Source organism: Meles meles, chromosome 2, assembly GCF_922984935.1.
Source record: "Meles meles chromosome 2, mMelMel3.1 paternal haplotype, whole genome shotgun sequence".
NCBI lineage: Eukaryota > Metazoa > Chordata > Mammalia > Carnivora > Mustelidae > Meles > Meles meles.
The window spans coordinates 74,273,642-74,345,730 of NC_060067.1; positions in this window are offsets into that span (position 1 = coordinate 74,273,642).

Consider the following 72,089-nt stretch of genomic DNA (forward strand, 5'->3'; position numbering starts at 1 on the left):
AAGTACAGAGAGGTTGTCCAAGAAAGTTGAGATGCAGAGAATGAACACGGAGGACAGAACAAAGAATAACAAAGGAGAGTTCATGGAAGGAAAAGAGGGAGGTACAGGAAGGAAAGGAGAAATCGTCTGAGGAGAGAGAAGTTGTTTTCCTGCTTCATGTCAGTAAAGAGACATGGCTGGAAATCAGGTTGTTTGAAGAGGCAGTCAGTAGTGAGTGGGCAAAACCGCTTCCCTACCCAGGTTCCAAGTTCTGAGTTTATGAGGGCAAATAAGCAAGCCATCAAATGATCAAACAAACTCTATCCTTATATTCTGCTCATTCTAGTTTATGGTTGCTTTTAATAGAAAGAATTTTTTTGGGATATTCCAATACAGTTGATTGCAAATCTCTTGAAGAAGAATTTAAACATTGATGAAAATCTGGGTTTCTTGAGAGCCAGCCAATGTCTCATAGCCTCCTGTCCAAAAGCTGTTCCTCCTTATTTTCTCCACCATGAAGACACCATGACTGATTGATATCTAACTGCAAAATGTTAACTTGCTTTATATCTTAGGACTCTCACTTTGGCGGGGTGGGGGTGGGGTGTCTAGGACTTCCTGTGGAGCTTATTAAGAATAGAGATGCCTGGACTCCACTCCTGGAGATCTGGATTCTCAAGGGAAGGGAACATCTCTAAGAGACATGCAAGCTATGGCATGTTGAAAGACAAGATCAAGCTATGAAATGTGAACATTTTAAGACTTAGAGGTTGAAGCCGTCTAATTTGATGCTGGTTAAGTCCCCCCCAAAGACAGTCTCATGGAATGACATCCGTATACTCGGTTAAAAATTAAGGATCTATGGTGAGTGCTGTGAAGTGTGTAAACCTGGCGATTCACAGACCTGTACCCCTGGGGATAAAAATACATTATATGTTTATAAAATAAAATAAAATTTAAAAAAATTAAAAAAATTAAGGATCAAGGAAATGGAAGATGGTTTACTTTTCTCCCACCATAATTCTTGGCCTGCAGAGTTCCTCTATGTCTTTCCACTTAGTTACTGAAGAAAGAGTGAACTCCAAACCATGAACGCATTTTCAGGATGGTCCAGATGGGAGTGTATCTGTGCTCGTAGATCTCTGTGGAATCTGGCTTGTGGTTCCATTGATCCTCTTAGCCAGGACCCTTTCTGAGTCCCTAAAGTCCCCCTTGTCAGCTTCTTTCACATTCCAGGTCTCTGGAGGGACGGCCTCTGCACCAAGCCACTGTAGGAGGGGGAGCTTGATATGAGAGTCAGACAAATGTGGTCTCCCTTCCTCTCGGCTGCTTACTCTAGGACAGTGGGATAATGGCTCTCTGAGTTCCAGGGACCTCTTTGTTAAAACGGGTGTAATCATTTTTCCTCACTGAGTTGGAATTCTTAAAAAAGAATTAAAGTATAAAAAGGACTTGAGAGAATAAATGTTCCATAAACATGGCCACCTTTTGGAGGTCTCTCTCCCCTTATCTAGCGGAGAGAGTCATCTGCTCTCCGCAGCATCCAAGTGTCTCTGTACCTTCTATTGTGTTCTTAGCCAAAAGCCTTTCCCCTCACCCCACCCCAGTGACGTGGCTGTCCATGCCTGTAAGCTTTGCTGGCCTATAGGTCCTCTAGCTTGTTGTTGTGATTGTCATGTTTTCCAACAAGACCCAAGAAGCCACAAGGTGCTTCATCTAGAAGCCGAGGTTGGGAGGTGGTGGGTCAGCCTGGCCGTGTGTGTCAGGACCTGCGGAGCTGCTCATCCCTCCAGACAAAAGAACACCAGGAGTTCGCGCCATTGTTTGTTGCCAAACACAATTCCTTACTTGCGGAACAGTACTTCTACCATCATTTCAAGGATTGACATGTAAAATTCTCAACTGTGCCTTGTCCTTGATCCCTCCTGGGCAATATACAAGATGGAGAGTCTAACATCCTTGTGGGAATTCAAACATGTCATACTCCGTGACAGGCAATCATGATTCTAATGAGGGCAGAAGAATTTAATTCAATAAAAAACCTATTAGAATTGACAGTAGAAATGTAAACAGGTCCCTGGAGAATAATTTTGCTGGGCCTTCTCTGCTGCCGTGTTTGTTGACACAGACCATAACCAAACGTGGAAGGCAGATGCTCAAGCCTGTTCCAACAGGACCAGATGCCTCCACATTAACCAGTGACTTGGGGAACACACCATTTGCGTTGAAACCATGGACCTGTTGCTGGGGATGGTCTCATAAAAATGGCATTGATATGGGAGGACTGGAGGTATTGTTGGGGCTTACCATTAATATGTTTTGTCATTTTTTTAAGATACTCAGACAGGAAAAAGGAATCTTCAGTTAGCTAGCTGCTTTGGTTTTTCCCTGAGACTTTTAGCCTATGCCAAACAACTGTATGAGTGTCTGGAGTTTTTCCCCTCTGTTTCAGTAACCAGATTTTAAAGACGTTAAACCCAGTTAGTTTATTTGTCTGTTATGGCAAATTTAAATTTCATCTAAAAATACACTGCTCCATTTTTAACAGATACAATGAATAAGAATTAATCAGCATTAATTTCTCAAGAGGCTGAGACATAGTTATGTCACAGTACCAATAATTCTTTGTAAAAACTGTTTTTTTTTTTCTTCACTCTTGTTTTCTAGTGCTTCAGAGGAGAGATACTAGGATGTTTGCTCTCTTCCTTAAAAAAGACAGAAAAGAAAAAAACAAAGAGGCTGGTGGGAGAGATTCCTTCCTTTAGCCTAAGTTAGGATACAGTGAAGGCGCCAGCTATAAACTAGGAACAGAGCTTCCCATCAGGCTGTGGCCATGCTGGTGCCTGACTTTAGACTTCCCAGCCTCTAAAATGGGAGAAATACATTTTGTTTGCTTATAAGCAATATACACATTAATTCGTTATAACATTAGGGATCAATTTACTCTCAATATTTGAATATTCTCTCCACCTTTCTTTTTCTAAAAGTTGGTTTCAAAATTGACGAAATCATTATTCATCTTCAGCTTTTTTGATGGAGATTTATTTTATTTTATTTTTAAAGATTTTATTTATTTGAGAGAGAGAACAAGAGTGAGCACACAAGCAGGGCAGAGGGGCAGAGGGAGCGAGAGAAGCTGACTTGCTGCTGAGCTGTGTACAGGGCGATGGAGGCAGGGCTGCATCCCAGGACACCGGGATCATGACCTGAGATGAAGGCAGATGCTTATCCTACTGAACCACCCTCCATCCCCTTGATGGAGATTCACATAAAAGAAGCAAGACGCTCAGTGCTCCAGGCAAGGGGTTCCTCACGTGTGGGCTTTGCCCCTCTAGGAGGGGGGAGGTTACATGTAACTCTGTTGCAGGGTCTCCGGAAAGCTGTATTCTCACTGTGTCCGCAGATGTTGTGGTATCAATAATATTTTACACACAAATGTTGTGACTATATTTCAATATATGTAGATACCATGGGGTGAAAGATAATTCACACTCAGAGTAGGTTTTTGAGATGATAGGTTTTCTTTTTTCTTTTTTTTTAAGATTTTTATTTATTTGACAGACAGAGATCACAAGTAGGCAGAGAGGCAGGCAGAGAGAGAGGGAAGCAGGCTCCCTGCTGAGCAGAGAGCCCGATGCGGGACTCGATCCCAGGACCCTGAGATCATGATCTGAGCCGAAGGCAGAGGCTTTAATCCACTGAGCCACCCAGGTGTCCCGAGATGATAGGTTTTCTTAATTGACAGGTACGAAAAGGGCATCTTGGGTCACGTGGGGAGTCCTGTGACATTCTTGACATGGCAAAAGAGACTGCTCTCATATTTTTAAATATCGGGAACTCCTGCCCTAAGCTAAAGTCAGATGATCTAGTAAGCGTTCTGAGACTAAACCTGGTGTTATACCATGAACGTGTTGGTTAGGATGCTGCTGCTCTTCCTGATTCCGTTTCTACACCGAAAGGAGAGATGACCTGTGGGTCAGTGGCCGCAGAGCCAAGGTGAGGAACGACGGCTTCAGTGGTCAGTGGCCTTGCAAAAGCCCCGTGAGTAAAAGCTCTCAGTGAGTCTGTAGGCATTGCTCTGCTCAGTGTGAGAGGACAGTACTGAATATTTACTACACTTTTGTAGTGACTAAGAACAATTGCCCATTTCTTGGGATTACTTTACTGTTACCTCATTTTTACTCATTAGTTCATTTCTGGTTTTTTGCTCCTGACTGCTCTGCCTCCACAAAATGAAGTTCAAGACCTTCTAAAAAGAATTCAGTGCTGCTGCCCCGAAGCCATTCTGAGGGAAGAAGGGACAAACTCGTATTTCCTGAGTGCGTGCTATATTCTAGGTTCAAACCTTTACCCCTCTTAGGTAAATCACTCTCGGCGGTCACCGAGCGGGATTTGGGGCCTGGAGCGGGGGAACAGCACACTGATGGTTGCTGCAAAGTAGGTGGAGGTCCAGGGATCACTCTTGGGTCTGGAGAGTTTAAAAAAAAAAAATTTTTTTTAAAGATTTTATTTATTCATTTGACAGAGAGATCACAAGTAGGCAGAGAGACAGGCAGAGAGAGAGAGAGGGAGGCAGGCTCCCCGCTGAGCAGAGAGCCCGATGCGGGACTCGATCCCAGGACCCCGAGATCATGGCCTGAGCCAAAGGCAGCAGCTTAACCCACTGAGCCACCCAGGTGCCCAGGTCTGGGGAGTTTTAAAACCCATGCTTTCTTTACTACCCTTCCTCACCTCCTTCCTTCCATCCCCCCTTCATCCATAACACTTCAGTACTTATTAACCACTTTGGATTTTGGGATGGATTTGCATTTGTCATGGAGACATGAGCTTTATTTTCCACTTAAGATTTCACTTACATCCTCAAATAGGTGCCAAGCTCTTGTCTTTGTTTTTTTTTCCCCCATAGCTAGGGAAATCCAAATATAGGATCTGATATTTTCAGGTCTACCTCTTGGAAATGTGCTGATAAACAGTACCCAATATATTAAAAAATAAAGTTCTCTGCTTTGTGTTCCTAGCAAAGAGAGTGCTCCTGTGAACACAAACAACTCCAAAGCAGACTCCTTTAACCAGCAACTAATCCTTTGCCAATAACATTCAGCAGGGTTCTACTATTATTGTCCCAAGGGACTGAAGTGTTTCCATGCATTTACTTGGGCTCTTTTTCCTTGTTCTGATCCTCTCTTAGTCTTGGCACCCCTCCGCATGGATGGCATGGAACAGTGTATCTAAGTACACTGCCAAGACTTGCTTGTCCGTCATTTCCCCTTTGTTCTGTCTCCTGTTCATCATTAATTCCGTCATTTTCCTATTTCTTGTCCTCTTGGAGCTGTGAGCCGTAATGGACAGCTCACAATTCTGACCTTTTCCGCTTCTCACATTCTTTTGCAGAAGCACTTAAAATAGTAAACAGCCTAGTTGTGAATTCCCATTGGCAGGAGAACCCTGCCGCCTTCCTCTCCTGTCTGTCCCGAGGCCTGTTCACCCGCAACGGTGATGCCGGGGGGCAGGCGCCCCTCCCCAGCCCCCCGCTTCCCGAATGCCCCCTCGGCCAGGCCCGGGAGCGCCAGCGCCGCAGCCACGTCGGTGCACCTGCGCTGACTGTGTGTGTGTGTGGGAGGGGGGGGTGTGGGGCTCGGGGGAAGGATTTCCTGCGACCTTGCCCTCTTAGCCACTTTGCGGAGGGCGAAACTTTTGTGCCTCGGTGGACAAAATCCAATGTCTTCCAAAGGAAAGAAGTGCACCTGAGAGGCAGGGAGTGGGGTGAAGGTCAAAGTAGGGGCACACAAATGTGTTTTGAATCTCCTTGTGAGAGTCAGTGGAGCCTCTGAGGGCTTCTCTCTCAACAGACACTCACATTCGCGAGTGTAGAGGTACTGACCGCAGGTTTAAACCTCTGGCCGGGAAGCTCTACGGCCCCGCAGCACTTCCTTCTCTGAGCCTTTCAGAACACACTGTTTTCCTGCCTTGCCAGGGGCCCGTCCACCCTCTCTTCTGTGTGTTTTTCTGTTCCTTTGTCCTGGTGGCTGAAGGAGATGAGACCTTCGTCCACCCAGGATCATTCTAGTGGCTCAGGGAAGTGAGAGCTAGGAGCAATTTGGATGGTGCCTTCATGAAATTGTGACCTATACTGGCTGCTACAGCTGCAGAGGTGAGGCTGGCTTGCGGCAGGGGGCAGGGTGAGGCGGGGAGAGCCGGAGCGCACAGGCACAGGACCCCAGATGAGCTCCTAGATGCCTCGTACTAATTAGCCAGTCACTTCCCTCCTTTCTACCAAGGTTATTACCCTGCCTTCGTTCGTCACTACAAGGTCCTATTCTCTCTGCTTCTGGCCTCTTCTCCAGCTCCTTACTGCATCATAAGAACAAAGTTACAAAAGGCAAGAAAAACACAGTGGAGCTGTCAGGGAGAACACATACTTGAGACTGTATTGAAGCAAAACTTCCATTCCTTTCTTTACCATTCATTTGTTCCCTTATCAGATTTTTTTTTGAGCCCGTTCAGTGTGCCCGGAACCGTGTTGATTGCTCAGACTATAAATGTAACACAATGATATAAAAAGTTTTTAGCCTTCAAGGATAACTCTCTTGTTAGCCAAATAAAGTGACTCCGCCTTTAGTCTTATGAACCACAGGAAGTCCACTCACCCTCTCTGGCGACTACATGAAGATGCGCACACACCTTCCCGTGTTAGCTTTCTCTGGGGGCTGCTCCCCTTCACTGTTTCCCCATTTTTTCCCATTTTCTCCTGCTGCTGTGGCTCTCTGGGCTCTGGTTTGCCCCAAAGCACAGACACATTTTCTTCCTTCATCCCCCAAGACTGGTATTGGGATATAGAGAGGAGGAGATGACAGGGATATCTTAGAAGTCATCGTGACAGAATTACAACATAGCAAAAGAAAGCTGAAGTGAGAGGTTAGCTATCCTGCTCCAGCAGCATCTTCTGCAGCCCTGGCCAGCAGCTGCCTTGATGCTGAGGTCCACTTCCCCCACCCGGCTTTCCCTTTCCCCACCCCCAGGCTCCTCACTGCAGAGGAACAGGGAGACTGTCTTCACAGCTGGGTAATGTCTCCTGGGGGGTGCACCAGACCACGGAAGGACTGGATTTTTAACACTGTTTGGTTTCTTATGACCTTAGTCTCTCTTTTCCTACCAGGCTTTGGGAATTTCCTTTGTAAACGAAAAAGGACACTGCAGTGTTTTCTCCAATTAAAAAAAAAACAAACCTCCAAATCTTCCCCAAAGATCAATCTGTTATACCATCTTCAATGCAGAAATAGCTATCCATAACGTTGAAAGTAGCATTTTCCTCATAATTAAGACAACAGGGCCCCCGCCCACAATCTGAGCATGGTAAGAGAGACAGCAAGAGAACCAACTTTGCAGCAGAGTTTTATGAGTGGTGTGACAGAGGTGTGTGTGGGCTGCTCTAGGACCACACAGAAGGAAGCATTTAATTCCACCCACTGGTCCCTGGAAGGGTTTGCAGCCTCACTTGAGTTAGGAATTTTCCAGGAAGGTAATGGGAAGACAGCATTCCAAGCAGCTAGATGAGAGGATGTGAAAATTGCAGAAGCATTCAAAAGCCTAACAGGTGGGGGTGTCATAGGTGTTGGCAGGACAGGAGCAGGTGATGGAAAGATGGGCAAGGACCATGCTCAGGAGTTGGTAAGGGACCTTGTCTTGGTGGTGCCATGATCAGCATCATGCTGTAAAAACTACGGCGGGGCGGTGCGGAGGATGGACTCGGGAGGAGGGAGACAGGGGCCCAGACGTGGTGCCCACTGCGCATTCAGCTCTGGGGAGGAAGGCCTGATCTCCAGCAGGGCACGGAGATCAGATAAATGGCAAGCCAAGAGACTTCATCTCTAATGTTGGGGGCTGGGGCTGGCTCCCCAGCTAACTCACTGCAGTAGCCAGTTTGCCTAGAACAGTGTCTGTGCTCAGCTGCACAGAAGTCAACCGATAAACATTGGCTGAAAGAATGAATGGTGCAGTTTCGACATCGGTGTCCAAAGGTGTCCACAGTGACTGTTATATCATATAAATGTGGCTGAAGACTCTTCGTTGTACTGACTTGCATAACCTGAGTCTTTGACTAAATGTAACCATTTTCTCCGCCAATTTAAAGGGAGAAGTTGAGGGGGGATTAATGGGCACGTCACAAAGGTGTGGGTGGAGCGTGGGGCAAGTTAAAGTGATAATGGCATGCCGAAAGTAATAAAGACATAGTTGTCATCCCTTTACGCCCGGAGAGATGTGGGGAGGTGGTGTTCCCAGAGTCTGAAAGGAGCAAGTTAGGTATGGTGGGCCGCCTCAACAGGACCTGTAACCTTTGTGGAGGCTTGCAGTCAGCTGGAAGAAACTGAGGAAAAGAATACCTTGCCGTGGCTTTCCTCTTTCCCTCAGTCTGTGAGCCGGCCTTTCCATTGGCTGAATTCTACCAGAAGCAGAAGGTCAAGGGGGCCTGGGGCCCCTCCCAGACAGAGGACAGAGTTTCCTTGCCACTTCTTACAGTTCTGCCTTTTTTATTCAAGGTCAGAATGCATGTGGAGGCAAATAGGTTAGACTCTAGCCTGCCCTCATCTTCTGCTTCAGCTGCTGTTTCAAATCTACCCAGGCTTCAGATAGACTTGAGGCAGTTATGTGTCCCTTCTTCCCATAGCGGCAGCCTGCTTTCTGACCTCTACACAACTGAGCAGTAAAGCACCTGCCCAACAAGCCCGGATCAGTAGCTGAGAGTCCGTTTAGTTGGTTGCTTTATTCATACAGTAGCAAAGGGAGAATACCTCCTTATTTGAAATTTGGTTAGAAAACATAAAATCTCTGACATAATTAAGGGCTTTATATAAAAATCCACGCCATGATGGAATAGAAACCCACAGTGTGGTCAGCTTGAGTGGCAGGGGAAGTGACATTTGTTGGCGGTCTACTATGCTCAGATTCTAGGTCAGGTGCTTTAGGAGACCAAGGCTCTCAGGTAATTAAACTCGGGGAGGTCCGAGTCAGTCATTACCAGTCAGTCGTAGTTCTGTAAAAATGACCTTGATCAAACTTCTCATCTCTGTGTATTACTTCTGTTGAACTAAAACAAAAAATTGTAGAACTTTGAAAAATTAAACTAATGTAAAACCTCTGTGGGGAATGGTTGCCACAGCTGGATGGAATGCGTCAGCTGTTAAATAACAACACTTCACGAGGCAGCCAAGCGTAGAGCATGGCGTCCCACTGAAGCCACAGAGAAGTCTAAACAGAATGCAGAAGCTCAGTAGGAATTTGACTAGGCTAATAATATTGCATGGATATATAAACCTGTAATTTAGCCTCAGGATTTCTGCCCTTTGTTATCCTTCTCTGCTTGGCTTTCTCATGCACTTTCTGACAAGGAAAATAAGGTTGTCATAAACCTTCTACCTTGGTTGGTGGATTCATTGCAAGCTGCACGACTTTCAGCCCAAACCACAATTAGGAGACAATGGGAGTCGGTGTTTCAATAGGATTTTATGCAGTCGAACTTGGCGGCCATTTGATTTGTTGGGAGTCTCTTGATGTTCATGTGTCCCCCTCTTCTGGGAATTTTGTTTTTCCAGGTGAAGCCAACCAAAGAGTCTAGCTTTGATCACTCTTCTTTGATAAAATCACAATAATGGAGGTGAATTAGGTCATGTACCTCTTTGGTAGACTTTCCTAACCTGCAATTCCATTGCCCAAATGAAGACGACAGACTACCAGTGTTTGAAGAGACAGAAGTATGCATCTCTTTAACACGGTGATTAGAAGAAACACACTGACCAGATGCTAATGTTAAATTATAGCCTTTCTGACTTAGATAAAGCAAATTGAAATTGCATTGCAATCAATCAGAAGCTCCCCTTTCAAAAATATTACTCTTCTAGAAAACTTTTCTTTAACTATGACTTTGGAAGCCCTAGTTATTCAATCAAGCACATTCACACACACACTCAATCATTATTTTTGGAGACAATGTGTGTTTGTTAAGTCTTGCTCTCACTTGGTATGATATGGACCCTAGCTCCTTGTGAAACCATGCCCATGTCCCCCAGTAATTTCTGAAAGTTTCTGTGATGTGACTTAAGTGTCACAAACCACAGCAGTCACCCACCTCTTGGTGTCTCCTGGGCACCATACTTCCTGCTCCTGATTTTTCTGGGCATCCTGGTATCCACCAGATGCTGCTACTTATGTCCTATCTAGTTGATGTACTAGAATACTTTGTCATGAAAGCTTTACTGTATTTTCTGAGCCATCGGTGTGCAGGACTATGCTGTTTGAGGCTGGGAAATAAGGATAATGTTATTCCCTATTAGCCAGGTAATAAGGCAGCATTGCTTACGCTACAAAAACTAAAAATATCTAAAAAATAAAAACAGCTCCTTCATTTTTAATTTGAAGTCTATCTTCACCCCCAAGGACTATGAATTTATAGGGACCGGAAGAAATATCCAGGTGACAGTCACCGTGTTCTTTCCTGCCGGCCACTTGTCTTCCTGTCCTATTTGTGTCAGTTCACTCCACGAGGTCTCAGTCTCTCAGGTGAAAATAAGCACTTGGCAGTCCCACCTCACCAGACTTTAAAGACATGCTCGTGTATGAGGCTTAGCTCTGGATACCATTTGGATTTCCTCATTATAGGAGTGAGGTTGAGTTGAAAATGGCGGCCTTTAGACTCTCTCCAGCTCAGACCAAGTAGACAATGAGATGACCTAAACTGGAGGGATGGCATCTGTTACGAGTGTGGTGTGGCCCTCACCTCCACCGCCATTCGTCTGTTGAGAGCCTAACATCTCAGTATCTTAGAATGTGACCATATTTGAGATGGGAGCTTTACAGAAGTAATTCAATTCAAATGTGGTCCTAATGTGGGCCCTAATACAACCTGACTGATACTCTTACTTGAAGAGGAAATGTGGGCACAGAGGAATACAGAGGGGAAGTGCTGTGAATACAGAGAGAAGATGGCCATCTACAAGCCGTGGAGAGAGGCCTGGCAGAGATCCTTTCCTCATGGCCCTTAGAGGGAGCCAATATTGCTGATACTTTGATTTCAGACTTTCAGCTTCCAGAACTCTGAGACAATGCATTTCAGTTGGTTAAGCCACCTGGTCTGTGGTTCTTCGTTATGGCAGCCCCAGCAGGCCCTACAATATCCTAGGAACAGCTTACACCCTTATGGGGGGCGGGCAGGTCCCAAGAGGCCGAGTCTGCCTGCATGGGTAGAAGCAAGCCGCGCTGCTTGCTGTGTGTGGTTTCTGAAGAGTGTGGTGGCAGATTGGAGAAGAGCCAGTGTTGAGGTGGGCCAGCGAGAGGTGTCAGGGGGTCTGATTGCAAGGATGTAGAGCCCAGTGATGAGGAGCCTGGAAAAGGCAAGGTTCTCAGACCCAGGAAGGCATTTATCATATCAGAGATACTGTCAGAGCACAGACTGAATGAAGAAATGATGATAGGGCTCTGGTTTTGAGGAAACGGAAGATGGGGTAGAGAGTAGGCTGGGAGCCCGTGGCTGGAAATGGGAGGAATGTGGGCACCTGGTCATGGGAGAAGCATCATGTTCAGTTACTAGAATCTGATCATGAGGCCAGACTGGACTACCAAGGTCATTTTCCATCCTAAACACATTTCTGAGCTGTATGTCTCTAAGTCCCCCCTGACTAGGAATATATAGGGTTCCTAGAGTCTAAAGCAAGCTTCAACCTATAAAAGATAATGTCAAATGGCTTCAGCAATGAGTGGTAGTGGCCCAGGGAGGCAGGGAGGCCATTATGCTGACAATACAATTCTGCTGAATGAACAAGAGGATACATCTTCCATAGGAGCCATTTGCTTGGTACGCTTATTAATTTCCAGCGTGCCATTCTGGGATCTTTCCCAGAAATGTCATCCATGACTCCTGGGAAGAATTTTTCCAAGCAGGTGTCACTGCTTTGCTGCTTGTAGAGGGAACCTCTGATAGCAACAGGAGTTGCCTTTCATGAATCAGGTATCCCAGGCAGAAGCAAAAATGCCCAACATAGGAGAGATTGTAGGTAATGTAGCGAGGGTTTCAGTTTAGCTTTGCTTGTAAATGCAAAACAATGTAAGCAGTTGCTTCACTGGTTCGTGAAAATAATCAGAGCTATAAGCAGAGAACACAGCCTCCGATTTGCTGGGCTTAATACTCTAGAACAGCACTTTTCAAACATTTTTCAGCTATAGAATCCTTTGTTCAAATAGATTCTTGAGGGGGAACCCATAATACAACAGTGGGAGGAAAAGGTACAGCTTTAGTTGAGGCTGGGGCATGAGGCCCACATCTTCTCCCTCCACCCAGAGAGAGTTTTTGGTGGAGTATAGTTGGAACACCACACAGAACATGTACATCACTCAAAAAGAGAAGCCCGTTCATGAACTGGCTACATTAATATGTTATGGATATTGAAAAATCTAGGAAATATTTAGATTTTTAAATATGACACAATCAATATTAAAAGAAAAAAAAAGTTAGCTAAGTGGTTGTCCCAATTATTTACTGTTCTTTAATAGACCATCGCAATGCTTAATGGCTTGAAATAGCAACACTCATTTAATTTGCTTGCGAATTGCTGCTTGATGGGCTTTGCTGGGGATAGCTCTGTTCCATTGGCCTTGGGCTGGGGTGGCTCAACGGAGGCTGGAGATTTTACTTCTAAGAAGGTTCACTTAGAGGGTGGCAAGTTGGTGCAACTCTCAGCTGAGCACTGTTGGAGACTTGATTCATTTTCTTTTCTTTTTTTTTAAAGATTTTATTTATTTATTTGACAGAGACAGATCACAAGTAGGCAGAGAGGCAGGCAGAGAGAGAGAGGGAAGCAGGCTCCCTGCTGAGCAGAGAGCCCGATGCGGGACTCGATCCCAGGACCCCGAGATCATGACCTGAGCCGAAGGCAGCAGCTTAACCCACTGAGCCACCCAGGCGCCCCTTGATTCATTTTCGTATACACCTCTCTTTGGGCTTCTTGCTCTCCCCCAGCCTGGTAACTGGGTTCCAGGAATTAGTGTTCCAGGGTCAGCTTGGAAACTAGTCTTGTGAGAACTTGGGCTCGGAAACTGGCACAGTGCCATTTTTACTTAATTTAATTGGTCAAAGCAGTTCCAGAACCTACCCACCTTCAAGGGAGGGAGCACAGACCACACCTCTGCATGGGAAGAATGTTAAAAAATTTGTGGCCGTCTTTATGTCACCATAATGGTCCTTTCTCAGTTAGCCCTTTCTCTTTTTAATACCAACATCGTCTTCCTCCTCCATAATGAAAATATGTATGGAATTATTACTATCTACCAGACACTCTGCTCAGTGTCCAGAAACACCTAAGGAAGAAGAGATAATCACAAATTTGCAAGAGAAGCTTTACTTTCTGTATAGTCTGTCATCGAAGAGAAAGTGTAACTGGGATTCCTTACACTTAACGAATATCTCAGTGTTGCCTATTACATGTGCTGCACGCTGGATGGAAGAACAGGATCATTAAGACCCAGGACTTACCTTCAGTGAGCTTATGGTCAATGGCTATTATGCAAGACAGAATTTGGCCAATTTTATCGTAGATCTTTAAGCAGTATGTCAAGGAAGCAGACTGAAGAAGTGATGGTTTGTGGCTGGAGGGGACATGGAGAAGGATTCTTGGGGGAGGCAGCCATTGAAGGAGTCTCAAATGAGGGCTGAGAATGAAGAACATTCCAAGACAGAGGACTCGGATGAGCATGTGCTCAGAGGTTGGAGAATGCTGGGTTTGTTTAGAAAACAATGCTTCAGGTGCTTTGGCAGGAGTTTTTACAAACATGAAGGAGAGTTAGGGATGATAATGTTGGAAAGATGGGTTGGACCTGGTCAGGAAGATCCCAGGACCCTTAAAATTTTTTTATTATTTATATATTTCTAAAGACTTTATTTATTTATTTTACACAGAGAGAGAGAGAGAGAGAGAGAGAGAGAGCATAAGCAGGGGCAGTGGCAGGTAGACGGAGAGGGAGCAGCAGACTCCCCGTGGAGCAGAGAGATCCATGTGCTCTACCCTAGGACCCTGGGATCATGATCTGAGCTGAAGGTAGACACTTCACTGACGGAGCCACCCAGGTGTCCCTGTTTAAACATTTTTTGAAGCTCTGGTTTGGGATACTTAAAATTTCTCATATTTTATTTGAGAATAAAAATTTGTTCTGAGCTCACAGAGCTGCAGAGTTCCGGAATGTTGTCCACAGTTGCCAAGAAAGGAAATGTCAGCTCGCAGAGGAGACTAGCTGGAGATGCGAGGCAGTTCTTCCTGCGTCTTTGTCCGGTGCCGGTGAGGTTGAATGCTCTTGGAGATGTTCCATTTCCTGCTGCAAACTTTGAGTGAGGATTATTGCCTTTTCCTATGCTTTTCTCTTGGACTCTCAAAGGCCTGCCTGCTGGTGTGGAAAAGGTTTCCAGAACAGCTGTTGCTCACTTTGGGTGAGATGCCTGTGGTTGGCCAGAGAACAGTAAGCAGCATATGGACCCGAAGATCTATAGAAGTGACTGCTGTTCCTGGGTCTGCTGCCCGTTGACAGCAGGATCTTGGAGAAGAACAAAGAAGCAGATAGATGTGCTGGGGATGACATAGGAAAGTATTTTTCAAATTCGAGGTCAGGGTCGCTGTGGGTCCTTTGCGGTTTAGGGGCTGAGAGGAGAGGAAGGGTGTCAGTGATTACTTTGAGTTAGAAGACATGGCCATCACCAGAACTGCTTCATGGAGGATATAAGAAATCACTTCAAAGGGAAATCAGAAGGTCAGCATTAGGTGGTTAGTAGATGATAGCAAGGCCTACAAACATTTTGAAGAAAAAGATAAAATGTTTCGAGAGCTATGAAGACATAGGAAATGAAGGAAAAAGGAAACAGTCCTTCAAAACTTTATTTTGATATTCCCGAATTTGGATAGAAAAATTGAGAAGGGTCTTTGGGAATGAAGTAGGACTCATGGGAGTCAGATAAATAATGCATTTTTAAATTTTTATTATTTTCTTGGTCTGTGTGCTTGTGAGGGAACAAAAATACAATTCATATATTAAACTCCCCTTTTTGCATTTTTGTGTGCAAAGGGAGATGTCATTTCATTTGCTGGGAGGGTTTCCCACCCCCTGGATGATATGATCACAAGCAGGACGTCCCTCTGCCCAGGAAGAAGGAACCCACGTAAAGTCACTTTTTGAGAAGTGGAGTCGTCACGGTGGGGTGACGGTGGAATCAGTTGTGTGTGTGTTGCTGTTGTACCCTCCCCAAAGTTGGGACCTGTCGGGGGCTTGTGTCACAAGTGTACATGTAGGGCTCATCACAGTGTGTAGTTATCTGGTTTATTTTCCTTTCCTTTCCTATTCTCTATTTCTCTCCCATCCTCCCCTGAAACGAGGATGTAAGTTGCCTGAGAGCAGGGACTGGCTTGTGTCAGCCGTTGCTGAATCTCGAGTTTGTAGCGCAGTCATGGCACGGGCCCCTGCTCTGCAGAGGGAGGTTAATGACTGCGTGGGAGTTGCCTTCACACGGAGCTACTTTTCCCATAACTTTTGGAGAAAACACTTCCCCCTTGCTAGTCATGTGATGCAGCTTTCTAGAAATTGTGTCTCAGTTTAGAAACACACACACACGTTCTGAGAACGCAGAGGAAGGGGAGTGGACCTGTGGATGGCAATAGAGCCATAAAGGTCCAGGAAGAAATGGTAGTTGAACACCAGGGTGGGTGAGAGGTGTTGTATTTGTCAGAGTGAGAAGTCCGAGGGGACGACAGGATTGGGGACACCCTACTTTTGCATGATGCTGTTCAGAGTCCCCTGAAGGAAAGCAGGACAGGATTGGCATCCATGCCAGTCGGCTCAGAAAAACAGGCTGCCCAGAGTCAGGAGAGGCTGTTGGTGGCTCTTGATTCAGGGTTTCCCGCACCGATTATGATGTATGTGCGGCACTGACATTCTTTCCTAGTCTGTGACGCTTTGCCTCTACAAGACACAAGGCCAGAATTTGAAGGAATTGCTTCGCGGAAGGTGGGAGACTGTTCCTGCTGTCCGTGTGATGGGACAGTTCGCAGTGCCCGAGGCAGAGTGCCAGAGAGGTGAATAACCGAAGGTTTAAAGGAAATTCCTAGCTTTCAGACTGTCTGAGCTCACTTCAGACAGGTGAGTAGTTGCCCTAAAAATATGAACCTTTCTCTTTTTTTCCCTTCTTTTTTAACTTTAAAAAATATGCCACAGAACTGAGTTTCTGGGAGGCACGTGGACACTTGGTTTGTTGTCATTTGAGGCCATTTCCTTTACAAACGGGAAATACCCAGGCGACTTCTATGTCTATCGTATTTCTCTGCTGAAAGCTTCAGTGTCTCTGGGATTAAGAACCCAGTGTTTACTCGGTGTTACTTTCACTTGGTAGAAGAGTCGTCTCTCCAGGCTCTGTGGTGTGACTAGGCCTGGCGTGAGATGCAGAGGGGAGCTCTGTGTCTTCGCTGGTTGTGCAAAGGCCACACGTCTGGCAAGAGCCTACTTCAGAAGCCATGGTTAATTCAAATCCACAGTGATGCCACAGTAATCCCATAAATTCAAGGTCATGGAATTAGGGGAGGTTTCTCTCAGTTCAGCAAAATGCACACCCAGCAAATGTGCCTGCAGAAGGTTTCTCTTCCCTACTACTAATAAGGATGGATCCTTAGCTAGAACATGGGAATAGCTAATTTCTGTGAGGAAATTTAGTACAGTGGTGGCATGCTAGCAAGTTGGACTTTTATTTTTAAAAGTTGTATGGCATTTTAGTTTATTAACAGAACAATTTCAGTCAAGATGAGGTCTTTTGAATTACTGTTGATTTGCATGGTTCCTTTTCGCCATTTCCTCATATGAAATATGGGAGGATATTCTCTGTTCTACATTTTAATTAATCTTTCAACTCTATTTATCTGTGAGAGAGCAAAGATTTTCAATTGCTTTAAATAGAAGATAACATTAAAACCCGGAGCAGGCCAGAAAAGTCCAAGCTAAGTGAGTGTTTCGCTTTGAATGAGGTTGTTTAGGATTTTAAAGTCCTCTAACTTGTGATCTTCAAATGTCTTTTGAAGATGAATTGTGGGCATGCCGTTGTAATAGGGTCAGTCCTCTACTGACTGTGGGTAATTGAAGTGCACAGACAATAATACCATCTCCCCTCCATCCAGTTGCATGTAATCCCTTCACACACCCACCCCTCACCTCCTATTTGTTGGAACTCTTAACAGGAAGCAAAATGACATCCTGCGTTTCCCGATTAGGTTGTCTTTAGTCTGTTGAGGCTGCTACAACAGTACGCCACCCACTGGGCAGCTCGTGAACTACATAAATTTAATCTCACAATTTGAGGCCTGGAAGTTCTAGTTCAAGGTGTCCACGGACTTGCTGCTTGGTGAGGACCTCTTTCTGGTTCGGAGAAGGCAGACTTCTCTCTGTAACTGCACACGGTGGAAGGGGCAAGGGAGTTCCCTGGAGTCTCTCTTAAGGGCACTAATCCCGTTCACAGCCGCTCCACCTTCATGACCTAATCACCTCCCAAGGAACTCGCTTCCAAATTCCCTCACCCTGGGGATCAGGTTTCAATATATGAATTCTAGGGGGACACAGATTCATCCTATAACACGATTTGCTCTCTGGTGTGCAGTGAAGTAGAGGACAGAGTAAATTATAGGAGGGAGGGGAGAAGAGGAGGACAATGAGAGATAGAGTAGGCAGCTGAACTGTCTCCGTTGCCCTGGTCATTAACGTGTTCAGTCTTGGCTGGAGCGACGCATACCCCAGGCTTTTCCCGCCTGGCTCACAGCTCTTGTCAGCTGAGAGGGGCTTTTGCTCATCGTGGCAGGTGTAACCCTTGAACACCCCAGCTGAGCTGCTTGGTTGTCAAATGGACACACACAAATATTGCTTGCTCTTTGGTATTCTGGAGACTCTCGGAGGCCTTTGTTCAGGGTTTGGACCTTTTGTGGAATCTGAGGAATCAATCTACCTTCTCCTTGCTGCCTGCCAAGCCAACCTCTCCATTGCTCCTTTCTCTGGTAGGAAAGATAAACGAAAATCCCATTATTCAGCTCATGGTATTGTGATGGCAGTTTCCTTTGAGCCTCATTGCAAAACCCTGCTTGCTTTAGAACTGTACATCATATTGGATCCATTGAGGGCCATTATTTATCTGACAGGGCATTTATAAAAGCCAGCATTAGCTGCAGCTCCGAGTCAATATGTTTCTCTCTTGCTGACACACATCACACCAACAGGCTTGAAATATTTAAATACAATAGTCCCTTCAAGAAATCATTAATTTTTCTATCACTGCTAGAAGTGATAATTTGATGGAAATGGATTTAGTTGAAATAGTTGAGCTGACTGGAGTGGATACTTTCAAGTGTGTGGACTTCAGAGAAGCCTGCGTGGAACACAGTGAGAGTCCAGTGAGGACCAGAACCCAGAGACTCAGGCTCGCCCCCCAGCGCCATCCCACCCACTTCAGTCAGGAGGACCATGCCCTCCCGAGGAAAACGTTTAAATATCAAGGAGAGGAAATGAAACAGAGGACGAACCACCTCGTTACAGTCCTGTCTGTCTCTTTCTGTCCCAGCCTGTCTCCCTCCAGCTTCTCTTCTCCCTCACTCTCCTTTGCCCTCCTCTCTCTTTTATCCCCCCTCTCTATTTTTGTCTGCCTCTTCCCTTGGCTTTGTCTTTTGCTCTTTGATCTTCCTCCTCCCTTATTCACATTCCCTGCTGTGTGTGGCTGTGCTGAAATTGAGGACAGTCTCAAGTGTGTGTGCCACTGTCAGGGCTCTGGAGAGAGGGGAGGGGTCGGGGAGCAGTGTGTGTGCCTCTGGCCGATGGCTCCATCTTGCCAGGGTTCCTCATACATAATAAATGCAGGAAGTTTCCCTGACCCTTCTTCACGATGTGGGACAGGGAGTCAAACTTTGAAACTTTCTGGACTGATGAAGGACTTGGACCTTGACTAAATGGACAGTATCTGTGTTTCTGGATATGTTTTCTGACCACAGGACAGAGATCTGTGCAATCCCCAAGCTAGCATTTCGTGCTTTACCAAAGCGGTTTCTTACTAGCTTTTTTTAAATTCAGAAATCGCTCATCAATGCCTTGAGGGTGAGGCAAGCAGTAAAACAGGAGACTCGTTTTCCTGTAGTTCTTGATGACAAATCCGCATGGAGCCAGGAAAAAAGGAAAAAAACAAACAATTCACTATAGAGTTAAATTATCGTGTTGGGTCAGCCTTGGCACTTTTCTCTCAGCCAAATTTACAGCGAAGAAGGAAACCGGAAGCTCCCGTAGGAGCTGTCAGCCAGATGGTGGAGAGGAGCCTCCATTGCCTTCTGAAAAGTTGTCCACCCTGGTGGCAGCACTACTGGGACTAACAGCCCCGGTCCTGCCCTCTTGCTCCCTTCTCAAAACAGTCTTCTCTTGTATCCCATTCATTCTGTTCTTTCTTTTGACCTTGTGTCAACAATGATTGTAATTAACTCTTAGCTCCAGGCCATTAAAAAAAAAAAAAAAAAGACAATAACTACCTAAATTCTGAGTTCAAAGACTGTACCACATACTTGGGATTTAGCTGGAGAGAGAGAGAAAGGCTAACAAATACAAGCGATCTATGATGAAAAGTATAAGGAGGAAGCGAAGAGAAACGCTCACTCTATGCTATAGTGGGACAGGGTTTGGATAGGAGGTGGGCATTTGAGTAGAACCTTGGAGAGTAGACTGGATCTAGCAAGTGGAGAGGAGAGAGCAGGGCATCTCAGGGGAGGCATGGGGAGGCAACAGAGCATCATCAAGGGCCTGACTTTAGGATAGAGAGTGTAAACCCCTCCCCAGAGTATTTGCTCACAAGGAAGGACTGGAAATGGAATAATCAAATCATTACTGGTGTGAATTTCAGGCTCCGGGACAGGTGGATGGGAACTACGAACATGGGCAGGTGGTCCTCATTTCAGTGTGTTGACAGTGATTCTCTACCAATGCTTCCAGTGAATTCTGCAGAGTAACCTCTCTGGCTAGCCACCTACCATGGTTTCTTATCAATGAAGTCTTGTAAAGGTAGCGTTTCTGCCTTTTGTTGCCTTGGAAAATGTCATTGTTAAACTCCACACAGCTTACTTAGCATCAGTTGTGAGATGTATCTCCTCTTTTTCTTGCTGAGAAAGCCATTTAATCTTTGGATTCAACCTCAGAGTCCATGAAGAGTCCATGAAGAAAGAGTGATTTAAGGTTTTAGAGTGTCCATGGTAGCACTGAGACATCAAACCATCTTTCTGGGTAGACTTAACCTCAGTTCATACCCAGAGGCATAGAACATCTGAGCTGACAAGGACCTTAGAGACCACTTAATTCAGTTTCTCAGACTAGTCACACAGTCTTTGAGATCTGTGAGTTTTCCACAGAATTCTTGAATTTTGAGTTTTTACTTAGACAATAATCTAAAAAAATCAGGCCATATTCTAAATGACCATCTTATTACCAAGTCCTCTACTTTTCAGGCCTGATGGTATTGATGATCAAATTGGCAGTAAGCATTATGACTTTGATTGCGCCGGTTGGTGTATAAAGAAGAGAGGTAGGCTTCATATGGAAAAAAACATTTGGATCAGTTGAAGGTCAGATGATATTATGAAGTCACACGTGAACAAAGATTTAATGAAATTTCAATATAAATGCCTCTCTCCCCTCCAATATCCTCAGGTAAACTTTGGAGAACACTGATATTACTCACCTGTTGCCTTCTGTTATACAGGTTGGGTTAATTGGCTGGCTGTAGTCAATGATTTCAAAATGGAGAATTTGCATTGGAAAGAGCTCAGATTCATCCAAATGGGAAAGGAGACGTAAGAGGGCTGAAGAAAGAGAGGAGATAAATGAATCTTTGGAGCCTCTGAGAGAGTGTGGGTAGGAAATTGAGGGAGGAAAAAAGGAAATTGAGGAGAAGAAAAGGAAAAGATTTAGGCCAGTGTTGGTATTGAAAAATCTGGAAAATAAAAGGAATAAAGGAAATGGGGTTTTAAAAAGAGTTATTCACAGTTATAAATGGAAACTTCTTATATATTCTGGGACCCCACAAGAATTAAAACTCTCAGCTAGGAGCTCAGCTCCACGAGGAATTAAGTAGTGATTGTGTTAGTTCACATCTTTCACTCATACTATTTGTGTGAAATTTTAATGAAGTCTGAGTTCTTAAAGCTTTTAGGGGGCTTTGGATGGTTTCCTTGCATGGCAGAAGAATGCGGGTGGGGTGAGGAAGAGTGAGGTAGAGGAGCTGGCAAGAAGCAGGCTACACACCCGTGAAGTATATGGCAGGGCACAACTCACGAACATTTATCCAAGGACAAGATTAAGATATAACTCAAATAGAAAGAAAAGTCTGCTTAGCTTGGGGGGATTTTGAACATGGATTGGGGCTCATTAAGTAGATGACCCTTAGATGGAAAAATCTGCCATTTCAAGTTCATTTTGAAGCCCGGTACTTGTCATGTTCCCGCTGCTGGTGGCTAGTTCTTCGTATAATGGCATTTTTCATTTTTAGGGGCTTTAAATAGAAGAGCAGAGTGTTCAAAACCACTGAAACTGCTCCAGGAGGCTGTAGAGCTTTCAAAGAATGGCTTTCTCCAAGGGGAGGGAATAAAAGAAAGCCCTTCTTTTCCTAGATTTTTTAAATTGGAGCCACTATGCTTTGTACTTTTGGGGACTCCGTAACTGTCCATAGTTACATGATTGTTCTGTAATCCAGGCAGGCTGACAGGGCTAGTTTACCCCACAAGTTACCTCAGTCGGAGTGAAAAAATGCTTGTCACTGATGCCTATACCAGTTCTGTTTACTGTGGAATGGAAGGATGCTTTGAAACTGGCCAAGAACTCAGCAACAATATAACGCTATACTTCTTAGGTAGCTACGAGGAAGTTCATCAGATTCCTCAGCAAGTTATGAAGTTACTTCGAAGTTGGTGATTTTTTTTTTTTTTAAACTATGGCTGATAGTTCTGGTGAGCGCTTTTTTCTAAAATGCAATCAGATGACCCTATTAAAAACTACAGAAGAAACTCGTTCTTGCTAAACACAATTATGTGGACATGCCCAGTTTTTCTTTTCTTTTTTAAAGCTTCTGGATTTTTATGTTTTTGGAACAGTAACACATATTTGTTAATGAAATGCCTACAATAAGGGATTGGTATTTCTCCAAATGCATGACTCCTCTGACTACTGAGATTCTAAACGCTGGAAGCAATAAAGAAACTATTTCAAATACTCTTTGTCTTTGCCTGGAAGTGTACATTTTCAAGATATTGGCCAAAGGCAAAACCTTGTCTAAGGATGTTGCAGACTACTTTATCTTCTCTTTCTAACATTACAGCATGCTGTGATGTCATTTGATCTTTACTTTGTCCGAGCATATCATTTGTGTCTCCATCCACTTCCTGTTTTTTTTTTTTTCTCTTCACTCTTCTCATTAGCCCATGACAAAAAGTAAGAGCATTTGGCATCATTTTCATCATAAATGTATATTTAAACATAGTCAATAAAATTACAAAGCATTTCTTGCTCAAATAACTATAAGATGGCCATCTAGTTTGATACTTAATTTCTATCAATAGGTTATAACCAATATGAAACCCCCAAATTTTTAATTTATAAGTTTTTACAGAGAACTTGCAAGCCACTGAGAATATATCTGTAAAATCCAATGTTCGTTGCTAACCCCATATCCATTTTACCTTTTTTCCTTGGAGATTCTGATACTTTAAAATTCACCTACCCAGATTACTTTATGTCAAGGGGTACCTCTTGGCATGGTTCTGACTAATGAGATAGAAGCAGAAAATTGTTAGAGATTTCAGGGAAAGTTCTGCATTTCTTTTCTCCTTTACTCCCTCTTTTCTTCTTCTTGTCTGGAATTTGGTTGTGATGACTAGAGGTACAGTAATCATCTTGCAGCCATAAGGTAACAAGCATGAGAACAAAACCCCATATGCTGGGATGGTAGAGTGGAAGGATGGATAAGCTTGGTCCCTGAAGACGTCATTGAGCCACTTTATCAGCCCTGAATTGTCTACTCCTAGATTCTAGTTGTCAAGACATCTATTTGTTTCAGTTACTGTAGAAAGGTTTTCTGTTATTTGTGGCAGAGTACAATCCTAAGTGATATTCCTAGGTTGTTTGAATTTGTTTGCAGTTGTTCTTTCTTCAACGAAAGGAAGGAAACAAGGAAATGATTGATAGGCAGCTTCTGTATTTGACCTTTCCATTGAGTTATATATCATTAATAGCTACCCTCCGCACCATTTCTCTGAGTCAACTGACTCCAGTAATCTTCTGATTTCCTGCTCTTCTGCACAGCACCATCTAATGACTTCAAACTCTGTGTAATGAGAGTCAGGGTTCAGGGTAGGAGCGAAGCATAGTGGATGGTTGTAGTTTCCACATGCTATCTAATTGGACACCTGGAGTCATTGATATTTCATTAAAAGAAGCATTTTGTGGCTGATTGTATGTAGCTACATTATTTTATGGCATGTCCATATGTCATGCTGTTTGATTTGCATATCATATTTTTTCTACCTTAGTGTAGTCATTATTTACACATTTAATATTTTATTAATAGTTGTTAAACCTGAATAGATGTAAATACTGACAAAAGGGACATAATTGAGATTTAATCATAATGATTTAGGACTATAGTTGCTCCATTTTGAATGAACTATTATTGTGTTCCTTTGGTTATATTAATTATTAGAAATATTAAGCATTCTTATAGCTATTACATGATAATTCTCTTATCTTTCCTGCTTTGAATTTTCTAAAAATTTGAGATAAACTTATTGGAAATGCATACCTTGAAACTACAACAGACATACTTCATTTTAATATAAAATTTTGTTATTCAGTTAAACAAAAACCGTAAAACTTAGAAGTCAGATCTGATGGCTGTCATTTCCTCTTTTTAAAAGGGGCACCTTTCCTCTTTTTATCAGTGACAGTTGGGGTATAAGGAAGGTTCCAGCAGAATGCTTATTTTGTCATCAGAGAACATGATGAAGAGAACTCAGGGCGAAGGCAGGGGGCAGGAACTGGAGAAAGTGGATTTGCTCTCCATAATAAAGCAAGGAGAATTATTTTTCTGTTGCTGTGAGGGAAGAAGAAAGGGAAAGAATGGGGACTGAGCAAATTAGTGAATGTCTAGAGGCTAGCTTGTGGAAATATTTGAGAACTTTTTTTTCATATAGAACAGCTTTATTGAGGTATAATTCACATACCATAAAATCCAGTCATTTAAAGCAAGCAATTCAGTGTTTTTTTTTTTTTTTTTTTTTTTTACCATATTTATGGTGCTATGCAACCATCACCAGTGGGTAATTTTAGAACATTTTCATTACTCTCAAGGAAACCCTATACCCACTGCAGTCACTTCTTGCTCTCCCTCTCCTCCTGCCCCTGCTCCTGGTAACCACTAATTTAGCTTTTGTTTCTATGGATTTGCCTTTTTTGCACATCTCATAGAAACAGAATTGTACAATATGTGGTCTTTTGTTGCTGGCTTCTTTCACTTAGCATAGTGTTTCAGGGTTCACCTGTGTTGTAGCATGTATCAATACTTCATTCTTTTTTATTGTGGAATACTATTCCATCATATGAATAAATTATATTTTATTCATTCTTTCGTCAGTTCACGGACATTTGGGTGTTTCTACTTTTTGGCTCTTATGAATAATGCTGCTACAGACATTTGTGTGCAAGTTTTTGTGTGGACTGACAAAGACTTTCTCCTTGACCAGACGTTAGTTGGGCTCCTTTGAGTCCTCTTCTTAACTCGGCCATGACCTTGGCTCTGTCTTTGTCAGGCTTGCATAGCCCAGTGGTAGCAAGAATCCTGTTAGCCGAGTTTGGCCAGAATCTCCCCACCCTTGATGTCTGATGCCTCCTAATAAGTGCTCAAGTTTCTCAAAGCCACTTTTGATATATAAGCCCGTGATCTGCCTTCAGAATAATTCTGTTGAATTAGTTTAGCAAGAATCCCTCTACCTTTGATGTCTCCTCCTATCTTTCCATCCACTGATTCCTTCAGTCTCCTCATTGATGGAAATCCCCAGTCGTCCTTGCTAGATTTGGAGTTGAGCCCATTTTTCTCCCTACTGTGATAGTCCTGACAGCTGTAGCAATAATCCTGAATAAAGTCTTCTTCATAATTTTAGCAAGTGTTGGAATAATTTTTCTTTAACAGGACATATATTTCCATGTCCCTTGGGACTATAAGCAGGAGTGGAATGGCTGGGTCATGTAGGAATTCTATACTTAACATTCAGACTGGCTGTATCATTTTACATTCCCTCCAGCAACACATGAATGGTCCAACTTCTCTATACCCCTGTCAATACAAGTTATTGTCTGTTGAGCAATGTTTTAAGAATAGAAAAGCCAAATAATTAATTTTTGAATTTTGTGGCTTTTCTGTGATATTATCTCCTCTGACCTTATGAACGTTCAGTGACGTCTTCTATGTTGTAAATGGTGTGTGTAGTGGGCTTGGGGAAGGTGTTGGGTGGAAACCTGGTCCTGGGAGAAGAAACTGGGGCCATGAGTGAGACTCAGTTGAGGCTCCTATCAGGAAGAGATCCCAGGGGGAGAGTGTTCAGAAACCCGTGGAACACTGGGACGGGCTGTTTCCTGTGGTGTCAGGGTGACACCTTTAAGACCTGTGGAAATAACATGTGCAAGAGTTGCTGGTGGACTCCTATCTGCCCAGTGATTTACTTCTTTCTTTTGCCTTTCTTTCACACACACACACACACACCCAAAACTCAAAGAATATTCTGCTTGTAAAAAAACACGTTTTCAATTATCCTTAAAACAGAGACCTTCTCTTCTTATGCTGAGTGAAATAGGTCAGTCAGAGAAAGACAATTGGCACACAGTTTCACTCGTATGTGGAATATAAGAAGCAGCACGAAGGATCATAGGGGAAGGGAGGGAAAACTGAAAGGGAACAAATCAGAGAGGGAGACAAACCATGAGAGACTCTTAGCTATAGGAAACAAACTGAGGGTTGCTGGAAGGGGTAGAGGAATGGTGGAATGGGGAACTGGGTGATGGGCATTAAGGAGGGCATGTGATATGAATGATGACTTTGGGTGTTATACACACCTCTACCTTTGAAACAAATGGTGTACAAATTGCTAACTGAATTAAACACAAAAAACAAAAAACAAAGACCCTGTTCCTGAGAAAGGCACCTGACCCACATGTCTTAAATAAAATGACCTTAATTTTGCTTGGTAAGTTTTTGTATATCTTGTTATACTGTTGGAATGATTACATTTACCATTTACTACAGGAGGTAGCAAAACTGAGATTAAGAATGACTGTTTTGCACAATATTCAGGCACAATCTAACTCTCTGGTTGACCGTTCTGCTCTCAAAGGACAGAGAAGGAAATAAGAGAGAAGAACAAAGGCCCATAGGAATGGGAGTGAGCGCTCTCCCTTCCACATGTTTGCTTTACCAAATGTGCTTGTGTGTGTGCGCATGGACGTGCAGGCCCTGGAATGTGGTCTCTAAGCACCGTGTGTGCAAGATTAGAAAAACTCTTCATAACCCTCACGATGCTCTCCACCGCTGCGGGGTTGGACACACAACAAACACAGTTGATTGATTCTCCCAGCTTCTGCTCGCTCTGTTGTTAAAAGCCTCAATACCTAAACAGCTTTCTTTCTGTAATATATATTTTTTCATAAGTCAGACACGGAACATTTATTTTCTTTTGAAATAGGCTCTTTTACGGACAAAATGTTGTAGATCAATTACTTCATTTAGAAAGATTTGTCTTTCCAGAAGTTGAAGAAGAACAACAACAAAAGAACCTATAATCTTATTGATTAAAATTATTAACCGAAGTAAATTTTGTGTAGCACTGAAGCTCAGTGCCTTTGAAGTAAGAAGTGGATGGTTTTCCAGGAAGACACAGAGCTTTTAATTAATATTCATAACAATTGATATGTATAATTTTGGTCACTGGAGGACTACTACAGTTTCTCATTGATGCAATAGAAATATATTGAGGACAACGGAAAAAGTAATTAACAACTGAATATGAGGGTCATAAAGTTAAATTATTCCCTAGTTCATAGTAAACTCTACATGCATACAGAATTATTTTCTGAAACTAAGACAATATGGAATGTCATGTTTTTCTTCTCTAAATTGTGTTTAACACTCTTCTTGAACACAGATGACTCTGGGTGCAATAAGGATAATTAAATGCTGAGGGGATCAAGCGTGAGTGTTGAGAGGAATTTAGGAAAAATGTTAAGAGATATAATAATAGGTAAAAGAAAAACTCTGCTCTACTTAAATTCCCTACTTCTGAAATGTAGATAGTGTTATTTCAACTCAGAAACCCGGAGCACTTGAGTATTTGAAACCCTCATGTGGAACTCTCTGATCTGATTAAAAAAAAAATCAGAAATCTCCGATCCTTTTCCTATGACTGACTTAACTGGTGAAAATCAATAAGCTATTTATGTGTTTAGGCCAGCAAATAAATACTCATTCATTTCAATTTAGTTCGGTTCACCATAGCTAGAGAGTACCTTGTTTTGTTTGTGGTTTCTGGTGGTTCTGAAAGACTCAGTCCTTTTCAGCAAGAAGCTCAGGAAGAAGCCCACACATACAATCAGGGCCAGCTACAGTGTACATCACCAACAAGCATTCGACATCTTTTCTCCCTTTGGTTTCCATTCTTTTACTATGCTTTTTGGAATAGTTTTTTTGAAAAACAAGGATGAGAGATAAAATGTAACTTGTGGCCTATGACCATGCCCATTTGAGAATATGTTCTCTTTTTAGACACTTTGTCCCTACAATTTGCTAATTACATGATAAAAACAGTGAAAAGGCATGATTCTCCTAGACACTAGACACCACACCAGAGGCTGGCTATGCAGAGATCTTCTTACACGGACTGTAATGTGCTTAGAGTCAAGCTACAGCTTTTAAAGCATAATATCTAAGAGAACTTAGAAAAGCAGCGACACGTGTTTTGCAATGTGTATATATATAATATACACATATATTATATATATATTTTATGATTCTAATCCTTCTCTCCCAGAGAGGAGCTTCCTTGTTTTATTGAACTCCATGGCTCAAAGCCCATGGAGGCTTTGAGCGGGAAGGGGAGGAGGAGACGTGGGATTGAAAGAAGCCTATATATGTTAATTTTGAAAACCCAGCATGCTTGTTGGGGGGTTGGAAGGACCACTGGTATATGGCTGTGGTCCGAAGGCTGAGGCTGCAGCCTAACGTGGAAGGCTGTGGACACTCACCCCTGACTCCTCAGGAGAGGCTACCCTAGCGACTCTCTCCAAGAGAGCCGTGCTTCTCCCTGTTCCACACCTGCTCTGTCTCTTAGAAGGAAGTGAGGAGAGGTTAAAATACAATGGAGGAATGAGGAAGGAGGTATTTCCTATGATCTTCACTGGGGCGGCAATAAAGAGAGATATAGCCTGTAGAGAATCTAAAACCGATAATAAAACCGGCTATGAGTTGGTGTGCTTCTTGTCACCACGTCCCAGCAATTTGAAACAATGCCCATGGTAAAACACTACCCCTCCCCCTAAAATAAAATATGTGGTTGGTTGGAGTACTAAAAAATTGCTGTGATTACTGTCAGTTTTATCAATGTATATCTAGCCACCCATGGAACACCGTTTTATCACCTCTCTTTTAATAAAAATTGCATTCTACATGGAAGTTGATTCGGAGGAGTCCTGGCTACGTGGTAGGTCCTGACGCAGGCCAAGGCAGCTGCAGGCATTGGTTTGGGGAGTAGGTCTGTTCGGGCTTGGAACTGCCTGAGTCCCCTTGGAGTATAGTTTTTGCCTCCCGGCCTGATGGTACTTCATATTCCTTCGTTTAAACAGTAGGCTAGAAAGTACCAAGGATAACACACCATTGTGAAAATGAAGAAAAGGAATCTGAGTTACCTCAGTTCTGTCATGCTTTGTGACTGTGTGGAGTTTTTGCGTTTAATATTTTAAAGGGGAAGTGGAGTATGAATTGCGAGGTGTAATGTTTTTGTTTGGTAAGGGCACCTTTTCATTCATACCTGCAGTATTTTACTGACTTTGAATACTATCAGGAACATGAAAATGCATTCTTCATTTTTAAGCTGGTAATTTCCTAAAATGACAGAACACTGTAAGAAAATAATGATTATTACGGAATAGGATTTTATTGAATGGAGGAGAAGGGGATATTAAGGAATGATCTGCTCCAACTGCTAAATACAGCAGCTTCCCCGCTGGGCCCCTCCTTGCTTCTCTTCCTCTCTCTTATCCCTGAGGAGAGCAGAACATTGATATTGTTCCCGTGTTCAAGGCGATATTTAGACCTCATGCCCTCGGAGCTTAGATGCTAGCCAACGTGGGGAATGTAAATCATATTTCCTCACATTAGCATTATATAGACATTCAAACGTAGGGTGTGCTAAGGCCCAAATTAATGTGAGATTAATTCACTCTTTCTGGTTCATTCCACAAGCTTTCCTTGAGGACTGTGTGTCTGGCATTTTGCTTATACTGAGAATACAAAGATGATTGCACCTAACCCTATTTTGTGGAACTCCTAGTCTAGTAGGGGAGATAGACATTGAAGCAAATAATTGCAAGACAAGGTATAAACAGAGAGAGTAGAGGATACTGAGCAAGTAATTTGCCCTGTTGGGTTGAGATGGGATGGTAGTTTTAAACTGTTTTTTTTTTTTTTTTAAAGGAATGAGTCTTTGCCAATGAGGACAGGACAGAACATTGCAGGAAGAAGGAATAGGTAGGGAGATAGGGAGGCATGGAAGCCCATAGATTAGGGAAGAGTGAGCAGTTCTCTGTTTAGTGGGCACAGTCGGTAAGCAGGTTCAGGAGACAAGGCTGGATTGGGTAGTAGGGACTGGGTTTCATTCTGAAGTCCATATGGGGCCATCAAAAGATTTAGAAAAGAAGGAGGACTTGATCAGACTCACTTTGGAAATAGTGCTCAGGTAGCAATGAATCAGAAGAAGGAGAGGCCGAGGAAGGGAGAAAAGTTGTTAGGCATATTCTCTGCCTGCAAACAAGGTTGGCCAGGTGGCTGGCACCAGGGCCACGGAGGAAATATCAGTGGATGGCCGCCAGAGTGACACCACATTTCTAAACCCCCCCTTTCCACAGGCGATACACTATCAAGTGAACACCATCAAGCATGAGTGATTCTGCCCTGAATGGGATGCTTCAGCCCAAAAATTCTAAATTGCATATGCCATTCTGTATAAATTTTATTATATTTCTTATCTGTTAAATTAATCTGGTTTAGCTAATAAAATAAAAAGTGGGGAGAATGTATGAACTCTTATGAATCTATGCTCTGGTTTCTTTGAAAAGTAAATTAAAAAAATTATTTTTAAAGTTACAAATATAAGTGATTTATTGGTATTTCAAGGAGTTCCCATAAAGGAATTCCCAGCCCTGCTCAGTATTAGCTGTTCTCCTGGGATTTACTGCCATATTTCCAAATCACAGGAGGCAGGCCCTCCTGTTTGTCTTCATGGTCTATGTCTGATAGTCAGGAATTTCAGAAGTGGAGAGTGGAGTATAAGGGGCACCTCAGGGTTCAGTATTTAGGCTTATGAGTAACTCTTTTTTTTTAGATTTTATTTATTTATTTGAGAGAGAGAGAGTGAGAGAGAGCATGAGAGGGGAGAAGGTCAGAGGGAGAAGCAGACACCCCAGGGAGCTAGGACCCCGATGTGGGACTCAATCCCGGGATTCCGGGATCACGACCTGAGCCAAAGGCGGTAGGCGCCCTTGTGAGTAACTCTTGATTTCCACCCACCGTTTCCTTCTTTCTCTGTACTGTGCCGATTACCAGGAGACAGGGGCTTCTCGCTATGCAGAAGAAAGGCCTAACTGCTCCTGCTTCTCAGACTTCCTACTGATACCCAGAGTCGAGCCCCTCCCTGTGTTCCCCCCTTGTGAGATAATGGATGCCTGAAGTTCTCAAGCCTTTCCTAGTTTGGGGGTATGAATCGATTTTGTCTCTAGGCACTTGGCACTCAGCTTCCTCCTTACTCTGCTTCCTGGAGTAGCTTTACATCTTCCAAACACTTTGTGGATATTTCTCCTTCCCCACTGTTTCTTTGGGTTTGTGAATTATGGATTTGTATCTGTTAAACATTTATTATTCTTTGGTGTGATTTTAGGGAGTAGAGGGAAATGCATGTGCTATTTTGCCGTGGTGAACCGAAAATCACCAAAAAGCAAATCTCCTAAGAATAACAACAGCTATGACAATCAGTTATTGGTTTAAACTATTGAATGAACTTTCACACCCTTCATTTCCTTTGATGCTTAGAAATCCCTGTGAGGATGTAGGAAGGGGTTAGTGTGCCTATTTCATGGGTTCCTGCAAATGGCTAAAGTAACTGGTCCAGTTTCATGGGATGAGTTGGTGGAAGAATTGCGACTGCAACCTGGTTTTCTGACTCCTGGTGAAGGCTCCTTCTCTTATCTGGAAGTTTTTCTGGAGGTTAATATTTTGAATAAAGCACTTTTATCTCTTTTAGACATGAAACTGCAGATAATTTTAACAAGAAATAGGTCTGTTCTTTTCCTCCATGACTATTACAACTTTACATCATTGCATATTTCTACAGATAACCATCTTTTCAGCACTTGTAATGTACTACTTGCTGAATAGATCCTAAAAACACAAATTCTCCCTGTGGGCTTATGATCTAATGAGACATAGATGGCCATAAAGCCAGAAGATGAATAAGGAGAAGTTGAATAATTGTCCTGGGGTAGACATACTTGGCATGTGGCATGGTGTTTGGAGGCATTTTGTTATTCTTGAATCTTCAGACCCTCCCCCACAGCCACTTAATTATGGAAAAGACATTCAAGGGGAAGGAGGAAAGGATTTCTGAGGAGAAATTGAAAGGAGGTGGGAGAAGAAGGAATCACTGTAGATTTGGATATGGAACAAGAACTTAGGCTTAAGTTATATGAAATAAAGCATAAACTCTTCTTGGTTTACACACGACAAAATAATCTACCTAGAAATGAAAGTACAATTAACACAGGGCAGGTATTTCCAGATGTTTCATAAATGTTTGTTTCGAAACATTTCTTCCTTATTTATTATCTCAAGAGTGTTATTTTGAAGACAGCTCCTATATGGTGCAGAAACATTTTCAAGCAAAGATGGAAAAACAGTAGGAAGCTGGTTGCCACTTGGAGAGATTCATGAGATCATCACACTAATTTCACATCAGTTTTCCCAGTCCCTCATTTGAATGTGCACTTTAATATCAGGATAAAAATTACCAAAGTGAATATAGGCTCCAATGCCATTTTTAGGGCAGTCTTCGAGATTTATTAAGGTAAGGGACAAGGGAAGAGGTTGGGGCCTAAACAGAGGAGCATTGGATGGGAAGGGACAGATTTTATCACACCAGGGATTCCAAATCATAAATTTGCAATTTACATGGGTTTTCTTGTACTAGCAAATGTCTGGTTACACAATGGCTGTCCAAATTCTCCACTTACCCTTACTCTCTATTTCTACTTAACGTGCAGCATTTTTCTTGGAATGTTCTGAGGTACAGCCTCTAGTGTCAGCCCACACCAGTTGAGTTCCCTTTTTGGAGTCCTTGCCTCCTCATCATAGTTCTCCCCTAAAGCAGATAATGAGGAAGAACATAATGGGGCAGAGTTGAGAGAGTATGAGCTCAAGTAGCAGACAAATTTGGCTTTGATGCTTGATAGTTCCACATAGCTCTATGATCTCTATTGTCAGGGACTAATTATTCCCCGTGACTCGGTTTCTGTATATGTGAAATGGGTATAAAGTAGTATTTGCTATGTTGTGCAGGTTTTTAGGAGAATAAATGATATAATGAATGTATAATGCTAAATCAGTGTCTGGCAAATAGTAGATACTCAACAAAAGGGACCCTTACTGTTAATATTAAACGTGTAGTTTTTAAGAGCCACTTTTAAGAACAAAATTTTATTATACTCTAGTCCCTCCCCGCCCCAAGTTAAAAACAAAACTCAAAAATATGCCTAAGTCTTTTAACTCTGATCCTTTTGGGTAAAGCTTGAAAGCTAAAACAATTAAAATAGAAAATAGTACTAAGTTTATATTAGATACTAACTTCACTGCTGATGTGAATTATTCTACCAAACTTAAACATTTACCCAACAGCTAGTATATGACACATATTATATATGTAGAAAGAATGTAAACATGAATAAAATTAATCCCTTGCTTCACAAAGCTTATTATCTTGAGTGCCATATATATATAATTGTATTACAAAGTGTGATAAGTCCAATCTTGGGGGCAGAGGGTACCATTAGAGTACAAAGAAGAAATGGCTAATTCTTTTTTTTTTTTTATATTGAATAGGGCCATTACAGACCTTCAATCATCATTTATTTATTTATTTATTTATTATTTTTTTGACTTATTTCAATTTTTATTTATTATTTTTTTTTCCATTTTATTTATTTTTTCAGTGTAACAGTATTCATTGTTTTTGCACAACACCCAGTGCTCCATGCAAAACGTGCCCTCCCCACCACCCACCACCTGTTCCCCCAACCTCCCACCCCTGACCCTTCAAAACCCTCAGGTTGTTTTTCAGAGTCCATAGTCTCTTATGGTTCGCCTCCCCTTCCAAATTTTTTTTTTTTTTAATAAACATATAATGTATTTTTATCCCCAGGGGTACAGGTCTGTGAATCGCCAGGTTTACACACTTCACAGCACTCACGATAGCACATACCCTCCCCAATGTCCATAGCCCCCTCCCCCTCTCCCAATCCTACCTCCCCCCAAGCAACCCCCAGTTTGTTTTGTGAGATTAAGCTTCATTTGTGGTTTGTCTCCCTCCCAATCCCATCTTGTTTCATTTATTCTTCTCCTATCCCCCTCACCCTCCATGTTGCATCTCCACTTCCTCATATCAGGGAGATCATATGATAGTTGTCTTTCTCCGATTGACTTATTTCACTAAGCATGATACGCTCTAGTTCCATCCACGTCGTCGCAAATGGCAAAATTTCATTTCTTTTGATGGCTGCATAGTATTCCATTGTGTATATATACCACATCTTCTTTATCCATTCATCTGTTGATGGACATCTAGGTTTTTTCCATAGTTTGGCTATTGTAGACATTGCTGCTATAAACATTCGGGTACACGTGCCCCTTCGGATCACTATGTTTGTATCTTTAGGGTAAATACCCAGTAGTGCAATTGCTGGGTCATAGGGTAGTTCTATTTTCAACATTTTGAGGAACTTCCATGCTGTTTTCCAGAGTGGTTGCACCAGCTTGCATTCCAAATGGATGAAGGACCTCAATGTGAGAAAGGAATCCATCAAAATCCTTGAGGAGAATGCAGGCAGCAACCTCTTCGACCTCAGCCGCAGCAACATCTTCCTAGGAACAATGGCAAAGGCAAGGGAAGCAAGGGCAAAAATGAACTATTGGGATTTCATCAAGATCAAAAGCTTTTGCACAGCAAAGGAAACAGTTAACAAAACCAAAAGACAACTGACAGAATGGGAGAAGATATTTGCAAACAACATATCAGATAAAGGGCTAGTATCCGAAATGGCTAATTCTAATGAGTAGCATGCATGAATCTTCATAAGGTGATGGATGTGGTTTGGATGAGTAGGGTTTGGATTTAGTAAGACATGAAGGATGAGAGGAATTCCAGCTGTAGGAAGAAGCATTAACGAAGTGTGTAAGTGCTAGAAACTCATGTTCACAGGTGAGGCCCGGTCTGGCTACAGTGAAGTTTTAAAGATGGAAATGAATGGAGATGAAAAGGTTGGAAAAAAGATGTTTAGGTCATGTACTCAAGACTTTAAATAAAGTGTAAGAAGTTCCCACTTTAGTTGGGAGGTAATGGGAAGCCACTGAAGATATTGGAGCCTACCGGGACATGATCCAATTAGAGTTTAGAAGAGAGAGTTTTGTGGAAGATTTGCAAAGTGCTGAAATAGAGTCGAGAAGTTTCATCAATTGGCCAGCTTCTGGGGCTGCTCAGTTAATGTCTGAGAAGTCCTGAGCATGGGAAAGAGTGAGGACAGCGGTCGGGAATGGCTAAATGTGAACATCATTTCAGAAGTAGAATCCGTAACATTGGATGACTAATCAGATAGAGGCAAAGAATTGTTGGCATTTGGAAATCCTTACTGTTTTTCTTAAAAAAGTAATACATCCTGAACGTGAAAATTCAAATATCATCAAATATAAAATGAGGCAAATAAAAGTCCCTCAAAGACACCCCCTGGGTCTTTGAGAACATTTTGGGAGAGAAACTCCTACAAAGAAAAGGTATCTTTTTAAGACTGTGGGCCTGTATGTTGTATGAGGTGGTGCCCATCTGGACCGTGGGTCTGTATATTGTGTGAGGGTTGCTCTAAGATAATGTTTCCAGAAATGGAACCCTTGGGCTAGGGAGTTACTTCTATTTTGTGAAGAAGCAGGTCAAGAACAAGGAGAAGAGGCACCACAGAGATAGTGTGGAAAAGAAAAATGGGTCGACTGATGCACACGATCCTGGGTGAGCCAGGAAGGGCTAGGACTGTGATGTAGAGTACCTGGTTAGCTGGGGAGGGAGTAGGCCCAGTACTTCCTTAAGGCCAACAGGAAAGAGGGAATGGTGGCTGGAGGAATTGGAGCATTTTGAAGAGGAGGAGCTGCAAGGTGAGGGGTTCTGATATCTATTATTTCCATGAATTAGTGGCCAAGATAGTTGGCTAACAATTAGTGGGGTTGGAAACATGGGGGTAAAAAAGGGAAAACTCATTCTGCAGGATAAAAGAGAGAATCAATTGGGAGTGAAGTGAAATACTTTTAAGCAACATCTTGTTGGGGCCCAACTGAGGTTGTAATGCATGAATTGGTAGAACATCCAATATGCATGTAAAATCTGAATAGAGATGGGCTATCATTCTCAATCCTATAAAACCTTGAAAAGTAAGCCTTCAGGTTATCATGAAGGTCTCTTGAGAAGAAGGAAGAAATGATAACATACAGTAAAATTTTCTAAAAATAAATTTTAGTTTTTTTTTCCTTCCATGTTACTTATTATGGCAGCTGCTACCCCCATCTCTCTTTTCACTTATAAAACCCTACCTAGCTTTGCTCTTGTCCTCATTTTCTGCTGTCCCTTCTTTCCCACTGCCTCCTGGAGCCTCTTAGATTTTTTACTTTACTTCTGAGGATAATTCCATGGCCTATTTTGTAGAAATCAATTTTATCTTTCTGGACTTCCTCCAGCTCCCTTCTCTATTCATTACCTTGATCATTTCAGCAAACGCCCAGGGCTTGGGCATCACAAGCAGAGACATCTCTTGAGAAGGAAGGGCAGAGGGAGATTGTGGACACTTGGTGTCTAATATTTTTGCTTGACATGCAACACTGCTCAGCAACTGTGGAGCAGCAGCAGAGAAAACTGGTATTTGAGTTGATCCAATGGGACATGATCAAGCAAAAGAGGTATTAAACATGTAGTTATCAAAGATATATTTGAAGCTATAGAGTTATATGTGATCAACATATTTGCGAGCACTCGGGTTATTATAGTTGATGTATACGAATAGGTCAAGGGTAGAGCATATATGAATTACTTTACGTGATCTTATTTTGCAATGTTTCTTTCACCATGCTTTTATTTTCTATCACCTTCTCTGGCACCCTCTAGGCATGTTACAGATCTCTCTAGTATTTTGGACTGTTGAACTATGACTTTAGTCTCTAAACAGATTTCCTTTGACTGATGGCTCTTGTTCCTTTTGATCTTCCAGATGTTGTCCTTGACCATTCTTTCCCTGAATTGCTAGTTCCCCAGATCATACTATAACTGGATAATTCTCATCCTTCAGACTCTAATCTGAATATCACTTTGTCAGAGGGGCTTTTCGGACGAGCTTATCTAAAAGAACACCATCCTTTCCCTCAATCTGTTTAGTTTGATGGTTTATTTGTTTGCTTATTACCGCGTGTCTTTTCACTAGAATATAAACTCCACGAGGAAAGGAATCTTTCTTGTCTCATTTACCACTGTAATCCCTACACAGTCTAGCCCTGTGTGAAGGACAAACATATTACTATCTCACTGTGAATGTGGTTTCAATTTGATGAATTCTTTATGGATGGTGATGTTGTTTATTTGGTAATTATGAAAGGTAAATTTTGATACTTTTATATTAATATGTTTATAAACGTATGCTCCTTTTATTATCCTTCTTTTTAAAAAAAATTATTTATTTTGTTAGTAATCTTTACACCCAACATAGGGCTTAAACTCACGACCCTGAGACCAAGAGTCACGTGCTCTCTGACTGAGCCAGCCAGGCGCCCTTATTCTCCTTCTAAATGAAAAGCCAGTAGATAGATTTATAGTCAATAATAACTGACAGTAACATTTACAGTAACATTTTATACTACTGCAATTAAAAAAGTTTCTATGAATTCTATGATTCCATGATATTATTGTTTACCATGGTTTAAACTAGTATGTTTACTATGTTTGCTAGGTTTAAAAAACCTAGATATGATATTAACCAGGTAATTGTTTTATAAGAGAAAGATGACTCCAAAAGGGAAGACAGTTCAAGAGGGATGGGTCCTAGAAAGGAAATTTGGAATGCCCAAGTATGGAGGTATGGGTGTACGAGTTGTTCTGCAAACACAGATTTTTAACGGAGACCGTTTAATGGAGAGAAGAGAAAAATATGACAAAGAAGCACAAATCATGGGCAAAGAAACTGCTAAGGTTGTAAAAGACAACAAAGAGATTCTTTTGGAGTTATGATAACAAAACAGAAATAATCAAGAATTTCCTGCTTGTTATAGATGGTGTGATGCAAACAGATGAAAGGCAGGAGGGAGAGACTGTTCAAGTTCTATTTAGAGTCTCTTTTCTCTCAAGGAGAATATGCTTAGACTGGGGAAACTAGAGCAAAAATATTTAGATGCAGTTGCATCCTGTGGTAGAAGAAAAATAGTTTGATAATCTCTGACTACTCAAAAATAAAACCTTGATTTTTGATGAATGATATTATCCCAGGCCACTAAAAAAATCTAGCATGTGTTAATAGTAAACTTTTGTTTTGGGTAGTTATTTTAAAACCATGGAGCAATAAAGAAGATCCAAATGATTAAACATGGGAAAATGATGTCTGTGTTATGAAAAAGGACAAACCTGTCAGACATGTGGATGTTCCGTGTAGTTCTAGAACTACACTATGAATGTAAGTAGGGGGATTTGTGACTAGTTGAGTTCTATTCCCACATAATTTTGTCTAATGAGTGACTCATTCACCTGGAAAGCAGTATTTAGAAACTTTTTAACAGAGCTTTAAATCTGTTTAAATTTTGTTTTAAATCTTTCTTGTACATTTTTTTTTTAAAATCTGTGACTTGTATTAAGACATAGAAGTTTTGCTTATCAAATCTGTGGATGACAGAACCTGAGGGAGATAGATAGTATGATGGATGAGAATCATCATTCAAAGTGATTTCACCAGACTGGAAAGATAGGTAGGATTCAACAAGGTAATATTTCAAGAGCATAAAAGGTTTTAGGATTTAAAACAAAAACAGTTTTGCAAGTATTGTTGGGCAAACACACGAGATGAAAACACTTGAGACATTGTTTGCCCCAACAAAAGACAACGAAAGTTTGTATTTCACGCAAGTATGTAATCTAGATCAAAGTTGGCAGCAATATCTATGATAAACTAACCATGTCTGGAGTGTTGTGTTCACTGTAAGTGTGATACTGACTAAACTGAATAGAAAGACAAGATAAAACTCTCACAAATCACCTCCCATGTCGAATAATTGGGGGAACTCTGCACATTTAACCAAGAGAAGAGGACCTATGAAAACTTGAAGACTCTTTCTCAACATGTGAAAAGCTGTCACATGAAAGAAAGGGTAGTAGATATGACACCATAGAGTAATAGGTTATGGCAATTATGAATGTAATCAGTTTCCCAGGAAAGACTCATTGGAATTACTTATGAATCCCTTGGCGCGTTTGCATTCAATTTTTGCCTCTTACACCTTTTTTAGTATACCATCATCTTCATACTACCTTACATTATATTGGGTTTTATAGGCTTGGATAACATTGCATCGATTTGATTCTTATAACAAATGTGGGCGGGGTACCTGGATGGCTTAGTTGGTTAAGCACCTGCCTTTGGCTCAGTTCATGATCTCAAGGTTCTGGAATGGAGCCCCATGTCAGGTTCTCTGCTTATTGGGAACCTGCTTCTCCCTCTCCCTGCCACTTCTCCTGCTTGTACTCTCTTTCTTTCTCTCTCAAATAAATAAATCTTAAAAAAAAAAATACAGGGGCGCCTGGGTGGCTCAGTTATTAAGTGTCTGCCTTCAGCTCAGGTCATGATCCCAGGGTCCTGGGATAGAGAGCCGAATTGGGCTCTCTACTCAGCAGGAAGTCTGGCTCTCCCTCTTCCACTCCCCCTGCTTGTGTTCCCTCTCCCTGTGTCTCTCTCTGGCAAATAAATAAAATCTTTAAAAAAGTACAAATGTGGGAGATAGTGAGGGCATTGTTAGCACTCCCATTTTGTGGAGGGAGAAACTGAGTCTAAAAAAGGTGATGATGCGTTTTCTCTAAGGAGAGATGACTCATGACTGATAGAACGCTAGCCAGAATTTTTGGTTTCTGATTCCTAGGGCTAGTGCTGTTTCCACTAACATTTACTTCTAAAAATAATGCCTTTCCAATTAATTGGGACTCAAGCAGTTGTTGTTGTTGTTTGTTTTTTTTTTGGACAAGAAAAATGATCAGTTCATGCTCTTTCTAACAAGACTTTCAGTTGGTTACCTTGGGCATGTGGTATGCATACACCCTTAATAGTTATTAACTGAAGTGACACAATGCCTTGGATGAAATGTACAAATAAACAATGAGATAGCACACAATTTTAAAAAATGGGAAAGGCTCCCTCTTAAAAAAAGTCAGGTCAGTGTTGAGAGCAGAAAGAGCTTGAGAATGATTAGTTAGCATGTTTTTCTGATTATACATTTATTTTCAGCACCATTTCCCTTCTTTCAGCAATTGTCTTCTTTTGAAAGATGAATCACTTTAGAGCATGTAAATCCTCTTAGAGTATGTAAATTCTATAGCAAAGACAGAGACAAATGTTCAAATCGTTGCTAGTTGCCTATGTTTATAAATTATAACTCATGCTATTGTCCAGCTTCCAAAATGCTGGCATTCACTAGTACTATAATACTGGCATTTTGGTGCATGATCCCCCAGTCCCTACTCGTGTAGCCCCAAGCAAGCTACTCAACCCCTCCAAGTCACTGTTTCCTCATCTGTGAAATGGGTATAATAATATTTACAAAATAGAGATGTCATGAAAATTAAATGAGATATCCCTTATAAAATGCCTGAAGCAGCATAAGGGGTCTATACATATTAGCTATTTTTATTGCTTACTAGTTCTTGTTAAAGTTTTTTTCATTTGGGTCTAGTTGACACACCATGTTATGTTAGTTTCAGGTGTACAACTTAGTGATTTGACAAGATCATATGTTACGCTGTGTTCACCACAAGTATCTCTACCATCTGTCCTATTGCTTACTAGTTCTTAATTAAGATTGGGGCAACGGTGAGGAAAAATAATTATTCAAGAGTTTGCTCGTTTAAAATTTTTTTTTAATTTAAATTCAATTTAAGGAACATACACTGTATTATTAGTTTCAGAGGTAGAATTTAGTGATTCATCAGTTGCTTGCCAATGTTTTCTTTGTGTGTGGGGATAGAGAGGATTAGTGATCCTAGATACACACTCTGGACCTGTCCGTTGGTGTTTATTTCTCTGGCACAGGCAGAATATGTGGAAGGTTCATTTGTGCATACTGATATTTGTGCAGTCTCTGGCAGAAGCCAGACCACCAGCAGAAGTGCGTATTCCTAATCTGTTTTGAAGCGCATAGGGGTTGATGCCTCCATTATGGGGTTTCATAGCAACTTATCTTTCCAGAATGCACTGATATAATTTATGACTTTATTTGTTCCTCAAGAAAGGTAGGCTGGTACAATGACTGAAATTTATATAAAGGCAAAGAGCTGAAGACAGCCCTCTGTTAACTGACTTTCTAGAAAATGACACTCTAGAGTATCGCCTAGAACTTTTTCAGGGAACTTCAGCATTCTGATCATATAGGAAACTATGAAAAACAGAGCTACCTTGTGTGTGGTTGGTAAAAACAGAGCAAGAACCATCCTGAATTGTCAGACATTAGTGATGAACTTAAATAGGGTTTTTTTTTTTTTTTGGTTTATTTTTTAAACAACAGAGTTATATTTTAGACATGACATTTGTAAATGAGCTCCCAACCCAGGTGTTCACTTAAATATTTTTTGTCTCTGCTGTGATTTTTCTGATAGCAGACACTGATATTCTGGATGTCCTCGTAGCTTGGCTTCTGACACAGTGACATATTTAGTATATTTTAGTCCTGGAACAAATCTTTTTTTTCCATTTTTATGGGCCTATTGCCATTGCTCCTCAATGGTCTGTGACCTATGGGTACTCAGTGCATGGAACAGTGAAACATCGTCCTCCAGAAAGCACCAGAATATAAAAGATTGTAACAATTTCTGATGAAGTTTGTGTAAAAGTGGTTGCATACTTTCTTGCTTTCCTAAATAAAATATGCAGAACATAATTTGAACACTTGCTGGGAGATTCAGAATCATTGGAAACTGAGTCACTGGGTGGAGTGTATGATGGGGATGGTCTTAGGGTTTATTGGTTGGCACAGGTGGCAAGCCTATGATGTAACTGACCTCACTTTGCTGAAGTTGGCTTTGTCTGTTCCGTTTCCCACTGCTGTACAGTTGTATTGCTTTGTTTGCTGTCGGTGTGACTATCTTTAGTGGTTTCTGTCTCCTAACTTGCTTTTTTAAATCACCTGTGGGCCAGGATAAAAAATAAGCTCACATTTTAGAGCTAAAATATGGGACAGTGGGCACTGAATGAAGGTACACGAAGCCCTCCTACATGCAAATACTTGAGTTTCAGTGTTCAGAATTTGTTACTATTTTTCAATCGTGAGACTTTTTTTTTCTTTCTGTCTCTCTTTCTAGCTCTTGGGTGTGCTTTGAATACCAGTTAGCTGGGTTTTCTGAGACATGTTATGTTCCTGCATTGTTGTCACTTCCTGAACTTTCTTTTACCGTCACTTTTGTTTGTGGCGCTATTACAGAACTTGTGCTTCTGTCTCACATTGTAGTTAAGTAAGTCTGATGTAAGCTGTGGGTTCAGGAAGAGTTTGTGGAGTGAATGAAAGTTTCTCCTATTCGGTGCCATGTTAGGTTGTAAATTCTGTAAAGCGGGACGTTGTCTTATTCATCCCGGCTTCCACTCAGTGCCGTGTATACATTCAACGTTTGCTGAGGGACTGACTGAATAAAATTGCTAGACTACCCAGGACTGTTGATATTCCATGACTTCCAAAGTTTCCCAAACATATTGCTATAGAACTTTGTTACTAATGGTAGAAAGATATAGGAGATAGGAATATATGGAGAAACATCACAAATGGGAGAGTTTATAGTAAAAAAAAAATGTTTAATGCCTACTAGGTATTGCTGGGCATTCTAGAAATGTATTTCTCTTTTCTTGGGCTGAAGGGTGGGAGTGGTTGAAGCCAAAGGTTTGGGGAGCAAAGGGACTTGGACTTAAGCTAAAACAGAGTGTGAAAATGAAGTAGATCTGCCAGGTGGAGACATCCTTGGACAGGATAGACTCCAGGTCCTGGAAGAGTTGTTGCTGCTGTCATTCCTGTTCATCTTGTCTTAACATCTGTAGCTGCTAGAGAATCAGAGAGCTTTCACAAATCATTCTTTATGGTCTACGTGATTATTTGCCCTTTTCGGGAGTCACATCTCTATATCATTTCCTAGAGCTACTATACCAAATTACCACAAATTTAGTGGCTTAAAACAACATAAATTTATTATCTTCTAGACGTGTAGGTTAGAAGAATAACATGGGTCTCATTGGGCTACCATCAAGGTGTTGGCACAGCTATATTCCTTTGTGGAGGCTCTAGGGGAACATCTATTTCTTTGCCTTTTCTAGCTTTCTAGACTTGTGGTCTCCTTCCATTTTCAAAGACAAGGGCTGATCAATTCTTTCTCACTTTATATCACGTAGACACAAAGTCTTCCACCTACCTCTTCCACATTTAAAGGATCCTTGTATTTACATTGGACTCACCTACATAACTTTTATAATGCCTTTAGATTAAGGTCAGCAGATTAGCGATGTTCATTCCATTTCATCATTTTACCACGTAATGTAATATATCATAGGTTCTGGGACTTAGGACATGGATGTATTTGGTGAGGGAGCAATATTCTACCTACAGACTATAAAGAGCTGACGTTAAAGAAAATAGAAAGAATGATAGAGTTCGAGGGTGGAGAAAACGAGAGGACAGTGAGATTTGAGCAGCTAGGGTTAGGACAGCAGTCAAATGTAATGAAGCCCATTGTTGGAAAGGCAGAGGGCCAGTGATCAGCAGGCGTGTGACCAGCAGAACACACACATGTTCTTCATCTCTCAGACCCTTGTGAAACTAGCTGCTGGCCAGCCAATCTTTTCTGAGGATTTGGGTGGTAAGAGTTCCAACTGAGATGCAACAGGGTCCTCAAGTGAGAAGGTGGCATGTTTTTGAACAGGAATTTGAAACGAAACACCCAAGAGTTCCTTATCCACATGGAATACCCATTTCCTTTTTTAATATTAAGGAGAAACTGGAATCTCAGAAATGAGATAACCAAAGATAATTAATGACGAATTGAGATACAGAACCCAAGAATCCCATTTTCCAGCTGCTGTCCAGGGATCATTTCACAATAAGTGGAACAGAATGAGTTGCTTCCACAGGCTTGATTCAAACAGAGAGATGAACTGCGGTGTAGATAATAGCTAACGTGATGGCAGACCTCCCTCAGGAACTGTGGAGATTTCAGATCAACATGTAGTCAAAGAGTACATGGTGATGACTTTCTGAAAACTTGATCAATAAATATACATCACCAGGATCAGAATTTATTTGAAATTATGAACAGCCTGGAAGACTGCCAGTGTGTGAGTAATAACTCCAGGCAGTCCAAATTCATGCCAGCTTCCTCTGTTTATAGAAATTGCTGGAATCTCTCATGCCTGACCCTTCTGAAGTATCAGCTTTGTTATGTCAGTTTAGATATAGGTAAATTTCCTATGGGCATATATTAGCTTTATTAAAAAAGAGGCAATTGTCCAAAGGCCTCTGGGTGTGTGTACCCAAAACATAAAATAAAAGAATGAAATTAAATACTCGGGCTGCCAAACACCAGGCCAGTCCAGCCTACTGAGGCATGCCAGATTGGCAGGCTTGGGCTTGTGTTTTTTTTCCCTGAAGGTTCACAAACCTTTCTTCTGTCTGGTTGGACAGAGGAATGAATTACAAAGGCAAAGGCCATCAGCAGCCTTGTTTCTGGGATTCATATCTGCAATCCTTTATTAGAAGTAGAATGACTGATGTTAATATATTTGAATGAACCGGTGGATAGGAGAAGCCCTCAGAGGGAATCTGGGTCTTTATTAAAATGTATCCGCTCAACATTCTCCAATTTAAAGTACCACTTTATGGATGGACTTTCACCCCTAGACTTCTTCACAGTGTCACTTTCACAAAGCCTGACACGATTCCTTATCTGCCTTCTAAAATAATTAGTCAGAGACCAGATTTCCAGCCCAGAGTGAGACTGCCCCATCCCAGTCTCCGCGGGTGACATTTGGAAATGTCTGGAGACATTTTTGGTTGTCACAGTGGTGGGGAGCAGGGAAGCTATAGGGGTCTCATAGACAGAGGCCAGTGGGCATTGCCGTGTTTCCAGACTTCACTTATCATCTACCACTTTCACTGTCTTTGCCAAACCCATATACCACCTGTGCTATTTCCCACAGAACAGTTTCTATCCCCCCAGATGGAACTCTATTCTAAAAAAATTAAATATATTTTTAAGGAGAAACTTTATATTGCTATCACAAACAGAACAATAATCATAGCGGTCATAGACGCAAAGCTACGGTGAAAGTACATACAATGAAGATAGACCAGTATTATTAAACTACAGGTTGGTACCTGATGGCTGCTATCTTTTTGATAAAATGAGAGATTAGCGAGTTTTAAAGAAGTAGGAAAGAAAGAGAAGCACCAAACCAAGACTCTGTCCTTTGTTAAGTAAAATGGGTTGATGGATTGAAAAAGAGAATAGCTTTCTCCTGTGAATCACTGGTATTCAGGTCCTTGTCTTACATCCATTTACTACTAGAAACCATCTTTTACCTTAGTTAAAGCTATTGTGAATACATGTCTTCCATTTTAGGAAACACTCTTATATTCACTCTTCTGCCTGAAATCTTATTTTTCTGTTCCGTTGCCACAGATTTGAACAGCTGTTCCAAGGCTATTTTTGGATGTGGATCTCACAATGATGCATCCAGGTAATAGCTACTCAGAACCAGGGCTGTTCCTCTGAATCCAGGAAAATCAGAGAAATCTTAGATGGCAAAGACATCTAGAGTCTGTTACTGCCAAAGAATGACAAATGCTCTCAAGGAGTTTTATTGCCCACTCCCACGCCATTAGCAAGACCATCTAAAATGTACTCATAATCCTTTTTGCAGAATTAAAGTGACTCTGCTTCAGAGTGCTTATTAATGTAATTATTTTGGGTCATCATATTCTAAAGCAGAGGACTAAATTCTCAGATATTAACTGATTGCACATTAAAGGTTCCAGCGCACATCGATGAGTTAGGACCATTATGCACAATACCTACTTTTGGTCCTATGCTGTTATATTGTGAATCAATTTGCAGGGTAACATCATCTTTGCAAAATGCAACATACATGGTAAGTTATGCTGCCTCCCGGCCGCTTTGGCAAAAGGATGGAAAATTGTAACCAGCACTTGAGGCTTCTGAGTTCCTGCTTGCTGCCTGGTGCCCTAAGTCAGAGTCTCTTAGTCCAGGAGACCGACACGGAGAATTTCTCCCCCTCCGGGAAAACCGGTTAATGTTTCACATTAAGAGGGAGCTATGCTGCATTATGAAAACAGTCTGGGCTTGGCTGAATTTTTTCTCTCTCTGGAATTGGTTTCTATACCTATAATTATCTCCAAGCACCACCATAAAAGCCTTCCAATCTTTACCTCATGTTGTTCTTCCTTTGGGGCACCGGTTCTGCACCCATGAACTTTTATCCCAAGCCATAATTAGTCGAATTATATTGAATAATTCCCCCTGATTCTGAAGGGAGCCGGGGCGGCATCGAGCAAGTACAGCAGCAGATAATGAGGGCTGCAGAGGTTCTCCCTGAATTGTATCCTCACAGTTCAGCAAGCAATATGCTGCACTGTCAGCCGCCATCAGCCTCAGCGGCTCAGCAGCCTCTGCCTCGGTGACAGTTAGAAATGAGGGAGAGATGCACACTACCCCTGTTTTCTCCTTCTCCCCTGGCCTTAAAAAGCCACGCACTTGAAAGAACACGCATAGTGCTGTTCGGTTCTGCAGCCTCAAGATGTTTCTGGGTGTGAAACAAGGTATTTCCAAATTTCCTTCCTTCAATCAGGTGTTGCATTATTGATCCACTTTATCAGTGGGATTCAGGCCCCGTCAAAGATACGAGGTTTAGGGGAAGGTGAACGAAATAAGATCTTGAGTCATTTGAGAGGTTATTATTTCACTCTTTTTTTTTTTTTTTAAAGGGAGTCCAGAGATTTTTTTTTTTTTTTTTTTTGACATACAGAGATCACAAGTAGGCAGAGAGGCAGACAGAGAGAAGAGGAAGCAGGCTCCCTGCCGAGCAGAGAACCTGACGCGGGGCTCGATCCCAGGACCCTGGGATCATGACCTGAGCTGAAGGCAGAGGCTTTAACCCACTGAGCCACTCAGGCGCCCCTATTATTTCACTCTTAATGTTCACCATCGTGTCTGTTGCTCTGAATGCCTATTACAATCTTATTTTTGTAGGAAATCAACAGTGTGAAATAATTTCCCCAGCAGTAAAAATTATATATTTAAGGGCACAGACACTGCCGTTTCTCCATTCTTAGAGCAAAAGAAAACATATTCAGGTACTTTTTTTTCTATTTGTTCTAAAAGGATTCTAAATAAAATGGTTTTGCTTTTAGATTTAGAGGATGTCTCACCTGACATAAGCTCAGATAAAAGAAAAGCATTTATGTATAATCTCTGGCAGGTAGTGAAACTGGTTCTTACGTAGAGCCATAAATTTTACTGCTGGAAAGGACCTTAAGGAACATTTAGTTCAACCCCTTGTGGGTGGTAAATGGAGGCAACCGCATGCTACCTTCAAGACTGAAGTGAAAATCACTTTCTAAGAAGGAAGTTAGGAAAAGCAAAGCAAAACAAACAACCAAAACATGTAATAAATGTGAACATCCATTTATGGAAGCACTTGACCAAAAGAGATAATCTGTAAACGGGCAGCTGAAGACCAGTCCTTAAATCCAGTTCTGGAGACTTGGTATTATATGAGGCGTGTGCGGCTTGGAATCTTAAGCCTAATGCATTGTATTGTGTTACCGGCTGGGGTAACACATGGGATGTGGGCAATGTGCAACAGAGATAAAGAGGAGTTGAGGAACGTATCCCTTATAGTTACAGGCAAAGTTAACTGGCCCACATAATGAGAAGATGAGAAGACTAATATCACTTAGCAATAGTCCGGAGGCTGGGCAGTCCTCAGACACAGTACCTCAGGCTCCAGGCCTCCTGCCTTCTCTTGTCTTCCACTCTCTCTTCTAGGCGGCTTCATCCTGGGGCTAGATGTAAGAAAGGTACAATTGTCTCACATAAACATGGTTTGTTTTCAGCAAAAATCAAAAAAAGTTAACCATGGTACAGATTGGTCAGGTTATCCATAAACCAAATGCTGTACAAGTAAAAAATGTGGTATAAGGGGTTGCTGTGAAATGTTCTGAGACTTGGCAGTCATCATGGGGAGGTTCCTCTGGAGAAGGAACGTAGGCTTGAGCCTAGTTTATCTATTTTATCTTTGTCCGTGGGGCTGGTTGACCCCAGATGACATCTGAGATACAAGGGAAGGTATGTACATTCACTTTCTTTGGGGGGAATCAAGAAAATGTCTTTTGCTCTGCTGTGAACAAGAGTCGTCTACCTTTCACCTCAAGATGAAATGTATGTGCTGTTTGGTAGCAGGTAAGCTACAGAGAGCTTATAGATATGGACTATGGTTTGGGGTCAAGGAGGGGATCTAAGTGTCGGTGAAGGATAATGACCCAGAACAAGTTGTTTGGAACATGATTTTCTCTAAATTCTCGGGTCAGGAATCTGCCTGATTAGGGTGAGAAATTCTGCAGAGCTTGTGTAAGAGCAGTTTCCTAGCATGTGCTAATAGTTAAGAAAAAGTGAAATTTGTAGCAGCTGGGAAGATGGGTGGAGGAAGGGGCCTGATGCTTGTTTGATAGATTACCATTTTAGGCTTAGAAGAAAGTGTGAATGAAACATGCTGGAGTTACAGAAATAGGGACTAACAGAACTGGAAAGGAGCATAGGATAGAGCCTTCCTAAAGGACAATACAAAAGACGGAAGGAAGGTTAATTAACCAACAAGTGGAAAAAAAAGAATGTTAAAAAACTGAAAACGTAGTGTTAGGAAAACTGGATTTCAGAAAGACATAGAACGATTCTAAATAAAGTTTATAGAACAGGTCCAAATGAGAAAGCTGCTCCAATGCAGCCTGAACCAAAATGTTTTGTTAATCCAGACACACACACTGACAGACTGTTCTGTTTTGCCTGGAGCAAGGACAACTAGTCAGGTAGTCATAGTGCCAGGGGGCAAATGGTGTAATGTTGATCCGATGACCAAAAAGAAAGCATGACTACACAATTCTGAATTTTTTCCTCTCCTTTCTATTAAGGTAATTGGTTTTGAAAGTAAGAAGGGTAGGAAGTGCTGGGAAAGAGGGAACTGAAGAGATTGTGAGAGGATCTCTATTCATGGTAAATGAATTTTAAGCTTTTGGCCTGGAGGAACCACGTTCCACCATGCTGAGAGTTCTTGAAGAAATGATCATGAAACACACTGTTGGGGACCTTGGAGGAAGGGTTCCAGATGAGCAAAAATGTGCTGACTTTTAGAAAGTGGGAAGATGTGGGCTCTCAAGTTGTCAGCGGTTAAGTTGGTGTTAATTGCCAAACAACGTCAGAGGTGAACATGTGGAAAGGTGTGTAAGTTCGCCCCAAACATGTGATGCTAAACTGGCCCTGAATACCATTTGATAGAGCTGAGGAACTTAGATAAGAGAAATGCTCAGGCGAACCATTTTCTAGGGCGTTTCAGGATACCTCCTGCGAGTGGGCCATAACCACGAGATTACAGAATTTTATGCCAAGAAGAAAGATTTGTGGGTTGGTATCAGCTTGGAGGCAGTTGTTCAGTGACATCCTTCAAGATTCTGTTGCTAGGTTTTGTTTTGTTTTGGTTTTTGCTTTTCTAACAACTTGGATTAATACATAAAATAAGCGTTTATCCAATACGCCAATGTTTCAAACTGAGATTAGGAATACCAGAATGAATGACAGATTCAGAACCCAAGATAGCATTACGGGTCTAAACTAGGAAGGTTTACTAATGGAACAAAATGAAAGTATCAAATTTAAAAAGAGAAGAAAAAGGTAATAAACAGGAGAGTGAAAAGAATAGCTTTCACAAATTTATTAACCAAAGATATAAACCAAATCAAACAAAACCTGGGATTTTATTGGACAGTTAGTTAAATGTAAGGCTTGTGATGTGGTTCCTAAATACTGACTCCCAAAAGGTCAGTTGATGTCACTGGTTGGACTATCTCTGTGATATGGTGTTTGATCCTCGGTACCATATGTTCATGAGGAGATTACAGAATATTTGGTGGGCTACAAGCAAGGGAAAGCAAGAGCCTGAAAACCATGTTGATGAAGAATAGCGTGTTTGTTTAGTCACGATCTCTGTGGGTGTTTATTGAAAATCTTGTACTGCGCTAGGCATAAATTGATGCATATCGTTTGCTGGAAAGGAAAGGAAAGGAAGAGACTGTTGGGGAGGGGAGAGACGGGAAGGGAAGGGAAGGGAAGGAAAACATCAGGACAGCCGACATGTAAGCCAACAACAAAGTACATAGTGCCCAAAGAGTGGGGGGAGGGCAGGACAGAGAAGAAGTTACCCCTTTGGTATATTCTTGATGCACAATGATAATGAACCAGGTAGAGACAGAGGGAGAGGGATAGTTGCCATGTGGAGGGAAAAGCATATGGGAACAGCATGTGGGAAAACATAGTGGCATAAAAGATTTGATTTCCAGACTGTTACCATTTTGACCTGGCGGATAATAATTTGATGAGAGAAGAAATAGAGGGGGAGTAGATTTGAGAAACATGTTCCACTTGAGGTTCCTTGGGAAAATACCTATTGATGGCCAATTGGCAGTTGGATATGTGGGTCTAAAGCCCGAGAAGGGGCCTGTGATACAGCTCTAAGAGTGGAGGTAAGACTGTGAGGTTAATCTGGGATGCTATCTGGAAGTAAGGAAAGAATGAGTCAGAAATACTGAAAACAGCAACACTGACATGATAGAGAAACAGTAGCAATGAGTCTTGTAAGCAATTAAGGAGCAGCCAAAGGGAAGGGAAGCAAAATTTCAAGCAAGTATAAGAAGACAAGGAATAACATTATTATGTTAAGAAAATAAGTCAATCAAAGAATGACCATTATCATATGATCTCACTGATAGGAGGAATTGAAGAAACAAGACAGAGGATCATAGGGAAAGAGAGGAAAAAATGAAATAAGACGAAACCAGAGAGGGAGACAGACCCTAAAAGACTCTTAATCTCAGGAAACAAACTGAGGGTTGCTGGAGGGGAGGGGATAGGGATAGGGCAGCTGTGGGATGGACATTGGGGAGGATATGGGCTATGCTGAGTGCTGTGAATTGTGTAAGACTGATGGCTCACAGATGTGTACCTTTGAAACAATACATTCTATGTTAGTTAAAAAAAGACTTCTATCATCATAGATTAGTTTGCCTATTTTTGGAATTTTATGTAAATGAAATCATATAGTATGGACTCTCTTGTGTCTGTCTTTACGTGCACAATGTTATGTTTATGAGATTCTCCCACGCTGCAGCAGCTTGTTGGAGTTTGTCTATTCTTGTCATTGTGTGGCATTGAGTTGTATGCATAGGCCATTATTTGCCCATTTTGCTGATGAACATTTGGATTGTTTCCAGTCTTTGGCATTAAAAATAGTTCTACCATTAAAAAAGAAAGAAAGAAATAAATGCAAGGATAGAGATGTGTAACCTGCAGGTCATGGGGCCACGCTGAGGATAGATAGCCTGTGTGGGAGGGCGTGAGTTTCATCAGAGGGTGGAGAAGTGAAAGAGAGCTAAAGAAACCACCGCCCTTGAGGCTGGCTACTGGGAAGCTAGAGATGAACCCAGAGCAGGTGGGGCAGGATTGGTTCCTGCTATTTCTTTCACCAAGAACTCCTGCTCCACGACCTGGCCATTCTGCCTGCTCAACTCCTATTAAATCTTCAGAGCTCAGATGACAGAGAAAAGGAACTTTAGACTAGCGTGTCCTTCTCGAGGTGACCTTGGATGGTGTCTTTTCTTTGTTGTCTCACATTCTGAGAGGGTCACGGACAAACTCGTCATGTGAAAAGTGATCCTAAGTTTCACTCTTCACTCTGGGTGCCCTCAGCACTGTGCTGTCTCAGTGAGCTCACATCTCCTAGAAGCACCCATTTCTTTTCCTGTCTTTCTGCCCAAGGTCACTGGGAATGTCTTGGGAGCAAGGATCATGCTTTTTTTGTTTTGTTGAATTATTATTTTTTACATGTTGAGCACCTTGTTTGCTGGCCAGCCCCTAAATTTCTCAAGTGTCCTAATGTGTCTTTAAGCCACGTTATGTAAAGAATTGTTGAAGGAACTGTGATGTTTATTCTGGAAAATGCAAACATATGTGGTGTCACATCGTGAACACATTCTCCCAAGGTAGTGCTTTTGCAGATTATGAGAGCAAATGGGAAGCGAGATGTGCACAGAAGACCATCTGAAGATGGCCCCTTTTGACTGAACTGGTAGATCCCGATTTAGCTCATGGCCTTTGCCTTAAAGGGTTTGATGTTACTCTCTGAACATTGTCTATACATCTTATACCCTATATAATAGTAAGCTTATTGGAGGTAGGGACCACATTCCACAGATTTGCAAATCTCTGTGTGTTCTTCATCGTGCTTAGCAAATTACCTGTGCAGTGTAGAGTTGATAAATATGAGGCTGACTCTGCATGGGCTGTAGGGTATTTAGATTTTATTATAATTAGGAGGAAAATCACACTCTAGGATGAAAAAATACTGCAGGAATCTAAAAATATTGTCCTTTCCCTCAACAGTTTATATCTTACTTTTGTCATTTATTTTCTCAGGGGGTTCAGATGGTCTCTCCATCATGCTCCAGCCAAAGTACATGGGAAATGGAGAGGAGATCCCTCCTGAGAGGAGTAGCTCAGATGGCCCGGGGCCTTGCTCTGGCACCCCCACATTTTCTGACTTTGTAGAAATGTAGAAATGAAGTTGATATCTCCTCTTCTTCCTCTTCTTCCTCCTCTTCTTCTGTTGGTTCACAGGGAAAAGCATTTCCATCATTAGGGAGCCTGATACACCTGACCTGGCCAATTCTTCAATTTTGGACCTCTTGACTGAATTTTTTAATAAGTACTGAAGGAATTTGGATTTGGAATTTGAAAGATTTGGATCAATTTCAAGAGTAGAAGCCCAGCTCTATAGTTAATGTAAGGCTCCGATACAATATTGTTAATAGGGACTGGAGTCTGCGTGGGCTGCCAGACATTTAGCTGTATTATAATTAGGAGTAAAATCACACTCTAGGATGAAAGATGGCGAGGGTATTGTTAACAATTTAACTAGGAACCCCAGTTTCTTTATCTGTAAATATACTGATGATGATGCCTATTTCCAGCTATGAGGATTAAGTGAGATGATACATTTATAAGGCTTCTCAGAGACGTGGCATACAGTAAACACCTAATAGCACCCATTTTTGTTATTAGGAGGAGATGTCAAGGAATCTGCCTGGACCGGCAGGAAGATCTGACATATCTCAGGTGCAGGCTGTGGGAGCCAGATCTGCAGAGATAATTTCCGACTAATGAGTTTCCACGTTTTGCTGCCTCTTCCCCCTGCATGCCTCACGTTCCACCTGCCCTTGCCTTTTCTTGCATGCTCTCATGACCTCATCCAGCACCTCATAACCCCTTTTTCTTAACAGATTTTGTAAATGTGCTTCCCTTCAGTCACTTCTTTCTGTCAGAAGAATCTTCCACAAGCATAGATCTGATATTAACACTCCTTTGTTTGGAACTTCCAATGGCTTTCCATGATCTATTTAATCTCTATAAATGATCATTTGAGGTGTTCGGGGAGTCTCTGTCTGTGGCTTACTGAGACATATTTGGGCTTTGGTATTAGACGGGCTCTTGTTTAAACATGACTCTGGCACAAGTATTGACCTTGGTCCTTATCTAAATTGCCCGAGCCTCTATTTTCTCATTAATAAAATGGGGATTATGGTATTTGCCTTACGGGTTGATATAAGGCTTAGAGATGATGAAAGTACAGTTGTTAGGCGATGCTCCAAAATGAAAGTGATTATCCTTCTGAACTGCTTTTGTTCCTCCTGGCCTTTTCTCAGCCTGGTGTCTCCTCTTCGTGCCCCAAACATAGGTTATCCCACTTTTCCTTATACTACACTTTCCCACACTTGCCTTATAAGCATCCCTAATTTTAAGAATTGAAAATCATTATCCGTGATGATCTATAGCCAGACCGATAGCAAATCTAAACATGACATAATGGTAAAGCCATATTCTTAGGTTTTAATGTCATCAACAATAAGATTTAACAGTTTTTTTTCATTGGCTTTGATTTTAATGGGTGTACTTCTTCATATTAGAGATCCAGAATAAATTTGAAAATGGGGAGTATAAAATACTGAATTCAGGAAAAGCAAATACAGGGATTCCGCCTGTAACGGAATTGCTAAGAAGACAACAGAGGATCAATTTTTCTGTCTCTTTCACTTGACTTTTCAGCCTACTAGGTGTTCCTTTAACTTAGTAAATATTAATATTTACTGATTCTACTGCACATTTGATCTCCCTCAGAACTGTGTTCAGAAAATATTTTAAGTGAATACATTATCGACAAGAGTGATGGATTTAACAAAATACCTGAGCAAATATACCTTAATTTAAAAAGTTTCAGAAGGTTTGTTTTGACAACTAGAGAAGACATGAATTCAATTTGGAATTGAATGTCTGAATCCTCTCATATAGTCTTTTTGACTTTTGAGGGACTGAATTGTGTTTATTAAAGAGGGTAGAGGAGTGTTTAGGTTTAAGCTGTTTCTTTCTGTGAGGTCCTGGAAGGAAGAATTTGTTGATGACTGGGTGGACAAAATTTCCATCAATAGAGTCAAATACAATTAAATGGCATTTAAGAAACCCAGAGGCAGATAATGAGTTTCATTTGACAATTGAACATACAATGGGTTTCTTCCCTTACTCACCTGTGTTCAATCCATAGTCAACGATTGAGCCTAGATGTTTCCATAATTCTTAAGTTACTTTTAGTTCCACTACTGAGTCAAGGCTGGTCACCCAACAGATTATATGGCATTGAAGATCAAAATGAAGGAATGAAGAGTTGCTTCTGCTATTTTTCAAAGCCGGTATTTTTGTCTGTGGAAGAATAAAGGGTGTTCCCAGGCTCATGTGATAAATTGGCTTTCTAGCATCTAGGTTTCCTCTATATTTTCAACATGGGAGTAATAATAATGCCATATCTCATTTAGTGGAATTTCAAACAATCAAAAATTTCTATCCTCATGCAGATTCCTCTCAAGCTCATACAGAATCACTGGGCTGTGAGGCTGCCAAGTGTTCATCTTGAATGTTCAGATGATTTAATTATGTCTTACTCTGCTAACATAGGGCCACTGCGTTCACTGTAGTCTTTTCTGAAAATTGACAAGCTGCCTGTATTACATATGGTAAGACTTACTATTTTTGACAAACATGAGTTAGCTGTACCTGCTAATGTTGGTATTGCATTTGGAAGGGGAGTCCTTAAAGGAGATTTTCAAAGTTTGTTTTTAACTAATGTTCCCCCGAATGTGTTCTTGTTGGTGGTGGACTTTCTCTTGGTCTCCTGGTCTGGATGCTCATAAGGGCAAGTTATTGTGCAATAATCATCTCAGGTTGGGAGTCAAGATAAGTAATTTCTAGGTCATAACCAATCAGGTCTAGAAAGAAACTAAAACTCTTTAGCCTACACTGGATATGAATGAGATTATGTTTATACAGTTCATGAGGTTGACAAACTGCCACTCACTAATCTTCTATTCAAATTTATTCACTTGCACATTGCCTCAAAACCCTCCACTAAAATTTAGCATCCTCCTTTGTCTGACTGTAGTAGCTAGAGTTAATAACAGTATGAATTTACTTAATGGACAACCATTCTCTCTTTACCTTTTCTTATTATTTGCATCTAAAACCCAGATGCTGGAATTCATCTCCCTATTCTGTCTCATCCAAATTCAGACACACAGGGATCTCATGCTTCCATTCCAACTGTGCCTCCAATCTGGGCTATATCCAGCTGCTGCTACCATTTCATATCCTACTCTTACCTTCACTCCCCATTTATTCAGTTTTAGAAGGAACTATTAACCTTGGATCACAAAATAGGAAGAAATAAACTGTATCTATATGAACCATAGGTACTGAATATTTATGCATTTAGCTTTTCTTTTGACACTTCACCCATGCACAGACTGAATTTCCTCAAAACATAACTTGACAAAAATCTTTGAATAAGCTAAGCAAAATTCAATATTCTAGCATGATAAAATAATGTAATTTGGTTAGAAGATAGTTCTTTATGAGAGAAATGGAGTGGGAAGGAAAATAGAAGGAGCTTAAAAAAATTATTTTCTCTTAAATTTACCTTTGTAGGAATCTGTCTTTATACATACAGCCTTTTATTTGGAATACAGCTTGGAGTCACTGAAGCAAACATTGCTTTATATACACCATGATACCAGATCAATAATGCGACTGGTGCACTGAGCAAAAGGAGCTCCAGATTATGTTGCTGTTTTCTTTTACTGTTCAGTCAACAGAAAAATAGCCAAAAGAAAAGAAATAAAATACAAAGAAAGACATTATCATTTCCTATTTTCAGAGCTTCCATTCTCTTTTAACTCCCGGGGAACTAGTGTGCATGATTGTATGATTACCATTTTAAAAGGCAATTATAGATTTTTTTTTTAAAACATCCAAGATGTTATGCTTTCACATATGCAAATAACAAGGGCCTCTTTAAAGCAGTTTCAGTTAGGCTGTTAATAATACTTGACTAGCGTTAGCATAGTGTATCTTTTTCCATTCTTTTAGCCTATTGTGTTCTTATTTTTAAAGTGAGTTTCTTATAGTGGTCATATAGTTGGGTTTTGCTTCATTTAATCCACTGTGAATACTTCTGCTTTTTAATTGGGGTCTTTAAACCATTTATATTTAATGTGATTATTGATATGAGTGGCTTAAAATCAGGTATCTTGCTATTTGTTTTCCTTCTGTTCCATTTTTTGTTCTTTTCTGCCTTCTGGGTTGCTTTTAATATTGCCTTTTTACTCCTCTGTTGGCTAGTGAAATAGCTCTATTTGTTCTTTATTTTAAGTTTATAGTTTATAGTATACATCTTTAACTTCCTTTATTCTACCTTCAAATGACATACCACTTCATGTGTATAGAAGACCTTACAACATTATAATTCCATTTCCCACATCCTGGCCTTTGGGTCATTACATTATTGTTATACAACTTTACTTCCATATATATTATGAACCCCCCAAAACATAGTTGTTATTTCTGCTTTAATAAGTCACTCTTTTAAAGGTATTTAAAAACTAAGAACAAAGATTCTTTATATTTATCCACATATTTCCCATTTCTGTCACTCTTCATTCCTTTGTGTAGATCTAGATTTTCACCTGGTTTTCCTTCTACCTGAATGACTTCCTTAAATATTTCATGTAGAGCAGGTCTTCTGGAGATGAATTCTTTCAGATGTTATATATCTGAAAAGTCTTTATTTTGACTTTATTTTTTGGTGGGGAATTCAAATTGACATTTTTGTTTCTTTCAGTACTTTAAATATGCTGTTCTTCTGACTTGCTCTGTTTCTAAAGAGAGGTCTACTCTCATTCTTACCATAATGTTTCTTTTTACTCTGGCTGCTTTTAAGACTTTTTTTTTCTTTATCACTGGCTTTAAGCAATTTAATTATGAGAACTAAAAATGAGTGCCACTCATTTTTTTCTTTTTTTAAAGATTTTATTTATTTATTTGACAGAGAGAGATCACAAGTAGACAGAGAGGTAGGCAGAGAGAAGGGGTAAGCAGGCTCCCTGCTGAGCAGAGAGCCCGATGCAGGGCTCGATCCCAGGACCCTGAGATCATGACCTGAGCTGAAGGTGGAGGCTTAATCCACTGAGCCACCCAGGTGCCCCTCATTTTTTTCTTTGACAGGATTTTTTAAAAAATCACTCATTTTCTTTTTCTTCTTCTGTGATGTCTAATCTGTTGTTAATTCCATCCAAGGTATTTTTTGTTTTAGTCCTTTTTTTTTTTCATTTCTAGAAGTTTGATTTTGTTACTAAAAAAATTCTTACATGTCTATATTTAGCATGTTCAATTTTTCATCTAGCTTTTTGAAAATATAGACTAGAATTTAATAAACATTTTAACATCTTTGTCTGCTACTTCTACCAGTGGTGTCATTTCTAGGTTAGTTTTGCTTAATTTATTATGGGTCATATTTTCCTACCTCTTTGTATGGCTTTCTTTCTTTCTTTTTTTTTTTTTTTTGTAAGATTTATTTATTTATTTTAGAGAAAGAGGGGGAGAGGGAGAGTGAGAGAGAACACAAGCAGGAGGGATGTGGGATGTGTGTTTGTGTGGAGTATCAACAGACTCCCAGCTGAGTGTGGACCTGGACACAGGGCTCCATCCCACGACCCTGAGATCATGACCTGAGCCAAAAGCCAAAATCAGGAGTTGGATGCTCAACTGACTAAGCCACCCAGGTACCCATGCTTGGTAATTTTTTTTTTTTAAAAGATTTTATTTATTTGACAGAGAGAGATCACAAGCAGGCAGAGAGGCAAGCAGAGAGAGAGAGAAAGAGGAGGAAACAGGCTCCCCACCAAGCAGAGAGCCCGACACGGGACTCGATCCCAGGACCCTGAGATCACGACCCGAGCCGAAGGCAGAGGCTTAACCCACTGAGCCACCCAGGTGCCCCGGTAATTTTTGATTAGATGTCAGACATTGTGATTTTGCCTTGTTTAGTGATGGATATTTTTGAAGTCATTGCAACCATTCTTGAGCTTTGTTTTAGGATGCAGTTAAATAATGAAAAGTTTGACTTTCTAGGTTTGCTTCCAAGCCTTGTTAGGCAAGATCAGAGTAGCATTTAGCTGGCATCTAATTGTCTCCATATTGAGGTAATACCTTCTGGACACTCTACCTGATATCTTACGAATTGGGTGATTTTCCACTTCCAATAGTGGGAATAGATACTCTTTCTGATCTGTGTGACCTCCAAAGATTATTTTCTCTTCTTTTTTGAGTTATGCTTCTTTCTTCAGTCTCAGGTAGTTTCCTCACACATGTGGCGACCAGTATTACCCTAAAACTTCAAGTGGGATCTTCTGCAGATTTTTTTAGTTATCCATCTGTGCAGCTGTTTTCTCTCTGGTATTCTGTCCCACAAACTCTAGCAGTATTGTTTTTCCTGGACTCTGGAATTCTATTTCTTCAACTCAGATATACCTCTAAGTTTCTCTTGGATTCTTCCTCCATGGGCTGCATCTTGGAAACTCTCCAGTCAATTAGCTGGAGTATTACAGGACTTCCCTCATTAATTTTTCCCTCTCTCAGTAATTGCTATCTTCTATTGCTTGATGTTCAACATCTTACACTTTTTCCCCCCTATATTTTGTCTGTTTGTTGTTGTAGTTTTAAGTGGGAAGATAAATCAGTTCTTTAATCTCCATCTTGATTGATAGCAGGCATCTCAATTAATTGTATTTGATTTAAATCTTGTCAACCTACAAAAGTACATTTCTGGAACTGGAAAAATTTTACCTGCCTTTTCAGGAAGTATTTTGAATGATTAGTTTTTCCATTACCTGAGCTCACATCTGTTAATTAGTAATCTCTTAGTTAGAATGTATTAACAAGTACTCTATCATCAATTTATTAGTCATTTTTTATATGCAAAACTGATACAATTATATCAGCCTTCAACTTTCATACAAGTATGTCATGTATAAACAGTGTCAGGCAATTGTTTAAAAATCTTTAGGGGACCCTGGGTGGCTCAGTGGGTTAAGCCTCTGCCTTCAGCTCAGGTCATGATCTCAGGGTCCTGGGATCGAGCCCCGCATCGGGCTCTCTGCTCAGCAGGGAGCCTGCTTACCCCTCTCTCTCTGCCTGCCTCTCTGCCTATGTGATCCCTCTCTGTCAAATAAATAAATAAAATCTTTAAAAAATCTTTAAAATGTTATGCATGTAAGCTACAGTAGCATACGTTTCATGGCTAAAAATTGAAATAGTATTAGATCTTAGATTGTAGGATTTTATAATTTTATTTTTATGATATATACAAAGTGGGAAAAATTTAGAATTATTCTCTTTTTAATAATTTCTAAGAAAAACTCTTCAAAAAGGAGTCTGCCATGTTCAGCATAGATGGAATATGAAAGGCTTTTGCTAAAATGAAATGAAAGATTTAGGGATATATTATTTCTTAAATATTTAGCTTTGAGAATAAAAAACCAAGAGAAATAACAAAAATTAAATTCTTTAACTGTGCTCTTCTTCAAGGCACTATTGGTTTTCATGAGTTCTTTCTCTGTCTCTGTCAGCATGCATGTTTTCATGTATGTATAGGTGTGCATGTGTGTATATAATAATATTATAACTAAAGTAACTATATAAATCATCTATCACCCCTCTGATCACTTAGAGAAATCTCTACTTAATATATCATACTGTAAATTCTTGGCACAGTAGGACTAGAATGCACATTTTCTAACTCCAAGTGTGATAAGGTTTTCTTACTGCTTGTTTCTATAACAGAGAGGTAGAAGAAAAAAGTATCTGGAAAGATTTTTTTATGCCACATCACCACTTAATTTAGCCCACTGACATTTTTTTTATCTTACCGTTTAAGAAATCTACATGAGTAACAGGTTATTTGACAATTAGGTATGGTTAACTAGAGTTAATGTGGGTTCATTATATCATGTACTCAATATTGAATTACAAAACCATTATATCTTAGATGTTACCATTGACATCATATTTGTTAATCTTCCAACTAACAGTAGTCATTAAAAATAGAGATAATGGCTTCTTAAACTTTTGGTACCTCTTACCAAAATAATTTACCTAAGGGACACATACTTTATCAGGTATTCCATCTATCTTTCTGCACCTCTCATCCCTAACAAAATGTGACAACTCAACAGAGAGTTAAAATCTACATTTATCCACTAATCATTCTTTGGTGTTCAAGCCAGTAGTCTTAATGAAGTGCAGTCTCTTCTCTCTAAAAATCGTCTTGTGTTGCATTAAGTACAGTTCTACAGAATAGCATCTTTGGTAGATGAGAATAGCCACAAATATTTTGCAACTTCCTCCATCAAGAGGTAAAGTCCATTTTCCCATTGTTTGTGTCTGGGCTCTCTTATGACTCAGATTATCATAAAGTAGATGTGATATTATGCAAGATCTGAGCCAACACCTTATAAGACTTTGAAGGTTTTTTGATAGTCTTCTTGGAACTCTGTTTCCTGGAGGCTGAGAGACCATGTAGAGAGAGACCCAGATACCTCAGTCATCTTAGCCATTCCAATTGTCCCAGCTGAGATCACAGACATGTGAGTGAGCCCAGTGGACATCACATGGAATAAAGATGAAATTGTTCCAGCTGAATCCATTCCCAACTGCTGACCCACAGAATCACGATCAAATAGTTATGTTAAGCTGCTATGACATTTTGCGGTAGTTTCTTACACAGCAAGAGACAACTGGATACTGTACAGATGAAGAGGCCCTCCGTCTCTGCCTTCCTTTCTCCTTTCTTTTAATTAGCTCTTCTACAATTTCAGTTTCTCTTCTCTAGGCCCTTTAAAAGACTTTTGTTATAACATACTCTATGCAGTCATACCTGATATAATCCATTTCCTATTAACTATTTATATAATAAGTTATATAATATGGACAAAGTGTTTTTTAAATCTGTTTATTTAATTCTTCTAGAACACTTATGAAATAAATATATGGCAATGATACACAATTTTAAGATGATGAAGCAATACTTTGCATTAATATAATAACTTTCTTTTTAGAGAGGCTCACTTTGCTTTGCAGACATGATCTCAGCATTCCTTTAATTGTGCAGCCAGAGAGATAGAATGTGATGAGCAAACCTAGTATCTTCATGGAATTTCTGGTATTGCTTCAGCCTTGTTAGTTTTCTTTTCTGCTGGATTATTATACATGATATACTGGAGGGACATGATGGAAATAGTCACAAACACATACAGACTGTTTTACTTTGTTTATATAGAGCCAAAGAATAGGCAAAATTAGAGACTTTTAGGTTTATTTGAGGAAGATAAATACATTTCACCCCCTTTTATTCCACTCCTAATATTTTACTTTCTAAATTCCTGCTCTTTAGCACTTAAAAATTACCTGCTTTGGCTCTTTTTATGGATTATGTAAACTGGTTGGCTGCTAAACTTTATTTTACCCTTTGAAAGTTTGGAAGTGGTGTGTTTATTAACAAATGTTTTTTATTTCCTGTAATTGGAAGACCTGTCTCACATCTCAACAACACTTTTAAGCTGTTACTACCACCTCATCACAGAACATATTGTCTTCACATTCCTAAACTCAAATAAAGATTTACCTTTATATTTGTGAACCAGTTGAGGATGGAAATCTCTACCCTGAGGTCTGTAAAACTACCAAAATGGTAGAAAATTTATGTGGATGTGCCTTTTTTTTCGTGGAAAAACAAACCTGTTGCCCCTCAATTTCTTAGCCAATATCCTAGGAACCTGGATTTTATGACATTTGTATTGCCTCTTCGGTTGCACCAAGAATTAAGTCTCCATAGCATCATTGAGATAATCCAAATATGTAATTTCCTTTAAAAAAACAAAACTTTCAGGGGCACATAGAGATCAACAGTCAATCTTAGAACATGTCAGGGAAGAAATTCTTCTATGTGGTGTTGTCTTGGTTAGTTTGGGCTGCTGTAACAGAATACCATAGAGTGGCTAACTTAAATAGCAAGCATTCATTTCCTGAAGTTCTGGAGTCTGGAAGTTCAAGATTAGGGTGCCAGCATGGTTAGGTTCTTAGTGAAGGCCCTCTTTCTGGTTTGTATCTTAATATCTAAGCTAGTTGTCTTTCTCTTCTTGTAACAGCACTAATCCCATCTTGAGGGGATCTACCTTCATGACCCAATAACCTCCCAAATGTCCCACCTCCATATACCACCACATTTGGGTTTCAACATATGAAATTTGGGAGATGCAAACATTCATGCCAAAGCAGATATTTAGCTGTATTATATTTTATTAGGATATAGTGTAATGTTTTCTCAAACCATGTTACAGGAAAATCAGAAATTACTCGGACCTTACTCCAGACAAAGTGAATAGGAATTTGGAGGGGCAATGCCTAGGGATCTGTATTTAGTCAAATTTCTTTGGTGATTTTAACATACACTGAAGTTTGAGAACCACCAATGGACAATATATTAGAAAACTGTAGTCATTTTTGTTTTAATGAAAAATGAAATCAAATACACAAAGAATGTAGAGCTTTTCAAAATATAGCAAGAGTTGTAACCAGCTAGTCATGTGATCAATTAAATGTAATTAATTTCATGCTGGATTTGGTTATTATTATTATTATTATTATTATTTTGTAAAAGTGATGTTGTGGATGCACAATAAAGGGAAAACTGATATCCCTTTGTTGAGACTGTTTATGAGATGCTATCTTTTGAGAGAACATTTAGATGGCACTGTGTCTGTCTGTTGGGAAAAAAGTTTTTAGCTCTTGTCTGTTGATCTTGAGGTTTTGTTGCACTAGGGAATGAAACACTCAGTGTGTTATAGCCACAGAAGCAGAAAGTGCTTTCTTTCCCCATAGCCCCTTCTTCCTAAGATGTCATATCTTGAAGAAAAACAAAACAGAAAAGGAACAAATTTATTCTCAGGGAGCTTGGAGGAGCATGAATTATTTATTCTCAGAAATCCTCTACTATCTTTGCATGAAAGAGAGCCCTATTATTAAAAGTGAATGTTTCTTTTTCTGCATGTCAATAACTGGGAGATCAGAACAGACTGGATGTTAGATAGCTTCCTCCTTGGAGACTCAGCTCCCCAAGGCAGCCTCTGCAGCAGCTAAGTTATTTTTAAGACAATAAAATCATTGGAATTGATATATTAACACCCAAAATTGATGTGACAGGAGTCTGCCACTGAGGCAGTCTAAAAGGAAGAAAAGGCCATTAAAATGATCCCAATTACCTTTTAATTATGAATTAACACATTTGCATAAATCATAGCACAGAGAATTTCCGGGTGCATGTGCATGTGTGTGTTTAAATTGCCTGGGTTTATGAAGCTCCTTATTTTCTTTCAGGTAGGTCGAGCAGTAAATTCTCCACTACCTTCATCCTGGAGCTTGGGAAGTCAATTCTTCTTGCCTGGGGAAAAATTTAAATTCTCCCTTGATGCCAGTAATCTCATTTTCTTTCCAAGCAGTTGTGCAAATGAGAACAATCGTTTTGTCTTTTCCAGTTCATACTGGGCTTCTCTAGAGCTGAAAGAACAGGGTGCTTCCTTGATAAAATAAAATTTTGTTAGGAGGAGGCAGCTGGGCATTTCAATCGTGGAGGGATGAAAAATAAAGGAGAATTACAAATCGGGCTTGTCATTCTACTGGGCAGTGACTTTGGGAGTCCCAGCCTCTGAGGGCCCCACCTAGCAACATGATTCTCTTTGCTCTAGGGTGAGTGGGAAGCTGGAGACTATTGCCATTTTATTCCTGGAAATAAAATACAAGCTGTTTGAAATGCGCTCTTCATGTCTTTTTCTGGGTTGAGGGAGACCCTGGCATTTGAATTGTGTTGTTATATAGGCTCCTATATGTCTAAGATATGCATACTACCCTTTTCTCTAGGAAAAGGCAGTGTTTGTTGACTTCCCTTTGTTAAAATAGGTAACCTTTTAAAGAAAAGTGTCAAGGCTGGAGGAAGGCAAAACTCTAAAGGAAAATGGTTGATCTGCGGTGTCACGGCTATCTAACCCCATCTTAGATATTCCCACCCCCACTACTGCTCAGGGCCTTTGTGCTACTGACAACCCTTTCCCACTCGGATGTCCATGCCTCTCTCCTTTCTCCCTTCCTGCCTTTTTCTTATTATTATCTAGGAGCTTGATATATTTCTATGAGGCAAAAGATTAGAAACAACCCAAATGCCCATCAATAGAGAGGGCTGGCTAAATAAGGTGTGGCACATCCATTTAATGAAATACAATGGAGCTGTAATAAAGAATGGAGAGTTCCCTGTACTGATAACAAGAGACCTCCATGATTCATTGCTAAGAGAAAAATAAAAGACTCATGATAGTGCGTATATTATATCTTTTGTGCTGTCTTTTGGGCAAAAATGTGGTGGGGGAATAAGAATCTGTATCCTTCTTTACTCTTACATTCTTTAAAAAAAACCCATCTGGAATGATTATTAAAACCACAATCACAAACAGTGGCTGAGGCTGAGGTAGGAGGTGGTGAAGAGAGACTTCACTGTATACCTTTTGGTTATTTATTTAATGGTGTTTTTAAAATTTAAAACAAATTTTTCATTTAAGTGTAACATACACTCAGAAAATTGCAAAGAGCCTTTGTCTACAGCTCCGAGTGTTCCTCTGTGTTGTCAGCAACCATATCTAGAAATAGAACATACTACTACCTCAATAGCCCCTGCGATGCCAGGAAGATTCCTTGCTGCAGGTGCCCTCCAGTCATTATCTGCTCCTGCTATCATGACTGTTCACGCCTGTTAAAAATTCATCTTTAGAAAGAAGTAAAACCATGACTCTTACACAAATATTAAATGTATATGGGTCAATGATTTTAACTCATTAATTAATGAGGAAACTGGTGAAATATAAAAAATAAAAAACCCCTGGAAACCAAAAAATCAAAAACAGTTCAAAGAGTATCCAAATAACAGACGCTTGTGTAAGTAATTAATAATGTTGAAATGAATTAGCAAATAGATGCAAAATTAGCCAAAATCCACGGGGCGATAATCAACTACAGTCTTCACAAAATTCATTGGTGTAGGATTAAACGAGACTACTTTGTCTTACTATCCATTGCCTACAACTTACACTGCGGTAAAGTAGCTCAAAGACAATGAAAGGCACAGGCCCTGCAGAATCAGATAACCCAGAAGGCGTATATATATAAATTCTGACTTCTTTCTAGATTCATTTATTTCATCATATGCAACTTTGGTAAATCCATTTTCATTGTGTGATTACACCACAACTAATTTGTTAATTCCATTGTTCATGGACATTTAGATTATTTTCTGTTTTGAGTTGAGAAACTAAACCAGGGGTCAGCAAAATTTTTCTGTAAAGAGACAGATGATAAATATGTGTGGCTTTTTAGGCCTGTTAGTTTTAGTTGCAATCTCTGGACTCTGCTACTATGGCAGGACAGCAGCCATAGTTAATATGTAAATGAATGGATTTAACTGTGTTCCAATAAATCTTTACTTGCAAAAACAGGTAGAGGGCTGGATTTTGTCAAAAGACTATAGTTTGCAGACTTCTACACACATACAATTCACCATCCATTTTAGCATTAATTTACTATATCAAGAAGTGTTTGACCACATAGGTACAAATTGCAAATACATTTATTATTTAAGGAAGTTACTAAAAGTCCCGGTTAAACAAAAATCAAACTGTTCAACTTTTCAATAAATAGCACCAAAAGGCGGTTTATTTTTGAAGGCTCTTTGAAAATCTCAGCTCAAACTGCTCGCTTTCCTGTGTCCATCACTCCTGCACTTTTATACCTGACACTTACAAAATCCTAATCAAGCTTCTCACATTTAAAGACCCACCTTAAATCCAAGCAAAAACATCATCAATATCTGTCCCCTAACTAAAATGCTACTAAGACCCTGGCAAGAGAATGCTCTCCTTTACTGGGCTAAGCAATAGGCTCATATTTGTTTTATGAATAGATTATGTGGTGGTATTTTCGGGGATCCAGTATCTGACAGAGTTCTTATGCATAGTGCTGTGACATTCTCACGGGTGTCCATTGGTCATATATGCATACATCCTGCTGGGAATGTATCTATGGGAGGAACTGCTGGGTCTTGGGATATGTTCATATTCAGTTTAGTAGATACTGCTAACCAGTTTTCTAAAACAGCTGCTATTAGACTTTTTGATCTCTGAATGTATCACCTATTAAAAAAATAAATAAAAACGCAAGAAGTCAGGATATTAAAAAATAAAGTCAATATAGTCAAAATATGTGATTATCTAGCAATCAATAAAGAAAAAAACATATTTTATGGACAAAAATATCCGGTTTTTGGAAAGATGTATGCTATGATGAAACAAATCTGATTCTTCAAGGTCTATTGTCTGTAGTACCAAATATACCACAAGAGTGTTTGGGAGTTTTTGCTCTAATTCTATATTCACTAAGCTTAGTACAATGATGGACTGGGTTTCCTGAGAACCTTGTGTGCCTGATACCTCTTGCACTGTGCCTCACGTGCTTTCACACTCACTTTTGATTTTAACTATAGCTAAAGGAGCGATCTATGATCTGTATAGGCTTTGACTGGCTCACATTGTGCTGAAAGTATCATGCTGTAAGCATGCATTGTGTGACTTTACTTTTGGCCCAAGGGCTTCTCCAATGATACAGTATGAGACACAGAAGGGAACCCTGAAGTGGGAGTTTTGGGAGTCAGTATATTCTGGGGTGATGCTCAACTAATGGGGAATAATGGCAAATACCTCTCCAAAGTAAGGGAAAACTACCTGAGCTAACCCTCATCCTGGCCCCTGAGTTAATTCCAGGAGGAAGTTAATTTCCAGGAGGAAAGTAACAACATAAAAGTTGAATGCTTTTATCATTGAACCACAGCACAAATATGATATTTGTGGTCTGTACTAAATTGTGTATATATAAATTATGAGAAAATACTATAAATTCTGTGTGAAGTTTAGAAGCAGAGGGCTGGGCCAATGAGCACTAACTCCATGGTTCATCTGCTTATCTCATGAGTGAAAGTGACTTCAAGTCCTCTCTAGATTTTGGAAGGTCCTATAGGAGATGCTGTGGTCTAAGCTCACATGTTCTCCCTGAGCACTAGCTCCTGGCCTGTAGTCCCAAGGAATGGCTAAAGCATATGCTAGTGCAATAATTCAGATGCTCTACTTTCTTTTTTCATGGCACCCAATCTGTTGACTTCCATGTGACTCCATCTTCTTACACCAGCTCTTTCTCAAACCTTCACAAAAAGTAAGCAACTCATACCATTATAGTTTTAAACTCCACAATGGCCCCAAAGTATTTAGTGAAGATTTCCCCACACTAGCTGATGAAGAGTCTCCAGGACTTCCATGAGTACAGGAGGAGCTGTTGCCCCGTGTGTGTCAGAGCAAGGACACCTGTAGACCCATGGCTTGGAAGCAGCATCCTGGAGGGAAGGGATCCCGATGGAAGACTGGGTTTGGCTCTTCTTACGCCATAGCCATGCTCTGAGCATAAAGCTAGGCAGGTTCCTGGAAACTTCTCACGTATTTCAGGTCATAAACAGGGAGCTATCCCTTGTGTCCCTCTTACAGGTGTGCACTGGAAGATCCCACACGGACACTGCCTTGTACCCCCTTCAGCATGCCTTGCTCAAGGGCTACCAGGGGTGCAGCATCTGGTGGGAAAAGAGGTCTGTGCACCTAAGACAGAGCCTCAAAATGCATGTTTCATCTTAAGCATACAGCTGCTATGCAGAAGCCTTTCAGTAGCCACTTCACATAAAGAATAGAATTCTATGTTACAAATGCTTCAACACAATGAGGGAAGCTTTGACTGTAATTTAGTTTGTGGACTATTTTTTCCTCTGTAAGCAAGTATGTGCTCTTGCTTATTTTAGGGAAAGTGAGTTTTGTTCTGGACTGAGAGTGTCCTCATTCAGTAGGAGGGTTCTGATCCTGTCCCTGCTGCTCCTATTGTCAGAATGCCACTTTCCTTAGTATGACAGGTGGGAAATGTCCCATTTTACTTTGGGGTTGTATGAGTCAGGGTCCCAGCAGGAACAGGATGACACACTTGAAGTAGGTTTATTCAACAAGGGCCCTATTTAAAAAGATGGGGTATACAAGACCCACAAGACATGATGAAGTAACCTGGTGCCACAGAAGCAGGTATTCCTATCCTTAGGGCTGCAGAGCATGGAGAGACTGGAGTTGCTTTAGTTTCCTGGGAGAAAGTAGTAACTTTCAGGGACATATCGAGTTTGAGGTGATCTTTCAGGGAGGGAACCCCTTCTCTCCTCATAGAACCACCTGGTTAACTTCCTATTAACCAGACTCCACTTGAAACCAGAGGCTATTGATGCCATCCTCAAGGCAGCTGTGTAGACGCAGAGCCCAAGACAGCAAAGGAAGGAGAGTTGCTCTGGAGGGGCAAATGGGAGACTTTGGGCCCAAGGATGGGGGTATGCAAGTCTTTTTTCATCCAAGTCATGATTAGATATCACTGAAGCTTTACTGCTAAGGGTAAGAAACCCAATATTAGTCCATTGGGGGGAGGGTTCCTTATTTTGGATTACATACAGAGCAACTTCTGTAGTTCTGACAAGATGTCCTCCAGCCCTCACTCCCGGCTCCACATGATGCCCTGTGGCGGCGGGGGCGGGGGGGGCCCTCCACTGCCTCTCTGGACTTACTAACCAGGGCAGGGCAGGCTGCCAGACCATGTGTGAGTGTTTCTTCCCACGGCTCACAGGCCCTTGTCTTGGAAACTGTGAGTCTTCTAGTTCTAGTATGGTGGTCCCTTTGACTACACGTGAAACAGAAGGTCCCCTCTTCTTCTGCCTTTTGCCAGTCTGACTCAATCTCTTCGTGGACTGGGCTCTTCTTAGATGTGATGTAATACATCTCTTCAGGGGCCAGCTAGGTATATCACATGATTGTGTGCAGGTACGTATAGAGCTGGAGTTCAAGGAGTGTCTCATATTCCTCGTACTCCGCAGTTGGGTAAATCACAGGGCAAATATGACACTAAATGACTGTTAAAGTCTGAATTCAAGCAATGGTGAGGGCTACCTTCTCTGTTTTAGCTGTTTGCTGTCATTTGGCAATGTGGGCTATTTTAAGATATATTGGCATCCAGATTTTCCTGTAGAACCTCTCAATTTTTAAATGCTGGCTCCGGGGGCTATGGCAAGGTATAAAGAAAATAGTACAGTGTCACATGGAGGGGATTAAAAATAAGCTTTTTAGGGGGGCTGATTTACAAAGCTGGGCATGGAGAACAGGAGTTTAGTCTTCTGTCCTTTCTCTACTACACAGGGGAGCAGGCTGAGGTCTGGTAAATCTGCTGCATGTGCAGCTTCCCTGGGAAGGACCGTGCACACCTGCTCCCTTATCTTCTGACAATGCCAAGTGTGAGGTCATCTGCGGGTAGGGATAATGTTTTGAGTTTAGGCAGCAAGCAGCCAATTTCAGCTTATCGAGAATAAACTCTTAATTACCAAGAGTAAATACCAGCTATGCAGAGATGGTTTGGGAATGCCAGTTGCTACCTGGCAAAGTCACAAGAATTTGGATTTGGCCTTCTGAGAGAAGCAACCCCTGGTCTCATGGAAAGTCAGGCCTGCCAGATGCTGGTCAGCTCATTGCTAAGAACTTGAGCTCTGTTGTCCTTCATTGGATAACCCTGTTTGTTTCTCTCCACTGCAACTAATTCACAGATTTTAGAACACTGAATACATGTCAAACAAAACAAAACAAAACAAAACAAAACAAAACAAAACAAAACATGTCTTTGGGCTACCAGTTTGAGAACTCTTGAGCAGACACTGGAAACCAAGAATGCCTATGTAGGGGATTGTCTACAAGGATGAAGACCTGCCTGATGTCTCCTTTTCAGCCCTCACACTGAGAAGGTGTCCTCCCATCCCCTGGAATGAGGGAAAACCCAAATATTGGGAAGAAAAATTAAATGACTTTCTGTTCTCCTGGGGACAGAATGGATACACTTAACTGAGTTCCGATTAATCTGCTGCAGATTAAAACAAAACATAGGTAATTTTACAATACCCTGATTCAGTTGATTTTTTTTTTTTTTAAGATTTATTTATTTGACAGAGAGAGATCACGAGTAAGCAGAGAGGCAGGCAGAGAGAGAGGAGGAAGCAGGCTCCCCGCTGAGCAGAGAGCCCAACGCGGGGCTCGATCCCAGGACCCTGAGATCATGACCCGAGCCGAAGGCAGAGGCTTAACCCACTGAGCCACCGAGGTGCCCCTGATTCAGTTGATTTTTAATGAAAGACTTTTCTATAGTAGTAGAAAAATTAGAATTTTAGGAGAATGTCCTCGTGGGAGGAAATGACTGCACTACAAGATCCTTTTCTTTTCACCCTGAACCCACCTTTTTTTGGAGTACTTGCTCATGATGGCTGTGCTGACCCCCCTAAGTGGCTCAGGGCTGGGGAGCAGGCAGCATTAATGTTCTCAACCAAATGTGGATTCAAAGCCCTTTCCTTTGTCTTCACAGCACAGCTAGACAAAACTGTCCTGTTTAAATAAGACTTTGGGGATGCCATGAGAAAATAGACACAGTCCCTGCCTTCCTAGTACTACTCCAGGGCTCATCAATACAAGATGATATAAACTGGATAATCTTGATTACAATACATGGCTTGCTCACTATCCTGTGTTCTATCATATAGATCTTTCTTCATTTCTGGCTTTCTTCCAGGTGGTGGAACCTGCTTTACTCATCCTCGCCATGTGGATATTCACTTTCCTCAAAATCCAGACCTAAGAGAGAAGGTGCCAGACTTGTTCTTCCTGCAGCCTCCGTGAGTGAGCCTTAGTGGGCCTAGTTTCCTCTTTGAAGACATTTTACTTCCCCAGGTGGACTTTCTCTACTCACAGGTATCTGGCATTTTTCTAGCCTATTTCCAAAGCGTAAATGTATTGAGATGCAACATAGCACCCCAGATACGTAACACAGAAATGGGGTTTGGGTGAGGTGTCACTTCACAGTTACACACATGAAATTTCCTGCTTTAAAGAGAAGAGTAAGAGTTGATATGGTATTGCAGAAAAATAATACAGTTGATCAGGCCTGGAATATTATTTTGAATAAACATATTTTATTTAGTTCTACATTTGAAAATTGAATTTGAGAGCCTTTTGATGTTTGATGTAATTTCCCAGGATTACTGAGCATTGACTTCTACTGGGTGGAAAAATATTTGTAAGTGATCTGAAAATTAGCTTGCTTTTCATTTTGCCTGAGAAAAATATTGAGCACATATTTTATGTCTAGATATTGAGGATATAGCCAATGACTCAGGAACTTATATAAAGAACTGTACTATATAAAAGAAATTTAATGAATAAGTATATAATATATATG